A 58,824-nucleotide genomic window follows, 5' to 3' on the forward strand; every position below is an offset into this window, starting at 1 on the left:
CGTTGTTCCCCAAGGGATTGTCGGAAAAAGAGAGACGATGAGGCTCTCCGCCTCTGTCTCCCAGTAAACCCCCTCTCACGTCTCCATCGGCGCGATGAAGGGCTTTTCCTCCGGGTCCGCTGGTTAAAACGGCGAGACCTTCCGTTCCCCGGCCGGCCCCGCCACAGCCTCGATGAGGCCCGCCTACTTGGCCCGGTATCCCTGCAGCTCCGGTGGCTGCTGCTGCTCTAGCACAGCCTGCTCAGTGCACACTGACAAAGAGGAAGAAAAGGGCTGCATGATAGCTTTCTTCCCCTCTGATGATGAAACTGATGATCCCTCGTTTTCCAGCTTCGTCCCCTTTGCTTTCACCCGTACATTCTCGGGCTGTTCACGCCTCGTCATCCCCTCTGCCAAGGCTTGGCCCTCTGCTGTTCGGGAGAGACAGACTGGTTCCGCAGGACGCTCGGCTATTGCCCCCTCCTGCATGTCCACAAGCACACACTCGCACGCATGTTCAAAACAGAGTGATGAGTTCATTGCTCACACCCCTAAGCTAAAGGCCAGGGACTCTTTATGTGAAAGCAATGTCTGCCACTATAACCAGGGTGTAGAAGGATCCCGTTATTCCCAATTGCAGGGAGGCTCCGACCCCCTCCTGGTCAGTCATAGCGGTTAAAAAGTCGTCACCCTTTCCCCTGGAACGAGCAGTGTGTGCTCACTCTGGGGGGTATTACCCTGTTCCACCGGCAGGGGGCGCCTCCAGTGTGCAGGAGATTCCTATGTTGTTGGTCGGGCGGCCGCCGGCAGAGGGCTCCACCGCGCGTGGATGGGCCCTCTGGTGACGTACGGCCCGCTGCCGCCGCAAGGGGGCTCGATCGTTGTACTGTTAGGCCGCCTTGAACTGCACGAGCGGCCTTCGAGAGAGGGTGCAATCGTTCCGTGTATGGCTCCTCTCTCAGTGGGTGCACCAGAGCACTCAACATCTCTCTTCCTGTGGCTAGAGAGATAGAGAGCGCTCGCAGCTCCGGCTTGGGTGTTACTGACGATATCGAAGGGTTACAGGCTACAGTTTGCATCTGTCCCTCTCCGTTTCACCTGCGTAAATCACGTTCGGGCCCACAGAGAGTCAGCCTGTGTTACTGGAGGAGGTCACATCCCTGCTGCGCAGGGGAGCGGTTGCAGTAGTCTCTCCCAGGAGGGGTTCTACTCCAGATAGTTTCTGGTCTTCAAACGAGGGGGGTCCGGGATCCATCCCATCCTGGCCCTGAACAAGTGCCTCAGGAAATACACCTTCAGGATACTCACGCATTCTTCCCTACTGCGTCTGGTGCGACAAGGCAATTGGTTCTTGTCTGTCGACCTCAAAGACGTGTATTTCCACGTTCCAATATATCCCCCTCACAGAAAGTACCTATGGTTTGCTTTTTCCTGTTCGGCCTCTCTTTGAGCCCGAGGGTGCTTGTGTGTTGCGCGGATGCTGCGATCGCTTTGCTGAGGAGGCGAGGCATTCGCTTGGCTACGTATCTGGATGATTGGCTGCTTTTGGCACAATCAGAGGTGAAGGCAAGGGCGCACATGCGCATTCTGTTGGATCACCTGTCAAATCTGGGATTTGTGGTGAATGCGGAAAAGGGCGTGTCGTCCCCTGCACAGGAAATACATTTCCTAGGTTTGTCCCTACGCTCAGTGCTGTTCCCCGCGCGTCTGTCACCGGAGCGGGTGAAGACATTTGGCGCGTGTCTCAGATTGTTTCGGGCGGACAAATCTGTTCAGTTCAGATTGTGCCTTTGTTTACTCAGGTTGATGGTTTTGGCCATCCTTGTGATTCGCCTTGGTCGCCTTCACATGAGGAATTTTCAACTGTGGGTGGCCTCACATGGGCTCAATCCTGTGCGTCATGGCGCACGGAGGTTACGCCAGAGTGCGCCATGGCTCTGCGCCACTGGCATGTCCCGGGCTTCCTGACAAACCGGGTGCTTATGGGCATTGTTACGTCCAGAAAGGTGGTCCCCACGGAAGCCAGCCTGATGGGCTGGGGTGGGATCCACAAGGGCTTGGCTGTGAAGGGTCGCTGGGATGTGATCCTCCAGTGCGCTCGCATAAATTACTTGGAACTGGTAGCGGTGTTCCTCTCGTTGATCCATCTCTCAGGGGCCACTATGTCCTGGTGAGGACGGACAATACCACGGCGGTGGCATACATCAACCGTCAGGGCGGGTTACACTCGAGTCGGTTGCTGTCACTGGCACGCAAACTGATCCTGTGGAGTGCGACGCACTTCCCGGGGATCATGAACATGGGTGCCGTACTGTTATCCAGGGGGCGCCGCTTTACGGGGAATGGATGCTGCAGACACAGGTGTTCCGGCAGCTGTGGGCCCATTACGGGCGGGTCGTGGTGGGCCTGTTCACAGGGGAAGAAAACACGCAGTGTGCAATGTTCTTCTCCCTGCGCAGCACGGAGGCTCTCCTCGGCGTAGTTGCGCTAGCGCATGTTTGGCCGCGCATGTTTCTTTACGCATTTCCCCCGATGGCACTGATTTACCAGCTGTTGTGTGCACGTCCCTGGCAGCTCCCGCTGCACAAGGACCTGCTGTCACAGGGGAGGGGCACAGATTTCCACACATGTGCAGACCGTCTGGCGCTGTGGGCTTAGCCCCTGAGTGGCTCGGCCCCTGAGTGGCTCAATCTGTCAGCCGTGATGTTATCACAGAGTGTGATTTCAACCATACAGAGTGCTCGAGCACCCTCACTTTATGACTCTAGGTGGAGGCTATTTGAGGGGTGGTGCCTCCAGATGAACCACATCCCTTTTCAGTGCTCGTTGGGAGTGATTTTGTCATTTCTACAGGACCTGATTGACAAAAACAAAGCCTATTCCACTGTGAGAGTGTATTTGGCAGTGATCGCCACCTGTCATGTTGGCTTTGGGAATAAGTTGGCCAGTCAGCACCCGCTGATCTGCCGGTTTATGAAGGGAGCACATAGGCTCCTCCCCGTGTCCACACCATTGATACCACCGTGGGATCTGGCGGTAGTTTTGGAGGGACTTAAACCTCCTCCTTTCAAACCACTGGAGGAGGTGGGCCTGAAGTTTGCCTCTCTTAAGGCTGTCTTGTTACTGGCTCTGGCTTCAGCCAAGAGGGTCAGTGACATCAATGAGCTCTTGGTTCATCTGTCGTGCGCTCAGCTTTTCCCAGGTGAAGCGAGGATCATCCTGAGACCCAAGCAATGCCTGTCACACTGGGTGGTGGAGGCTATTGCATTGGCTTACTCATGTCAGGGTTTGCAGCCGCCTGTGGGTCTGCGTGCACACTCGACTCGGGGTCTTGCCACATCTTGGGCTTTGTTCAGGTGAGTGTCTGTTCAGGATATCTGTGCAGCGGCGAGTTGGACCTCGCCCCTCACATTTGTCTGCTTTTACAAGCTGGACGTTTCTGCCTGGAGGCTGGTACCGCTCGATAAGCATGTCTGCACTGTGGGAGTTTCCATATCCCATAGTAAGATATCTCTCAAAATTATGAAATAGAACTTTAGATTATGTATATATCTCCGGTTCTACAAGTATTATGAGTGGCATGTCTCACCAGACAACCCTTCTTGCTCGAACAAGGAGAAGATGTGCTTATTTTTAATAGCGCGCGTGTGTCTGTGTCCTCCTTTTATAGGAGGTGGATGACCCCCTAGCGGACGAACACGCTTCACCGGCCAATCAGGAGTGGCAGATTGAAATAAATGCTTCTGAGGAATGCAGACAGAGGTTGCATCCCATAGTGAGACATCTCACTCATATTACTCATAGAACCAGGGTTATATACATAACCTAAAGATTGATACGTGCATTCAGTGCATTCATGTACTTGTCTCTAAAACATGAGAAAACTCTCCAATAACACAAGATAAAGTACATTTGTCACTCATCTCTATTGAGAAAAATGTTGCTAAGAGCTCCACAGTTGTAGCGTTCACAAGGATGGCAGTGAATTGGAAACAGAGGAGGGTTGAGGGGGAGCTTCTCACGATTCTACATACTGCAGCTTTAAATAATAATTATTTCCATTTCCAATGAGTACAGGAGCACTGTGAATTATTACGATGATCCTTCAAAGAGAATTATCTTTTTGTAAATATATTCCAGATTCATTAAAATATTCCTGAGACACCAGTGTTCTCAATCACATATGTTTATCGCAGTTTGGATGCTTCATTCACTCAAGGCCAAGGAAATAGGACTAAGATAAGTCTTTGTGCTTATTTATGTCAACTTTTGGCCTCAAACGTGGGTCTGCCCGAGTATGTTTGAGCTTTTAATGTATCAGTAACTGGGACTATCCATCTTCTTTCTAGTCAAAAATATCTCTAAACACTTACATTCACCTGACAAATAAACATCTTATTAACAGATATTTGAGATAATTATTGACTTATCAGTGGCTTTTTAATACATACAAGAGTTTATTTTTTCCAAGAATTTTGTTAAACTAATTTGTTAAGAGTTGAAATGTTGTGTTTTGATAGCGTTGTAGACACCTTTTTGTGTGTCAAATGTATTGAAAAAATACTAAAACTAAAGCAATAATGTTCTTTAACATTAACACGTTTTTATCACAAGACCGCAGTGATTTTTTAAGTACAGATTTTGGAAAAAATCCTACATTTTTCTGAAATATGACAATTTCTCACAAACAAGCTGGAAAATTCCCCTAAAAATGTCCAAATATTGGTCACAAAATGCATACATTTTGAAGTGAAGCTCTTACAGGGACTGCTATCTTTCATTTATTATATGTGGAAATGCAAATAAGGGCACAATAATGTCACAAACCTCTGCTCTAAAACATCTCAACATCATTTTCAATTGGAAATGAACAAACCATCAAAAACAATAAGAGGTTGACATTCTGTGGTGTATTATAGGAAGAAACTACAGCTCAGGTCTTTCTTCTGTTTTCTACACAAGCAAAAATAAACACTGTTACAAACCTAAGTCAGCTTCAGTCCGTATATGTAAGCATGAGGAGAACATGCAACTTATAGCAGAAAAGAGTTGGTTCCAATAATGTCATCACAATCTATGAAATTAAAAAATCCCTTTCACAGTTTTTGTAGCATTAGAAAATGTTTCCTAATTTTCATTTGCCTGAAATTATGTGAATGACATAATATATGAAAGTGTTTACTGTAGTGTTTCTTTTAATTGAACAACTCTCACCTAAATACTACAAAATACACATTTTCAGAGCAATATTTCATGATTTCACCAAAAAATTCCCTTAAAAACTGCAGCCCACTCAAGTGGGAGGTTGACATTCTGTGGTGTATTATTGGAAGAAACTACAGCTTGGTAGCTTTCAGTCTATCAGCTCAGGTCTTTCTTCTGTCTTCTACACAAGCGAAAAACACTGTTACGAACCTGAGTCAGCTTCAGTCCGTATATGATTGGATTTAAAATGGGTGGCACCAACAGAAACTGAATGGCCATGAAGTTTTTCACACTCTGCAGCCCACTCGCTGAACCGTAGCGGGCGTACATGAGGTCAAACATCATAGCACATGTGACGTTGAGCAAACACAATAAATGAGGTACACACGTCTGCGTGAACTTCGTCCTGCCCTCTTTGGACTTTAAAGCCGATTTGATCACCTTCACATAGGAACACACAATGAAAAGATTGTGGCTCAGATAGAAAAATATCACAATAAAGCCAACGATGTTGTTGTTTGTGATGGAACTGCACGAAAGCTTGACGACTGACCAGTTTTCACAGTAAAGTTTTTGTATGTGGTTGTCACACAGCTCCAGCGTGGAGGTCATTATCAGTGGAACACTCAGGCAGAACAATGGCACCAATCTGGAGAGGAAAACCAACACAGCAATCCTTTTCTTGGTCATAACGGAGTGATAGTCTAGTGGTCGGCAGATGGCCAAGTATCGGTCGTACGCCATCAGTACCAGAACTGAAAAATCGGTTGCTACGTAAGAGTAAATGACAAAGGCCTGCAGCAGACAGCCGCTGTAGGATATCGTCGGAGATTTGGAGAAGAAGTCAAAAAGAAACTTGGGGTAGAAAGCTGCTGTGCCGTAGAGGCTGTTAGTGCATAGATTACAGAGGAAAATGTACATGGGTTGATGAAGCTTCTCCTCCACGACAATCGTAACAATGAGCGTGAGATTCACAAACAGGATTACAACATAACTCAGCAGAGTGAGAAAGAACAGAACGAACCTTTGTTCCTTCGTCACATCGTCCAGCCCTAACAACTGAAACTCAAACACACTTCCATTAATCATCATTCACAGATAAAGACTGATTAAGAACTGATCAACCCAATGGATAGTGCAGCACCTTCTTACCCAGCACCAACTCTCCTCCACTACAGGAGACGCCTCACCGTGGCGCTACTTTTATTTTTCTGTCACAAACTCTCTCTGTCCAATCACAGCTTTACTCTTCTCTAGGGTTTAATTAGCTGCTCCAAATGGTAAAAAAAATGCTCATTTTTTAATATTATTTCCCTTTTTATATTTTAACTTTTTTCATCCAGGTAAGATTGATTAATATAAATGCATTTTGAGGAAATATTAGGAAAAAAGAGGAGTTTAATCAAACAAATAACAAACGTTAAACGAGACATGGTTTAATATAGGAGCAGGTGACGTAAAAAAATGTCATTGATCATGACTTTAAAGACTAAATATGATAAGATGTTGATTTTAATGTTCGTTTTGTGGACTCTCAATAGAATCGGTTTGAAGTGCAAATGTTGTTTGTAGGGAGTAAAGTTGACACAAACCAGGAAAGCTTTTTTATACAAATATTTGTTCATTTAGGGATTCAAGAAATAAAGGATTCAACAATACTTTATTTGTCATTATGTACATAACGAAATAGCATCTTCAAGTTCCCCATTAAGCCCTTAAAGAACAAATAGAGTCAAAAAGAATATTATTAAAAAAATAGAAAAACAAATGAAAATAGAGAAAAATTATACACAAAAATAGTACAAATAAACAATAATATACAAAACAACAGAACTTCAGCAGCATTCACAGTTATATTTTCCTGTACCCGCTTATTTCTGTACCTCAAACCTCTTTTCAAATTACATTTATTTTTGTTATTATTGACATGTTTGCATGTCGGCAGGCTCCTCTGAAATCTCCTCTCTGATTTGCACAAATTCTTTCTACTCAAGGCAAACTCTAAGGTTTACCCAAGTTAAAGCTGCAGTATGTAGTTTTTTGGCATCATTTGGTCAAAAATCTATAATGACTTTTGACCAGCTGCTGCTTTGGACTACACTAACTAGAGATTGATATTTGCATTCATGTACTTGTCTCTAAAACATCAGAAAACTCTCCAATAACACAAGATAAAGTACATTTGTCACTAGTCTCTATTGAGAAAAAAGCAGCTAAGAGCTCCACAGTTGTACGTGTTCACAAAGATGGCATTGAATTGGAAACAGTTCATTAAAATATTCCTAAGAAACCAGCGTTCACAATCAGATATGTTTATAGCAGTTTGGATGCTTCATTTATTCAAGGCCAAGGAAATAGGACTAAGATAAGTCTTTGTTAGGGATGTAACGATTAATCGTAAGGCAGTTAAAAATCGATTCATGGGTATCACGATTCACATCGATACTGTGAAAATTGAATCGCAGTACTTTTTTTAAACCATCCAGAAGTTTTGACGGCGGGCGGAATCTGCTAATACTTTCTTTCTGGCCGCCTTCTACTTTTAAACATGTTCATAAATGATTCCTTACCCCTTTAGCACTGAAAAAATATCTGTAATATTACGTGAATATCTGTAAAAGTCACGTTTTTCTACTAGCTCTGTCTGCTAGCATCGCATCTCCTCTTCACTGCAAGATATCTGCGTGCCAACCGACCACTGAGTTACCAGCGCCCTCTGCTGGTCCAAACAAATATCGGACCTAAATACAGTGAAATGACTGTTTTTGTTTTTGTTTTTTTTAGTCCAATTGTTAAGGCACAAAATACATTTTCAGTTGCACTTTTAAAAAGAAAAAGAACTATTATGCAGTTTTGTATTGTTTACTATAGAACCAGAATTTAAATTATTAGGCTTCTTCATTTGTATTATTCCTTTATTTATTTCATTCAAGATTTATTTTTAGTTAAATTGCATTGTTTTGAATAGTTTAATGAGATTCTTTTGACAATGAAAAATAAAAGGAAAACAGTATAGTTTTTTTCCCCCCAAAAAATAAAGGAATATTTTTCAGTCATCATTTTTCTACAGTCCCGTTTTGTAAAATAAATCGTGAGAGAATCGTATCGTGAATCGAATTGTATCAGGAGTTGAGTGAATCCTTACATCCCTAGTCTTTGTAGTTATTTATGTCAACTTTTAGCCTCAAACGTGTCATATCTTTATATGTGGGCATCATCATTTTGGAGATTTCAGCCAATCAGTGTTCATATATGTTGTTGTCATAACATCAGGACTATTTTTCGTTTTTCTGCTTCCTAGTGTTGTAGTACTCGAGACCAGTCTTGGTTTCGAGACCAACTTTTATTGGTCTTGGTCTTGCCTCGGTCTCTGACTGCTCAGATTCTGATTTTCCATCAAGACCAGTTCTGATTTTTGCTCTTCTTCAACTTTATTGTGATAATAAGGAGAACTTAATTTAAAAAAAAGATAAATATGTTTGATACATGTGTTACTCCACCCAGTGATGATTGCAACCTTCCCGATGTTGTGACTGAGTGATACACACCACTACACACAAGTGGGAGGTGTGGTGGCGAGAGGTGGCGAGCTTGAATTTGTAGTTGTTTTTGTATTTTGTTGCTGAACTTGTTCAGGTTGGGAATTTGATGGTATTTGCAGTTGATCCTTTTCTGACTAATTCATGTTGACATTTCTATTAATATATTGGCTCACTGATTATTGTTCTTTCTCCTTGGAAATATTTATATATTATATATTATATATTTTGTGTTGCCTTAAGGCTCAAACATACTTGGACAGACACCGGTAAAACAAAATCCGCTAGGCCAATTAAATGCAAAGCTCAGATTTTATGACTGCGAGGACTTCTCCGCGTCTTAGTGTCACACAAAACACTGCTCGGCATTGTATCGACCCGCATTGAATATAACAGCAACCTGCTTTTCACCGCCTGGTGAAACAGAGCAGGAGAGATGAACACGAGCTCAGAGGAGAAACTGGCAGATGAGCTACAACAGTAGCTACACCTTTAAAACACGTCCCAGGAGTACAAGGACTACAGAGAAGCGCTAAGAATCATGGGATATGTAGGATTTTAATGGAAACTACTACGCTGCAGTGCGCCCAAGTATGTAAGCTCTGAGGACAGCGGAATGTCCGCGCTGAGTTCGTTGTGCGCTGGGTCTGCCCGAGTATGTTTGAGCTTTTAATGTATCAGTAACTGGGACTATCCATCTTATTTCTAGTCAGAAATCTCTCTAAACGCTTACATTCACCTGACAAATAAACATCTTATTTTCAGATATTTAAAATAATTATGGACTTATCAGTGGCTTTTTAATACATACAAGAGTTTATTTTTTCCAAGAATTTTGTTAAACTAATTTAAGACTTGAAATGTTGTGCTTTGATGGCGTTGTAGACACATTTTTTTGTTTGTCAAATGTATTTAAAAGACACTAAAACTAAGGAGATAATGTTCTTTAACATTAACACGTTTTGATCACAAGACCGCAGTGATTTTTTAAGTGCAGATTTTGGAAAAAATCCTACATTTTTCACAAACAAGCCCACAAAATTCCCCTAAAAATGACCAAATATTGGTCACAAAATGAATACATTTAGAAGTGAAGATCTTAAAGGGACTGCTATCTTTCATTTATTGCTTGGATGTATAAATTATTTACATGTGGAAATGCAAATAAGGGCACAATAATGTCACAAACCTCTGCTCTAAAACATCTCCATTGAGTATGTTTCACTGTTGCTTTGATGAACATCAACATCATTTTCAATCAGAAATGAACAAACCATCAAAAACAATAAGAGGTTGACATTCTGTGGTGTATTATAGGAAGAAACTACAGCTCAGGTCTTTCTTCTGTTTTCTACACAAGCAAAAATAAACACTGTTACAAACCTAAGTCAGCTTCAGTCCGTATATGTGAGCATGAGGAGAACATGCAACTTATAGCAGAAAAGAGCTGGTTCCAATAATGTCATCACAATCTATGAAATTAAAAAATCCCTTTCACAGTTTTTGTAGCCTCTCACCTAAATACTACAAAATACACATTTTTAGAGCAATATTTCATGATTTCACCTAAAAATTCCCTTAAAAACTGCAGCCCACTTGATTTTAAACTGATCTATATTAGGCCCATGGTGGAAAAATGAGTTTGACACCTCTGCTCTAAATATATATATATAAAAAATCCTCTTTAAGTTTGTTTCACTGTTGCTTTAATGAGCAATTTATAGTATATCAATATCATTTTTAATCAGAAATGAAAAAACCAGCAAAAACAATAAGAGGTTGATATTCTGTGGTGTATTATTGGAAGAAACTACAGCTTGGTAGCTTTCAGTCTATCAGCTCAGGTCTTTCTTCTGTCTTCTACACAAGCGAAAAACACTGTTACGAACCTGAGTCAGCTTCAGTCCGTATATGATTGGATTTAAAATGGGTGGCACCAACAGAAACTGAATGGCCATGAAGTTTTTCACACTCTGCAGCCCACTCGCTGAACCGTAGCGGGCGTACATGACGTCAAACATCATAGCACATGTGACGTTGAGCAAACACAATAAATGAGGTACACACGTCTGCGTGAACTTCGTCCTGCCCTCTTTGGACTTTAAAGCCGATTTGATCACCTTCACATAGGAACACACAATGAAAAGATTGTGGCTCAGATAGAAAAATATCACAATAAAGCCAACGATGTTGTTGTTTGTGATGGAACTGCACGAAAGCTTGATGACTGACCAATTTTCACAGTAAAGTTTTTGTATGTGGTTGTCACACAGCTCCAGCGTGGAGGTCATTATCACTACAGCACTCTGGCAGAACAATGGCACCAATCTGGAGAGGAAAACCAACACAGCAATCCTTTTCTTGGTCATAACGGAGTGATAGTCTAGTGGTCGGCAGATGGCCAAGTATCGGTCGTACGCCATCAGTACCAGAACTGAAAAATCGGTTGTTGCATAAGAGTAAATGACAAAGACCTGCAGCAGACAGCCACTGTAGGATATCGTCGGAGATTTGGAGAAGAAGTCAAAAAGAAACTTGGGGTAGAAAGCAGCTGTGCCGTAGAGGCTGTTAGTGCATAGATTACAGAGGAAAATGTACATGGGTTGATGAAGCTTCTCCTCCACGACAATCGTAACAATGAGCGTGAGATTCACAAACAGGATTACAACATAACTCAGCAGAGTGAGAAAGAACAGAACGAACCTTTGTTCCTTCGTCACATCGTCCAGCCCTAACAACTGAAACTCAAACACACTTCCATTAATCATCATTCACAGATAAAGACTGATTAAGAACTGATCAACCCAATGGATAGTGCAGCACCTTCTTACCCAGCACCAACTCTCCTCCACTGCAGGAGACGCCTCAATGTGGCGCTACTTTTATTTTTCTGTCACAAACTCTCTCTGTCCAATCACAGCTTTACTCTTCTCTAGGGTTTAATTAGCTGCTCCAAATGGTAAAAAAAATGCTCATTTTTTAATATTATTTCCCTTTTTATATTTTTACTTTATTCATCCAGGTAAGATCGATTAATATAAATGCATTTTGAGGAAATATTAGGAAAAAAGAGGAGTTTAATCAAACAAATAACAAACGTTAAACGAGACATGGTTTAATATAGGAGCAGGTGACGTAAAAAAATGTCATTGATCATGACTTTAAAGACTAAATATGATAAGATGTTGATTTTAATGTTCGTTTTGTGGACTCTCAATAGAATCGGTTTGAAGTGCAAATGTTGTTTGTAGGGAGTAAAGTTGACACAAACCAGGAAAGCTTTTTTATACAAATATTTGTTCATTTAGGGATTCAAGAAATAAAGGATTCAACAATACTTTATTTGTCATTATGTACATAACGAAATAGCATCTTCAAGTTCCCCATTAAGCCCTTAAAGAACAAATAGAGTCAAAAAGAATATTATTAAAAAAATAGAAAAACAAATGAAAATAGAGAAAAAATATACACAAAAATAGTACAAATACACAATAATATACAAAACAACAGAACTTCAGCAGCATTCACAGTTATAATTTCCTGTACCCGCTTATTTCTGTACCTCGAACCTCTTTTCAAATTACATTTATTTTTGTTTTTTTTGACACGTTTGCATGTCGGCAGGCTCCTCTGAAATCTCCTCTCTGATATGCACAAATTCTTTCTACTCAAGGCAAACTCTAAGGTTTACCCAAGTTAAAGCTGCAGTATGTAGTTTTTTGGCATCATTTGGTCAAAAATCTATAATGACTTTTGACCAGCTGATGCTTTGGACTACACTAACGAGAGATTGATATTTGCATTCATGTACTTGTCTCTAAAACATCAGAAAACTCTCCAATAACACAAGATAAAGTACATTTGTCACTAGTCTCTATTGAGAAAAAAGCAGCTAAGAGCTCCACAGTTGTACGTGTTCACAAAGATGGCATTGAATTGGAAACAGTTCATTAAAATATTCCTAAGACACCAGCGTTCACAATCAGATATGTTTATAGCAGTTTGGATGCTTCATTTATTCAAGGCCAAGGAAATAGGACTAAGATAAGTCTTTGTTAGGGATGTAACGATTAATCGTAAGGCAGTTAAAAATCAATTCATGGGTATCACGATTCACATCGATACTGTGAAAATTGAATCGCAGTACTTTTTTTAAACCATACAGAAGTTTTGACGGCGGGCGGAATCTGCTAATACTTTCTTTCTGGCCGCCTTCTACTTTTAAACATGTTCATAAATGATTCCTTACCCCTTTAGCACCAAAGAAATATCTGTAATATTACGTGAATATCTGTAAAAGTCACGTTTTTCTATTAGCTGTCTGCTAGCATAGCATCTCCTCTTCACTGCAAGATATCTGCGTGCCAACCGACCACTGAGTTACCAGCGCCCTCTGCTGGTCCAAACAAATATCGGACCTAAATACAGTGAAATGACTGTTTTTTTTTTTGTTTTTGTTTTTTTTTAGTCCAATTGTTAAGGCACAAAATACATTTTCAGTTTCACTTTTAAAAAGAAAAAGAACTATTATGCAGTTTTGTATTGTTTACTATAGAACCAGAATTCAAATTATTAGGCTTCTTCATGTGTATTATTCCTTTATTTATTTCATTCAAGATTTATTTTTAGTTAAATTGCATTGTTTTGAATAGTTTAACAAGAGATTCTTTTGACAATGAAAAATAAAAGGAAAACAGTATAGTTTTTTTCCCCAAAAAAATAAAGGAATATTTTTCAGTCATCATTTTTCTACAGTCCCGTTTTGTAAAATAAATCGTGAGAGAATCGTATCGTGAATCGAATTGTATCGGGAGTTGAGTGAATCCTTACATCCCTAGTCTTTGTAGTTATTTATGTCAACTTTTAGCCTCAAACGTGTCATATCTTTATATGTGGGCATCATCATTTTGGAGATTTCAGCCAATCAGTGTTCATATATGTTGTTGTCATAACATCAGGACTATTTTTCGTTTTTCTGCTTCCTAGTGTTGTAGTACTCGAGACCAGTCTTGGTTTCGAGACCAACTTTTATTGGTCTTGGTCTTGCCTCGGTCTCTGACTGCTCAGATTCTGATTTTCCATCAAGACCAGTTCTGATTTTTGCTCTTCTTCAACTTTATTGTGATAATAAGGAGAACTTAATTTAAAAAAAAGATAAATATGTTTGATACATGTGTTACTCCACCCAGTGATGATTGCAACCTTCCCGATGTTGTGACTGAGTGATACACACCACTACACACAAGTGGGAGGTGTGGTGGCGAGAGGTGGCGAGCTTGAATTTGTAGTTGTTTTTGTATTTTGTTGCTGAACTTGTTCAGGTTGGGAATTTGATGGTATTTGCAGTTGATCCGTTTCTGACTAATTCATGTTGACATTTCTATTAATATATTGGCTCACTGATTATTGTTCTTTCTCCTTGGAAATATTTATATATTATATATTATATATTTTGTGTTGCCTTAAGGCTCAAACATACTTGGACAGACACCGGTAAAAACAAAGTCCGCTTGGCCAATTAAATGCAAAGCTCAGATTTTATGACTGCGAGGACTTCTCCGCGTCTTAGTGTCACACAAAACACTGCTCGGCATTGTATCGACCCGCATTGAATATAACAGCAACCTGCTTTTCACCGCCTGGTGAAACAGAGCAGGAGAGATGAACACGAGCTCAGAGGAGAAACTGGCAGATGAGCTACAACAGTAGCAACACCTTTAAAACACGTCCCAGGAGTACAAGGACTACAGAGAAGCGCTAAGAATCATGGGATATGTAGGATTTTAATGGAAACTACTACGCTGCAGTGCGCCCAAGTATGTAAGCTCTGAGGACAGCGGAATGTCCGCGCTGAGTTCGTTGTGCGCTGGGTCTGCCCGAGTATGTTTGAGCTTTTAATGTATCAGTAACTGGGACTTTCCATCTTATTTCTAGTCAGAAATCTCTCTAAACGCTTACATTCACCTGACAAATAAACATCTTATTTTCAGATATTTAAAATAATTATGGACTTATCAGTGGCTTTTTAATACATACAAGAGTTTATTTTTTCCAAGAATTTTGTTAAACTAATTTAAGACTTGAAATGTTGTGCTTTGATGGCGTTGTAGACACATTTTTTTGTTTGTCAAATGTATTTAAAAGACACTAAAACTAAGGAGATAATGTTCTTTAACATTAACACGTTTTTATCACAAGACCGCAGTGATTTTTTAAGTGCAGATTTTGGAAAAAATCCTACATTTTTCTGAAATGTGACAATTTCTCACAAACAAGCTGGAAAATTCCCCTAAAAATGACCAAATATTGGTCACAAAATGAATACATTTAGAAGTGAAGATCTTAAAGGGACTGCTATCTTTCATTTATTGCTTGGATGTATAAATTATTTACATGTGGAAATGCAAATAAGGGCACAATAATGTCACAAACCTCTGCTCTAAAACATCTCCATTGAGTATGTTTCACTGTTGCTTTGATGAACATCAACATCATTTTCAATCGGAAATGAACAAACCATCAAAAACAATAAGAGGTTGACATTCTGTGATGTATTATAGGAAGAAACTACAGCTCAGGTCTTTCTTCTGTTTTCTACACAAGCAAAAATAAACACTGTTACAAAACTAAGTCAGCTTCAGTCCGTATATGTGAGCATGAGGAGAACATGCAACTTATAGCAGAAAAGAGTTGGTTCCAATAATGTCATCACAATCTATGAAATTAAAAAATCCCTTTCACAGTTTTTGTAGACTCTCACCTAAATACTACAAAATACACATTTTTAGAGCAATATTTCATGATTTCACCTAAAAATTTCCTTAAAAACTGCAGCCCACTTGATTTTAAACTGATCTATATTAGGCCCATGGTGGAAAAATGAGTTTGACACCTCTGCTCTAAATATATATATAAAAAAATCCTCTTTAAGTTTGTTTCACTGTTGCTTTGATGAGCAATTTATAGTATATCAATATCATTTTTAATCAGAAATGAAAAAACCAGCAAAAACAATAAGAGGTTGACATTCTGTGGTGTATTATTGGAAGAAACTACAGCTTGGTAGCTTTCAGTCTATCAGCTCAGGTCTTTCTTCTGTCTTCTACACAAGCGAAAAACACTGTTACGAACCTGAGTCAGCTTCAGTCCGTATATGATTGGATTTAAAATGGGTGGCACCACCAGAAACTGAATGGCCATGAAGTTTTTCACACTCTGCAGCCCACTCGCTGAACCGTAGCGGGTGTACATGACGTCAAACATCAGAGCACATGTGACGTTGAGCAAACACAATAAATGAGGTACACACGTCTGCGTGAACTTCGTCCTGCCCTCTTTGGACTTTAAAGCCGATTTGATCACCTTCACATAGGAACACACAATGAATAGACTGTGGCTCAGATAGAAAAATATCAAAATAAAGCCAACGATGTTGTTGTTTGTGATGGAACTGCACGAAAGCTTGACGACTGACCAGTTTTCACAGTAAAGTTTTTGTATGTGGTTGTCACACAGCTCCAGCATGGAGGTCATTATCAGTAGAATACTCTGGCAGAACAATGGCACCAATCTGGAGAGGAAAACCAACACAGCAATCCTTTTCTTGGTCATAACGGAGTGATAGTCTAGTGGTCGGCAGATGGCCAAGTATCGGTCGTACGCCATCAGTACCAGAACTGAAAAATCGGTTGTTGCGTAAGAGTAAATGACAAAGGCCTGCAGCAGACAGCCGCTGTAGGATATCGTCGGAGATTTGGAGAAGAAGTCAAAAAGAAACTTGGGGTAGAAAGCTGCTGTGCCGTAGAGGCTGTTAGTGCATAGATTACAGAGGAAAATGTACATGGGTTGATGAAGCTTCTCCTCCACGACAATCGTTACAATGAGCGTGAGATTCACAAACAGGATTACAACATAACTCAGCAGAGTGAGAAAGAACAGAACGAACCTTTGTTCCTTCGTCACATCGTCCAGCCCTAACAACTGAAACTCAAACACACTTCTATTGATCATCATTCACACATAAAGACTGATTAAGAACTGATCAACCCAATGGATAGTGCAGCACCATCTTACCCAGCACCAACTCTCCTCCACTGCAGGAGACGCCTCACCGTGGCACTACTTTTATTTTTCTGTCACAAACTCTCTCTGTCCAATCACAGCTTTACTCTTCTCTAGGGTTTAATTAGCTGCTCCAAATGGTAAAAAAAATGCTCATTTTTTAATATTATTTCCCTTTTTATAGTTTAACTTTTTTCATCCAGGTAAGATTGATTAATATAAATGCATTTTGAGGAAATATTAGGAAAAAAGAGGAGTTTATTCAAACAAATAACAAACATATGTATGTTTGAGCTTTTAATGTATCAGTAACTGGGACTCTCCATCTTATTTTTATTCAGAAATATCTTTAAACACTTACATTCACCTGACAAATAAACATCTTATTTTCAGATATTTAAAATAATTATGGACTTATCAGTGGTTTTTTATTACATACAAGAGTTTATTTTGTTAAACTAATTTGTTAAGAGTTGAAATGTTGTGCTTTGATAGCGTTGTATACACCTTTTTTGTGTGTCAAATGTATTTAAGGATACTAAAACTAAGGAGATAATGTTCTTTAACATTAAAACTGATTTCTTTTGGTCTCGGTCTTGACTTGGTCTTGACTCCCAAAAGTCTTGGTGTTGTCTTGGTCTTGGTGCGTTCTGGTCTCGGGCAAGTCTTGGTCTCGGACACTGTGGCCTTGAGCTCGTCACTGAGAGTTAATGGTGAAAGAGCATTTTAATGTAACATTTTAGTGCTTATCAGTAGCTACTTGGACGTAATGTCAATATTTTTAATGGTGGACAGATTTTGATGTTACATGTACCAGTAAAGGAGAAATGGGAAGTGAGAAATGTCAGTAGGGGCAGTATTTTGATTCCACTATCATCCATTTTAAACTACAGACCTACACATGTCTTCAGCTGAACAAGGAAGACACCTTAAAACAGGAAAGTCTACGTTGCCACGGGAACCATCGGATTCCTTTAATCTCATTAAACCAGTTTGAGTTACGTGAATGGAGAACTTCCTTGAGTAATCACTAGTTTGTCAAACATGTTGACCTTTAGTTGCAACCTCTCATTCCTCCTGAGAAAACTTTCTGTCTTTCAGTTGAGCTGTCTTTAACATTTGGGTTGAGGATCCCGTTAAGTTTCCAAAATGTGTAGAAATAAAGTTGTTAAGCTGATTTTCCACCAATCAGACAATGAAAAGTAAGATTTTTCCATATTTTTGTCACTCAGCTTCTATCATCAGTGTCCATCTCCCAGAGCTGTGAACGTTTACACAGGTACATCCCACTACGGAACATCCACCATAAATTAATGTCCTGGGGATTAAACAGTGGGAATGGACTGATGACCCTGAGGCCCAATCATTGTGTTTACTCGTGTTTAATTTGGACCGAGGGGATTTGCATCAGGTAGTGTTTGTCTCTGGATTTCAACTGGACATTATGTTATTAATCACTGGTGCGTAAACAGGACGGTCCCTTTGGAAATGACTTCAACAGGTCGTTTAACTTTGATCAAACTAATGATTGGCATTACATTGTATAGCCAGGAGATTGTTGGGTGAATTTAGTCATACATATACATGCAGAAAATAAAAAAATAGAGTTTTTATTTTTGGAAGAACATGAGGTGAGCCTTCACTCTTCATCACCTCTTCTTTAATATCTGCAGTTTGTGAGCAAGAAAATCTGAGTTTCTAGCATTAAAAATCATCCCGTCTTTGCTAATCTTTGCCATTTAGCACACGGCATTTTAACATTTTCTCTTGCCCAACATGTTTAATTAAAGGTCTTGAAGGTCTTGTACACAGTCTGAACTGTAAAAATGTGCTGGCCTTGCAAACAATTAACATTTCTTCTTGAACATCTTCTGGCCTCAATCCGGTAGCAGTGTCAGGCTTTGGTAGATAAAGTCTCAGCTCCTGCTGCTCTCGTCCCTCTTTTGGCTATAAGCTAAGCTAAGTATCGTTTGAACATCTTCAGTCATTGTCTGTAGGCCTAGACCTTCCACTTTTCCTTCAGCGAAGAGCTGCTGCTGATATTATCTCACTGTGTATCTGGTGATGAAACTCTGTGGCTGTTCTAGGCCGTAGGACAGCCACTACATGCTGAAATTAGCATGTAGTGCATTTACATTAGACAGCATGGAAAGATTAAGTACTCAAGAAATACCCAGATGTATACTACATGGGGACATTTTTGCAGTATGCACAGTGGGCACACTATGCACAGTGGGCACACTCTGCACAGTGGGCACTATGGTCATAGTCAACCGCCCCATGATGCATTGTGAGCGGAATGTAAAATCATCTTGGGACCGGCTTCAAACTAAAAAACAAACATCCCCTTTTCAAAACAAAAGCATCTCTTCTTGTCTTCCATTTTGTTTTGTTTTTTTTTTTAGCACTTTTACTCTTGTTCTGAAGGTAACCAGAAGTTTTGTCAGTAGTGCAATTGCGGGTCTCCGAAAATCTCAGAAATGTCGGCATGAAATGTGTTTCCGCGAGTTTTTTGGATCTAATGAGCACATGTTTATATTCTACTTGGTCACTTTCTCACTTAAAATACTTTCAGAACAGAGATATTTAGTCTCAGTGTGATTCAGGTTTTTGTCGTTGTAGGTTCCAAATGCATCTTGGGAAAGTTGGAAGTATACTGTACTTCAGTGGGAACAGTCATCATCCTAATCATACTCATTGTATATAGTAGACAGTATATACTCATTGAATTTGTAATGTATAGCACGGATTGTGTCATTTCAAACAGTTTTAGTTTTCAGGCCTTTATCATCCAAAATCAGGTCTTCAGTTATTAGGAGTTTTGCTAAAGTTGTTCTGTCAAATGACCACAGACTTAAAGAGGCATGCTCTAGCACTGCACTTGGAGAACCGTGCTGAATTTTGCATTCCTAAGAGAGCAACCAAACCAAATTTCTGCTGGCAATACAGTGGAATGTCCTGCATTAGCTGAGAGTCACCTTAAAAATATTAATTAATTAATTTATCTGTTTGTTTGTTTACTTTAAACTCCATCAGCATCATAGGTGTGTTACTTTTGACAGCAGATTTTGATTAGTTTTAGTCATAGTCTTTTGACTAAAATGCAACTTAGTTTTAATCAAAATCTAGTCATCAGGACTATTTCAGTTATAGTCTAGTTTTAGTCAACAAAATGAATATTTGAGTTTGTTACAGATATAGTCGATTATAAGAGTTTATGCTTGTTTTTTTTTTCTTCTTCTTCTTCTTTTTTTTAAAGATTCAATTACCATTTATTAACTTGATGTGGGCACGGGCGGTTCCAGGCAAGGGCTAGGTGGCGCTGAAGTTACCCCTAGGATACCCATAGAAACCCCCAAAAAATGTTGTGATTTATTTAGATTTTTTTATGTTATATAATTTACCTATCATTTTAAAATGAATAAATATTAGAGTAAAAACATAAATCCAACACAAGTTGATTCGGCCAATGAGCAGAACATCAAAAGTGCCTCAAAATGTTGATATTATGCTGCTAGTGATTAATAAAAGGGTCTTTGTAGCATTTTTATCCACTGGACTTTGACCCATTTTTGTAATAAAAATATAGAGTTATGACTATTGGTCCATATCAACCAGGCCTAATGTAACCAAAGCAGTAATGTTTTATCTTGTAAAGGATATGATTGTTAAAACTGTGTGAAATGAGGCATTCAAAAGACTGTTTAAAGTAGGATTTTATCAACATGAGTGTGTTACCTCAATAACAAATGGAAAATATAGCCACAAGCGGCGATAAACGGCCCTCGCCTTCGCCGCGGCGCCTTCATCGCGTCGCCCTCACCGTGCCACCTTCACCACCACTACGAAATGACAAGGGTCCCTGGTCACTGACGGGCACGTGGCGTTCGCCCCTTCCCTTGTATTGTGGCCACTCTGAGAGCAAGAGGCCCTTCGCCAGCTCGTGAGGCTTGGGCCTAATCACTAGACTAATCTGCTGCCTTGTTATGTAGCAAGTGTTGCTAATGCTACACCACTTTAGTTAAACAAAGTAAAAAAGACTGTGTGTGAATGAATGAACATGTCAGCCTTTTTGTTTGATGTTAATTGTACTTGGAACCAGTTTGATAAATTATTTCCATTTTTTTTTTTAAATGTGAAAATTACCCTGACTTAAATGATCTTTTATCCCTTTTTTCCATTGAGGGTGATGGTTTTATGGCGTTGAATTGGTTTGTTTTAATGGCAAATAACTTAAAAATAGTCTAAATGATCTGAATGAAAAAAAATTGTGATAAAATTGTGATTTCATAAAGAAAAAAATTTGATATGATATGTATATAGCCTATTGTGAGATCAATGGTGATTTAGTTGCAAATTCTGACTCCTTGTGGTTATATCTCCATGCCATGTTCGTTCATATTAGGGCTGTGTTGTTGCGATGTGCTGTTAACTGGCAGCAAATGTGCACATTTCCTTCATGTGTAATTTTTTTATTATTCTTTATTAATCATAGTCTAGATATTGTCACTTTAAAAAATGTAGATGATGAAAACTATGACTAAAATCTTTAATCAACAAAACTAACACTAATTTGCTCATTGTTAACATGTCTATAGGCTTTAATTCCAAAACTAAGTGCTCTGCCAACTGGCCATCTGTTTAAATTCTAAAGATAGTCAAGGTTCAAACTCAGCAGTCAAAGCAAAACAGGAATTCCAAGACCCTCAAGGTTAACTTTATTATTCCCTATGGAATGTCCTTCAGCCAGAGCTGCAAACTGAACCTACACAAAACAATGTGTGCCACACTTTATTTAACAAAGGCCCTTTTTGTTCTACACTTTCATGTATTAGTATGCAAAGACTGCTGTAATGAAAGACTAAAAATACAGTTTTTTTGAGCAATAACTTATCCTATTCTCAAATGTTATGCTCTATTTATAAGACATCAAAAGGAACTAATTACCATTTTGATTAAAAGCTGATTTTTATTTTTATTTTTTACGGTATAAAACACTTTCATGAAGGTTTGGTCAATAGTGACTTTAAGAAAACCGTCGCTTATGAGCGTTCCTGAAAACAGCCCCAGCATAAAAACAATAATTGTATTTTTTTTTTTTTTATTTGTCTGCACATGCTGTCAAAGGTCAACACTACAAGAAGTGCAATCATTATGAGACAGCAATGCATGTTTTGTTATTGCAATAAAATACATTGATTTATTTTATTGCTTAATTGTGACCATCACCAGCCCTCCCTAAGGGAGGGTAAGAAATCTTTTATTATAGGGAGGATATAAAAAGGGAGAGCAGTGTTACGCCTAAGTGGAGGGGGAGGGGAAAGGGAGCAGGGAGGAGAGACTCAAGGTAGGAAATAGAAAGGGTGGGGAAGAATAGATTGTTTTACAGTGAGGGTGAGATGTGAAGTTGTGAACATATTGTGCTTATTATGTTGTGTAATCAAGCCATTATAGTGACAAGTGTGAAGCTTAGCTATAATGGTGGTGGCTGTGGACAGGGGGAATGAGTGAGTGTTAGTACCTAAAGCAGGTATTTGGGATTAACGTGTCTAAAGTTAAGCCCAGTATGAGTTTTATCCCACATCCCAAGGCGTGCCAGTGCATCGTATACCAGTATATGTGCAAAAACTGTTACCACAAACCCAGGAAGATGCAACCAGGCCAGCAGAAAGAGTGGGGGCCAGGGGGCCCCAGGCCACCCCCCCACGGCCGAGCAAACCCCCCAGACGCCCCCAAGATCCCAGGCCAAGAGGCAGCCACCGCCCCCCACACACACATCTGAAGAAACCCCAAGCAGCCGAGCACCCAGCGCATCCCGTCACCGACCCAAACCCCCAACCCCAAGGCCCCCCGCCAGCAACCCGCCCCCCCCCACCCACCCACATCCAAGCACCCAACCCCCGAGGGGAGGGCCCAGAGAGCCCCCCGCCCGAGACCCCAGCAGAGGAGCCAAGGCCCACGCCCAGCAGACGGACAGAGCCGCGTCGAACGGGCAGCCAGCGGGCGCCCGCCGGTGGGCCCAGAGCCAGCAGGGACCGGACCCCAGGCCTGAAAGACCCGGAACGGAAGCAGCACCGAGAGCAGCGCCACCAGGGACGGCGACCACACTCGTAGTCACCGAGGGCACCAAGGAGATGCTGCAAGTTGCCCTGCCGGCCCCCAGGCGCACCGACCAAGCACTCCAAAGCGTGCCAGATCGCCTTTCCTTGATACCGCCCGTGTGATGAGCCCAAGACAGCTCCCCCACCCCCCCCACCAAAGGGCCCAGCCACACCGCAGAGCCCGGCTCACAGGGTGCCGCCCAAGCCGGGGCCACCCGCAGGCATGGTAGGGCGCGGCCCGCACCACCCGCACCGGAAGACCCCCGCCAGGATCGGCCAGGCACCATTGCAGGACAGGGAACCCCCAAGGGCGAGCCCCCGGGCCAAACCCCCGTGGGGGGCACCACCCCAGCCCACAAACAGGCCACAACCCAGCAAGACCGCACAGCCCCAGACGGTGCAAGAACAGCAGCCCAGGCCCCGCCCCCCACCGGAAAGCGCAAGCCACGGGGCAATGCCCTCCCCCCGGCGCAAGAGCAGCCGCCACCGCGGGAGAGAGGCACCCCAACGGCACACAACCGATGCGGAGAAGCAGCCCCCAGCCAAAGGCGCAGAACCTACCCACCCGCCAGCCCGCAGATAGCATTACAGACCTACCAAGCGGCCGATACCGACCTCAACCACCGGAACAGCTAGAGCCACCCCCGAGCAAAGACATCATCCCGGAGTGCCAAGCAACCCCGACGCAGACGCCAGCACCCCCACACGCCGCGGCAGGCCGCCCCGAACCCACACGCCGCGAGGCGCACCCCCAAGGCAACCAGGAGACAAGACAAGCACCAAGCCCCACCCGTAGAGAAGGGGTACCCCCACGCCCCACCAGGCCGGCACCGCCCGGAGAGACCCCGCAAAGAGATCCCCCAGCAACACCCCTCCACGCCCCCCAGAGACCCACCGCCCCGACTGCACCCTCCCGATCCCCACACGGCGGCCCAGCCATCAACAGAGGGGCCGGACCCCCACCCGACAGGCCCAAGTGTGTGACATTACCCACCACCCTGTTATGGTGCCTCTCCATTCCCCAATGGAGAGGCACTTCCCTATCCCCTGAGTGAATGTATGTGTTTAGTGAATGTATGAAGTGCTATTAAAAAAGGGTGGCTGGAGGGGCTCCCCATCCAGCCTATGTGTATATATGTGTATGTGGTGCAATAGCTCCGGCGGGTGGTGTGTTGAGGTGTAATTAAAATTGGAGGGATTAGTAGGGCAGCCAGAGGTGGGAGTGCCGCCCCCGTGCCACTACTTAGTAGCACAGGCGGCGGCCCCCTCCACCCCCAGCCCCACCATCCAGCCCCCCAAGGGTTGGGTATGTGAGTGTGGTGTAACAAGTGGGTGAGCCAGACCAGAAGGGAGTGTGTGATGTGAAGTGTCCATGTAGGAGGCCTGTCTGGTAGGAGCCCAGCCCGTCCGCATGGCGGGCCACCGGAGAGGGTAGATGGCGCAGACGGGCACGCGGCACCCCCCGAACCATGCCGGCCATACGAAGCACGGCGGCACAGCCCGGAGGACAGCGGACCCCAGCCACCAGCCCCACCCCGCCCAAGGCGGCGCGGTACCTCGCTGAACAATAATTGTATTAATGTTCAATTAGAAACAGCCAATGATAATCCAATCATTTGCAAACATCCTTAATAAGACTTTACTTTGTCAATGTGGGTTAAAATATAACATATTAAAGTGTAAAGTGCATTCCTATAATATTTTAGATAAATTACTGAAACACCAATGAATCCTAAATGGAGGTTCCGAACATGTTTGTTTATTTTTTACATTGTCCTCATATTATATTATATTCTTCTCATCACACTGTCACAGTGCACATACTGCTCAAATCACAAATGTGTGTTGTTGTTGTTCTTTTTCTTAAAAAAAAAAAAAAAAAATCTCTTCAGTAATCAATTGGTTTTGCTGTTTTTAATTTATTTAAAAGGTAAAACGTTAGTGTTTGATTATGGAGGTGAAATTATGCGGCCCTCTGTCAAAGAAAATCACAAAATGTTTCCAGCATTTAAAAAAAAAATGACAGAAAGATACAGAAATGGAGAACAATAATACACAAAATTACTCCAAAAACACAAAATGAGAAAAGTATATACTGAATGACAACAAAGACTCACAAAAATATGACTCCAGAAACACGTAACATGAAAGAAAAATACACAAAATGACAACAAAAATGCACAAAATGAATTAAAAAAAAAAAGCAAATAACGAGGGAAGATTATACAAATGATAACATTATACATAAAATGAGAGGAAAATATTTAAAACGACTGCAAAAATAAAACACACAAAACAAAACAAAAATGTATTAATGTTCAAACAGGTAATTATTCTAAACAACGTGGCCCTCAGATCATCCCAATCGCGTTTTTGTGGCTCCTGCTGTGATAAATGTTGCCCAACTGTGACGTATGGAGTCCTGGAAAAAGCAGACACTGCAATTAGTCATTGTGGCCGCTAGAGGCCAGAATAACACCCGTATTTGTGAACACTAAAAAAAACAAACGCTTTACTGTGAAATACTGTTATATTTAATACTTTTTACTAATACAATGTTAGGATAAGAAAAATAACTGGATTTCACCATTTAGATTATTGTGATGATATTCTTACCACTGCTTGGTTTGATTAAAATAAACAAACAAAAACTTTTATGACTAAAAAAGTTAAAAGTGTGAGTAATTTATAGTACAATAAATCAATTTTGTGCTTAGGTAATTCGTCTAAATTGTTACGTACTTTTTACTGTTTTGAAAATCTCTGTTTATAAAAATGTTCTTTTAATTTTTTTTTATAATTTTGTGTTGTCATTGATTATGTTCATGTGAATTTGTTGTTGTTTTTTCCTCTTTTTTTCTTAAGAATTTTATATTTTGTGTTAAATAAATAAAGTGGAATTGAATTAATTTGGGGTTAGGTTTCCAAAAAAAAGGCCTACGGCTTTTATGATTTTAGTGCAACATCTGTATCAGAATGACAATGAACGCTTATGTTCTCCATCGTTTACACTGTAAAGATCACATGTCAAACTCAAGGCCCGGGGGCCAAATTCGGCCCTTTAATACATCTGCAGAAAAAAGTCAAAATGACATAGAAAAACACGAGTTACTGTATAAACTACCAAATAACCCAGTTGTCGTCATCTCAAATTCACCAATTTAATGATTGTATTTTTCCTTTGTTTACCTTATATCATTTTTCTAATTTCTAATTACAAATTGTGGAAAGAACTCTCACTTGAGGTCAAACTGGTCCGTATTTGGCCCCTGAACTAAAAGGAGAGTGACACCACTGATATAGATGGAGCTCATGCAGCTGGTAAATCTCTCCACCAGTGAGTCCCACCGCCTGTGGTGATGTGACATTTAGATTAAACCACTCCTGCATCATCAAAGGAATATCAAAGGAATGTCAATATATCCACATTGATTTGCAACATGTGGTAGCTACAGGAAAGGTACAGTTTGACTAAACTGAGTGTTGCAACTGCTGCTTTAGTAAAAAAAAAAAAAAAAAAAAACACATTTGTATTTTTTTTTATTTTCTATAAAGAGGTTAACGAGGGACTCAGGTTCGTAATTTTATTCTGAATATGTTCAGGATTGAAAATCCTTGAAATTTGTTTTTAGTCTCATAGAGGCCAGGTTTCATTCTGTCTGTAGATGGTGCTGCTGAATCATTCATTAATAATGTGGATTAAAACATTTTTAAGTTATGCCAATTTAAAATGCTACTTTTTGGTCTTTACGTTGTAATGGCATTTAGTTTCTTTGCAGTTTTGGGAGTCATTGATGTGTACTTAAAGTGTTGCTTTGACTATTTGTTGTTGTTTTGTGTGTTTTTGTGCATGTTTGTATTTGTTTGGCGTGTTTTTAGACTAAATCTGTGTATTTCTGTTGTCATTTAGTGCTTTTGGAGTCATTTATGTATAATTTTGGAGTCGCTTTGACTATTTTCTGTTGTTTTGTATAGTTTTTTGTTATTTTTGTGTAAATTTGTATTTGTCCTGTGTGTTCTTAGAATACATTTGTGTATTTTTGTTGCTTTTTATTGTGATTTTCAATATTTTTAGGAGTTTTGGGGCCATCAGTTGGCATGTCTGACCTGAGCTTTGTGTGTGCTGCACTTAATACACACACACACATCACCTAAACAAGAGATAGGCAACTTTTAAGACAGTGGGGGCCACAAAAATGTGATTATCTCATCCGAGGGCCACATTATGAAGATTTAGAATGACCAATCTGTGTATCAATACTGGAAAAAACAAAAACATTTGTCTGTTTTTGTTGCAGGTTTGCTTTTATGCAGTCATTTTGGGTCATTTATGTGTAATTTTTGAGTCACTTTGACTACTTTCTGTTGTTTTGTATATATATATTTTTTGTTGTGTATGTTTATATTCGTCCTCTGTTATTTTTGAGTAAATCTGTTTATTTTGTTGTCATTTATAATTTTGAAGTCGCTTTGACAATTTTGTTGTTTTGTAGTTTTTTTTTTAGTAAATTTGTGTTCGTGTGTGTTTTTAGAGTAAATCTGTGTATTTTTCTCAATTTGGAGTCATTTATGTAAAATTTTCAGCCGCTTTGACTACTTTCTGTTGTTTTGCATATTTTATTGTATAATTGTATTTATCCCGTGTGTTTTTAGAGTGAATCTGTGTATTTTTCTTGCCCTTTTGCACATTTTATTGTGATTTTCTATGTTTTTAGGAGTTTTTTCAGCCACCAGTTGACATGTCTGACCACCTCAGCGTTCTTAATTAGTGAAACTCTGATTGTTCAGTCATCGATTATAAAACTGTGTGCGAGTACAAACCACAGGGCTCGAAACGTTACAAACTTTATCGCTTTTATTCAAACTGTACACATGTAACAGGTTTGTCTCATTTAAAAAAGTAAAAAGACACCAATGAGTACCCTCCATAAATACAATATGCTTTTTAAAAATCAGGGTCTGTGTTTAACCTGCTAAGCTTTGCATATGATCAGATCTTTTTTTCTCCTTTCTTTTTTCTTAAAAGTACACGAACACTCGTAATCCTTCTGAAAAAACGATACAACACAAACAAGTCAGTCTGGTTTCATTTGACACGGGCAGATCTCTGAACAGTAACAGAATTGTTGTGGGTGATGAGTGCAGCGATTGAAGCGTTGGTCTGGTTCCTAACTCAATCCTACCAACAAATTGTAACCCGAGTTTGAGGTATGTAGTACATTCACATCGGAAAACAAAAATAGCAATCGGTATATACAAGCTGGTTTAGAGTATACTAAATGAGTTGGTACAAAATATGCATTTATTTTAGTGTTAACATACATGAATTAGAGACGCAGCTTCGAGGATTAAAATAACAAGAATGCCAAGTCTATAAAGTTGTCTCGTTGCTGCTGTTGCTGTGCTCCCCATTCAGTATTCATGTGTGATGTATGCAGAGAAAATGTGCTACATGGCAAGAAACAGGCGTCTCCCGATCATATGCTGCCTAGCAGCTGACTGAGTCAGGATGAAAACATGTTTTTCTGCTTTCCCACAACGTCTCCCGCTGATCTCAGTATCTACTCTAGCGGTGTCAAACTCATCTTTAGTTCAGGGGCCAAATATGGAGAAGTTGGAACTCAAGTATGCAAGAAAACGAGTAAATTAAACATTAGTGGGCCATAGTTTGCACTTCTGCGTACACGTAAAATACTAAATATGTAAGAAAATGACCATATCCAAGCAATAAGTAATCTTTACCCAACATTTCCTAGAATTTTTGACCAATTTCTACTTATTAAGGGAAACATTATGTAATCATTTGAGGAAAATTGAATTATTTTAGTAATACTTCAAGTTTTTTCAACAGTTTAACATTTAAAAAATGACTGCAATCATGCAATATAAGCACTGGGAATATTGTTGTTTCAATTATACAATGATTGATGTTTTCTCTGTCGTTCTTAAGTTCTCCTGCGGGCCGAATTGGATGCTCCAAAATGGCCGGATTTGGCCCCCGGGCCATGAGTTTGACACGTGATCTACTTAATCTGAGGTGAACTGGGATGTTCTTCTTCTTCAGCTCAAATGGCCACAGTACTGAAGGCATCAGTGGCTTTATCGAAACATCGCTCCAATATATACCCTGTCGCTCACTGCTTTTTCGAATAATTGGCACATCACCATTAGTGTTTTTTTTTCTCGCTTTTAAAAAAGTAAAACTTTTCTCGCAAATTTGAAAAGAACATTCCAAAAACTAGATTATTTCTGTGCTATTTAAAATGTATATAGATCTACAAAAAAATTGTCGTGGTATGCACTAGATTAACTTGGCCGTCGATAAAAACAACATTCCCACATGGTGGTGGTGAACTTTGACCCTCATCCTGTTGCTGCTGCTTTCCCAACCAACAAAAGTCCAGTTTCCACACGCAGAGTTAATCGCGTTTTTTAAGATCTGTCTCAGACTGAAATCACAACGCGATAATAACCCTTCAAAAAACCACATCGGAAGTTGGGCAAAGCAAACACCTTAATTAAACATTGTGCCATTGCCTTTAATCGAGGATAAAAATCCAATGCGTATTAAACTGAGGTTGTTTGAAACTGTGCTTTGGGTGTGTGTTAAAATCTTTAAAAAATCTTTTTGATTTGGGGGGGGGAATCCGACAGTGGAGGAGAGACCACACACGGAGACAAACAAAGAGCTGCTGTCTCCCATTACAGACTGGAGGTTTTATAGTGTGTGTGGTCCCTGTGAAAAAAAAAAAAGTTTGGATCCAGGTTCGAATCCCAAACCCAACGCATATGTATCTCAGTCATTTCTAACACTTAAAGGACAGCTGTGCAAACCAATACATAACTTCATTCCCCTTCGGAGTGAACATTCAATACTGGAGCCGATCATCAAGAGTCTTGAAGTATCAAACATAGTAAAAAAGGATAGAAAAAAATGTCATTTGTGGGGCAAATACTGGTGGACCTGAATGGGTTATTTATTCTTATTGAAGAGATTGTACTCTGCAAAAGTGTGTGGATTAAAGCTAATCAAGTCTGTAGCTAGCTAGCTATAAGTATCAGAGTACCTCAGGAAGTCCTTGTTTGATCTTCACAGTCAGGGGGGTGGGGATGGAGGGGTGAGGGGGGAAAGGTGTGGCTGGTTGACCTTTGGCTGCAGAGTGGACATGTGTCCAACAATGCTGCTGCTTGGCACATCATCAGTCTTTTTTTTCTGACACTTCAGTCTTTTTTCTGTTTGCAGCGTTCTGACTCTCCACTGATGAAAAAGCATGGAGAGCTCGGACAGAATGTACATTCAAACTGTAATACAAAGATATAGTAACGGCTAATATGAAGAAAAGTAACTTCATCATCATCAAAAGGTGGAAAAATCCAGAAATTCAAAGGGATTGTAGGCAGTCTGATGATGGCAATAAAAATAGATATAAACAAATAAAAATGTATCCAACTTCAATGGAATATTGATATGAGTAGTTCAGGTGTGTCCAAAAACCTCAACATAAAAATCCAATCCAACGTAAATCCAAACGTATTCATATGAAAAGCTCTTAGACCTATTTTATTCAAAAACTTCACCACGTGTTGTTTACACCGTGGTTTCTCCATGGTTACCGTTGCTAAGGCGCTTGTAGAACCTCCTCCACGACTGGAGGGTCTTCCCGGACCAGACCCAGAACCCAGAGGTGATCCCAACGATCATGGTCATCAGGTATTTGATCATGAAGACGGTGAAGTCGGGGGTCATGGGGGCGAAGTTGTGGGCCGGGCAGGGTACAGCGAACCGCTTGCAGGTCTGCATGTGCCAGGTTCTCTCCCAGTGCTCCCTGAAGGCCTGCTCGTAGAAGTAGCACGCGATCACGATGGTGGCCGGAACCGTGTACAGGACGCTGAACACGCCGATCCGAACCATCAGCTTCTCCAGCTTCTCTGTCTTGGTGCCGTCGTGCTTCATGATGGTGCGGATCCGGAACAGGGACACGAACCCGGCCAGGAGGAAGGAGGTCCCAATGAAAAGGTAAACAAACAGCGGTGCCAGGACGAAACCGCGAAGGGCGTCCACGTTGAAGATCCCCACGAAGCACACGCCAGTCAGGACGTCTCCGTCCACCTGGCCCATGGCCAGGATGGTGATGGTTTTAATGGCCGGGACCGCCCAGGCAGCCAAATGGAAATACTGGGAATTGGCTTCGATGGCTTCGTGACCCCATTTCATACCAGCAGAGAGGAACCACGTCAGGGACAGAATCACCCACCAGATGGAGCTGGCCATTCCAAAAAAGTACAGCACCATGAAGAGAATGGTGCAGCCCTCCTTCTTGGTCCCCTGAGCCACAGTCCTGTAGCCGTCAGGCGTGAACCGGTCCACGCACACGACCCGGTCCTCCAGGAAAAAACCCGCAGCGTAGGCCACCGCGACCATGAAGTAACACCCGGAGAGGAAGATGATGGGTCGCTCTGGGTACCTGAACCGCCTCATGTCCACCAAGTATGTGAGCACGGTGAACAGGGTGCTCACACAGCACAGGATGGACCAGATACCAACCCACAGGCGGCCGAATTTCACCTCGTCCTCCCGAAAATACATGATCCCCGTGGGTCTGGTGGGCTCACACGGAGCACCGCAGTCCTTGACGCCCATGAATTTGTAGCCCAGATAGGAGGGCACCTCCAGCTGCAGCGGACAGGAGAACTGGTGGTAGCCGCCGTGCTGGGGCGGCCGTTGGTTCGGTCGGCCTATGTTGGGGGGGAGGGTCACTGGTTCGGGAGCGTAAGGGGAGGACGACGATGCAGGGCTGCTGGGTTCCGATGTGTTCTGACCCACACAGATCTCCCCAGCACCGTGCACCGGGAAGGCCTCGCAGCGGAGCCGCTCCGGCCACTGGAACCCGAATTTATTCATCAGGGCTTCGCAGCCCTGCCGTGCCCGCTCGCACAGGGACCTGCACGGGGGGATGGCCTGCTCCAGCACCGTGCACACGGGCGCGTACATGGAGCACAGGAAGAACTTCAGATCGGCCGAGCACTGGACCTTGACCAGCGGGTAGAACTGGTGCACCTCCAGCCCCGCGTCCTCTTGGTTCGTGTGGCCCAGCAGGTTCGGCATGATGGTCTGGTTGTAGGCGATGTCGGTGCACAGCGGGATGGAGATGGGCTGGCAGAAGCCGTGTTCCGGGACCGAGATCCCGCTCTCGCTGTTGTAGTGCTGAGCAGAAACGGGTGAACAGAGAAACAGCAGTAGCCACATGATCCGCAGCAACACGGAGTCAGTGGTAAACCTGGCCGCCGCCATAGTTGAGAAGGTGGGGGTGGGTGGGGGGGGGAGGAAAAACTTTGATCCAAGTAGGACGACTTGAAAACGGGAAAAAACCGAATAAAGCGTCCAATACAGATCCAGATACAATCCTTGTGTGTAAACACTTGAAGTAAGACGAGTAGATGTCGACTTTACGTTCGTATTTATGACGAGAAATCCCAGAAAAACGTCCGTCGTGTCATGACTTCTTAATAGTCTTTGTAAGTGACTCCAAACAGTCCATTCTTGCCTCCCAGCCTGCTGGAGGAAGAAAAAAAAAATCACACAAAAGTCCAGTTTTCTACAAGGAACGTCCACCCATCTCGTCGATTACACTCCGTTTCTGGTTATTTTGGCATTTAAAAAAATGTGAGCAGTTAAAACAAAAGGAGGTTCAAATTTCCATAGCTTTCCCAGCTCCGCATCGCTCAGAGCGCAGTTCTTCACATGCTGGGCGGGTTGGATCCAGAGCTGCTCTCACTCTGCGTGGAGAGAGGGAGGGAGACGGTTTCCAGGCACCCCGCTCCATTCACAGACCCCCTCCGGCACGGAGAGGGCACCTGGAAACCGACCGCAGAGTCTCAGCCAATCACGGCCTTTGTTTTCCTACAGGACTCCTTCTTGATTGGCTTCCATTCCCCCATCGTCGCCAAATATGTTACAGTAATTACATTACACCGGAGATTCTACGGAAATAATCAAAGTCCCTGGTTAGAATTCATAAACATGCAAATAAGGCAAAGTTTAAAACAAGAACTTAAACTTGGTAAATTAACTTGTCTGATTTTATGAAGTCTTTCATTGATTGCAGAGTTGGGCAACTTTTCCTTTTTTTTGTGTTCTTTTTTGTCATATTGTCTAATTTACTGCCATTTGGTATGTTTATTTTGTTTATTTAATTTTGTATATATTAAACCTTTTGTGTGTTTTTGTTGTCGTTTTGTAAGTCAAACAGTAATTTTCTGTGTTTTAGGTTATTTTTGGAGTCATTTGGATTTTTTGTCATCATTTTGTGTATTGTCCTTGTTATCTAAAAGGTCTTACGTCATGTTAGTTTATTGCTATTTGGTTTGTTTTTAAGTAATTTTGTATAGTTTTTGGCCTCACAGCATGTTTTTCATTTGGTCATTTTTCTTGTCATTTGTATATTGTTCTGTCATTTGTGTGTTTTTTGTTGCCGTTTTGTAATTTTTTGATATTTTTTTTTTTGTTTTTGGAGTGGTTTTATATATTTTTTGGAGTGTTTGGGTTGTTTTTCAGTCAGATTCTGTGTTTTAATTACCGCTTTGTGTGGTTTTTGAGTAGTTTTGTACTTTTTTTTGCACTCACTATGTTTTTTCTGGTGTTATTTGGGTATTTTTTTTTCGTTTTGTTTGTGTATCTTTCTGTTGTGTGGTTTTGTTGCTATTTTGTATGTTTTGAGTCATTGTTGTGTATTGTATGTACAATTCCTACTGGATTCCATCTTGATTGGCCTCCATTCCCCCACCGTCGCCAAATATGTTACAGTAATTACACTACACAGGAGATTCTACTGAAATAATCAATGTTCCAGGTTCGAATTTGTAATGTGCAAAGTTTTTTATCAACAGCTTAAACTTGGTAAATGAACTAGTGTCACATGTTTTGAAGTCTTTCATTGACTGCAGAGTTGGGCAACTTTTCCTTTTGTTTTGTGTGTTTTTGGAGTTGATTTATTTATATGTTTATTTTGTTCTTTTTGTTTATTTTTGTGTATTTATTAGTTCTTTTGTCTGTTTTTTTACCATTTTGTAGGTCATGGAGTAATTTTCTATGTTTTAGGTTATTTTTGCAGTCATTTTGTGTATAGTCCTTGTCGTTTAATAGGTCTTGGGTCATGTTTGTATACTTTTCTGTCGTGTGTGTGTTTTTATTGCCGTTTTGTTTGTTTTGAGTACATTTGTATTGTTTATGGCCTCACATTATGTTGTCCTAGTGTCATTTGTGTATTTTTGTATGTTTTGAGTCATTATAGTGTATTTTTCAGTCTTTTTGTTGGTTTTTGTTGCCATTTAGTTTGTGTAAGAATCATTTTTGAATGTTTTTGGAGTTTTATGCATTTTTAAACTCATCTCAGTATTTTTTTTTGTCATTTGTTTATGTTTGCAGTCCTTTTGTGTATCTTACTTGTTGTTTTGTATTATATTTGTGTGTTTGATTTCATGCAGTTTTGTATTGTTTTTGGACCCACTATATATTTTTCTTGTCATTTGTGTATTTTTCTGTCATTTGCGTGTTTTTGTTGCCATTTACATGTTCTGAGTCATTTCCGTGTGTTTTTCTGTCATTTTGTTCATAGTCATTCATTTGTTTTGGAATCATTTTGAATATTTTTGGTTTACATTCTTACTTGTCATTTTCTGTGTAGTAATTTTTGCACATTTTCCTGTCATCCTGTTGTGGGTTTTTCTTGTCATTTTGAGAGTTTTTGACCTAGTTTTTGGTTAGCCAGAGTCTGAATTGAAAATAACTTACATATTACATCCAAAAAATGGTTCCCTTTTTTATTACTTTAGTCTAGTTTAAAAGAATTGTAATCAACATGTTTTATAAAATATCAAAAATAAACGTATAACTTAATGATAAGCCTTCTGTAAACTCAGTTGTTAAAATCCTCAGATTAACAGTCCATGGTTTACTACTTTTTGTTCTTGGCATTCAACACCCCCAGCACTCATAATTGTAGCTTCTTCCATAGCTATAACTTGTCCTGAAATGCTGTTTTAAAACTAAATTCTCCCCAAGCATGACTACACACAACCACTGAGTGTGTGTAGGACATGTAAACACTGAACCACTTTAAGTAAACCATAAAAAAAACACTTTCCACTGTCTACCGTTATAACCAAACCATTCAACCATAGCTTGTACCTTTCGCTGGCGAAGAGTTTCTTTGCAAAAGCCTTTAAACTGAACTGATTGCGGGAAGAATGAACCACAGCATGAAAAGCAGCAGTAATTTGGATTGGCAGCATGATCGATTTGCTCAATAGCAAAAGAGTGGGAGTGTGGGAGGTGTAGGCGGATCCCAGTGGCCGCTGCTGCTTTTGGTGTGTTTCCACCATGAGTATAGGATAAAAGAGGGGTGGGGGTAGGCTGCAGTGGGGGAAGGGACAGGAAGAAGAGAGAAGGTCGAAGAGGGCAGGGGGAGAAGGAAGGGGAGACAGAACAGAAAGAGAAGTTGAACCAAAAAGAGGGGTGGAGGGGGGGACTGAGGTTTAGTTTTCAGCTAAACACAACCAAGCTGAGTGTGGTCACATTTCAGAGTGACCGCACAAAGCTGTGCATTCACAAAGTAGTAGTGATAAAACACTCTTCTTTTTCTGTGTCCGCATCGTACGAAAAAGTTGTGCATTTTATTGAGGGAAGAAAAATCCTCCACTTTGGGCTTATTCAGAGTTTGCTTTATTCAAAACAAAGAAAAAATCCTAGCAACCACCACAGTCTGGGCTTTGCACGTGGTTTCAAATCCATGCTTTTTGCTACATGCACTTAAAAAACATTTGGAATGGAAGTCCATCTATGGAAATTGTAACAGCATGGCTAGTTATTTGAGCAGCATCCACTTTCTAAACATAAAAAATCATGGAAATGTGCTCCAACTTTAAAACCAAGTTTTTTTAGGCTAATTTTGAAAGAAAAATTGGATTTCCAGTGTTGACAGTGCACCGTTAATGGTTTTCTGCTTGAACAAAAGCCCAGAGAGCCTTACACAGTTGTATGATAATAATAATTAAAGACTTGAGCCATTCAAAATATTGATCTTGGATGTTGGGAGTAGAGTCGAGATTTCTCGTGGGAGCTTTTGTCCATTTCCTTCTTGAGCTGAAGGTTTAAGCTGTCAGACTGGGGTCTTGTTCTTTTGTCTGAATGAATGACTAAAGGCACGCTGTTTAAAAGCTGTGACACGATTGAACAAATAACTTATAATGAGAGTAATATTTAATGAAGTGTAAGCTCGCTGAGATTAATTAAACCCATTTTAAAGTTGAACGTAAAGTTGAAGGCTGTAGGATTTCTACGGAAGAGGATTAGGGCTACTGGAAACTAAAAATCACAATTGTAGAACACTTTTTTACACAGCCCGGTGTCACAGTCTGAGTTTACCTCCGTACTGAGATTATTTTACAATCTCAGTACGTGACTGCTACATACTGAGATCCGTGTATCCGTGCTGGATTAGCCATGCACAGATTGCTCTACTGATTTTAAAAAATGCTTAAAACATCACATCAGTCGACCATCGATAAAAAAAATCAACCAATGATAAAAAAAATATGATTGTCATGATCAGATTTATATGAATACAACAGCTTATTATTAGGTTAACTGTTATGTATTGCAATGTATATTATAATCATGTTTTTTTTAGAATAAACTATTCCTATTTGTATAGAGATTGCTGCATGAGACACTATTACTTACTCAAGTTGTTGACTGAGATTGTCACTCAGATTGCCATACTGAGCTCGCCATGGGAAATTAGTGAAAGGTAGAATACATTCTTAAAAAGTATATTCCCCCAAAAAAGGAGCATTCCACAATTGCTTTGAACATTAGCTTTGAAGATGAATTTTCAATTTCAGCACAGCGGAAGTAGCAAAACTCACAGCGGAACTAGCAAAAATTAATTTTACGGTAGTGGGCATGCTCATAATCGATCTCAGTATGAGGTAAACTCAGACCGTAACACCGGTAAGGGACATGGATGAGATTAATATTAACTTGGGGCCCGAGTTAATAAGTCGGGGCTCGAGGTAGTTAAGTCAGTGGGGGGCACGAGATAGTAACTCAGGGCACAAGATAATCAGTGGTTTAAAGTAGAACGCCTGTATTACGGCTAAGCTGTCAGAAGCCGACGGGAGCTTCATGGTGCGTTCAAGTACACCTCAAATCACACCAACAGTATTGTACAGGCGTACTGTACCAAAAATGCTTCATGGTGCTTTCAAGTACACCTCAGTTGCAAGCATAAATCACATCAACAGTACTGTAGAGACGTATTGTACCAAAAATTAATCGAAAATTAAATTGTTTTCAGAAAACTCCACCACATTCTTGTTCTACAGCCTCCAATGTACCTCTGTGTGCTACAGAGAACGTAGTTGAGGGCCTGTGTGTTTTGTGTAATGACTGTATGAGAAAATGTTAGAGAATCCAGTTGGAAATTGACACATCTATTTTAAGAACAAGAGATTTAAATATGGTGGATTATAACAAAAAAATGCTAAAATAGTTTGCATCCGCAATCCCAAAATCTTAACAATATAGGTAAAAAAACACAAGACAATAAATCACAATGAAAACACATTACAGATCAGTACACCATATACTGTATATACCCATTATATTATCATTACTCATTGATAAACCCCACTTACCGCTTATTTATATATTTTCTGTACTGTTATCTTGGCCAATATCTACTATTTTTTATATTTACTTAAAAATAGGTTGTAGTGAACGTTAATGCTAAAGGAAAAGAATAATGACATAAGGATGTTGCTGTGGGGAAAAAAGGATGAAAATATGAGTTTAATTACGTATTTTGTGTATTTTAATGAGCAAATGTTTTCAACATTTACTTAATCTTTAGTTTCCAAAAATAAATCCTTTGCATAACAAGAAAAAAAACATCTTAGGAATTTTGAAGGAAACTATTTTCCAGTGATGAGGAAAATTCTTTAGGCTTATCTGAGGCTTTTGAGAAGGAAAAAAAAAAAAAAAAAAAAGCCAAAGAGCAGCTGTGGAAATCCTTGATTTCATGCCACATGCCACTAATCAGACCACTGACCTAGAGGATAAGTGATGATTCGATTTAGTCAGGCAGACATCTGAGGGGCTGAGATGGTGAAGACTTTTAAAGCTCGACTATGCTTAGAAAAAAAACCCAAAAAAGGTCTGCTGTTGAACATAATGTTTGTGTCTGAGGGCCTGTTGCTGCGTCTTGCTGCGTGTGGTGTAAAACACAGCGGTTTGTGGCTTCAGCAGGTCAGCGTGGACACACTCCATCATGTTTAACTGTAGCTTGTTTGTTTGTGTGTGTATGTTTGTGGACGGAGCTCGCAGTGGTCAAGCAGATGTAGGGATCCCATCCCAGCAGGTTTCCAGACAGCCACTCACTGTTTGGACTTTCCTCGGCTGCAGCTGGACATTTGCGCAGGGGGAAAAAAACTTTCTTTGGCCAAAAAAAACGTACATTTCCAGTAGAGTTGTGCGACATACTCACAATTTAATGATTTTGGACGACGCTCGCTTTCGTTGTGACCACCGTGCAAAGTATTGCTACCATGTGAAAACCAATACTGAGCAACTATTTAGACGTTGAGCCGGGGTGGAAAAACACTGCTTAGCTGTGTGTGTTTGTAGAGGGTTTTTCAGGTTTGATGAGAGCTTACAGGACATGTTGGTTTACCAAAGACGGTCTTGCCAGCCAACATGGCAAGTGTTTCTGTGGGGTCTACGTGTCACGTCCCGTATTAAATCAATTATTGCGTCTGGTACAGGAAAAGTCAGAGACAAATGTTGATTTACATAGATTAGATATTAGCATTAGATAACAGGAATTAAAGCGTGGGTGTTGTGTAGTTTGGGGTTTTGGTTGCCAGTTTGTAAGAATTTGAGTAGTTTTCTATGTTTTAGGAGTCGTTTTCTAGATTTTCGACTCATTTGGGTATTTTGCAGTCATTTTGTGTGTATTCCTTGTCATTTAATAGGTCTTGAGTCATGTTTGAGTATTTTTCCAGTCATTTTGTCTGGTTTTTAATACCGTTCTGTTTGTTTTTGAGTAATTTTGTATTGTTTTTGGACCCCTTTATGTTTTTCTGCTGTCATTTTGATATCTTTCTTGTCATTTGTGTATTTTTCTGTCATTTGCTTGTTTTTGCAGTTATTTTGTGTTTATTACCTGTCGTTTTGTGTGTGGTCACTTTCTGTCATTCTCTTGTGGGTTTTTGAATTCCTTTTGAGAGTTTCTGGGCTAATTTTGTGAATTATTTCAGTGATTTTTCACTGATCTATCTGTATTTTAGAATGACTGCATAGTCACTTTAAAAAGCATTAACAGATTATTTGACAACTAAAAACACATTTATAGTCAATATAGATTATACGTCAAATATTGTAACAACAAGCTCCAAAAAGGCAAGGCTGACTGCAAGGTTGATTTATAAAGATTATCATTAGATAGCAGGATTTAAAGCATGGGTGTTATGTAGTTTGAGGTTAATTCCGGAAAAACAGCATTTGTTATCTCTATTCAAATAATAGCTGTGCTTCTTTTATGCTAACATGGCTTTATTTGAATAGTCAAAGTGTGTGGTGCTCATGCATTTCTCTGTAATATTAAATTCTGGACAAGAAATGTTGCAGTTAATGCATGTTTTTTTCAACCTTGGGGTTTGCCTGAAATGTCTAGTAATTTATTTAAAAAAAAATATTACAGACTAAATCTTTTTTATTATTAAATTCCTATTATTGTTCATTTATTTAAAAAAAAAAAACACACACACACAACACACAATCTTAAACAACTTTATTATATACAGTACTTTAACTTTCTCAAATAATAATCATTTCAAATGAAAATGTACTATAAAAATATCGAAGATGGTACAATTCGTCCCTAATTCTGTATTTGTAACACTGTAACAAACGTGATCAAAAACTAATTTTACTAAAAAAAGTCTTTGGTGTCCTGACGATTATATTATAGTGACAAACTCGAAAGAATAGTGTTTTTCGAACAACACAGAAAAGCCTGAGGATCTTAATCTATAATCTTACATTTAAAAATTGGTAAACTTTGGCATTTTTAGTTCAGTGACACATACATTGTAGCTTCAGGTTTCAGCAAACAGCTGTTGTGGGTGAAAAAGTTGAGAGGAAAACACACAGAGAGGGTCCTGTTAGCACATAGCTGTTAAAACAGGTGAGCATTTAGCGGTTAAACAACCAAATATTTCCCCAGGGAACTGATAGAGACTAAATTAGAGCTAAAATGAGAGTGGAAATTAGATTTACAGCAATCCAATGAGTAGAAAAGCCAATTTCAGATGATTGAAAACAATGATGTAAATCAGCCCCATATCTCTCATCAATCCACATGTTCTTTTTTTTTGCTTTTTCACTGACTGAGTAGAAAACACAAATAAAGAGCAGTTATAACCTCGAGATCAGTGTAAGCATGAATCATGTAAGACTCTAGGGATGAAGAGGTGACTGTATTTATCAACATGTGTAAACAGATGTTAGAGTGGAATCTATTGCAAAATCCCAACAGACAAATTCCAACCCATTAGAAAAGTGGACGAAATCCAAGTTTTTTGTTTTTTTGTTTCTTTTTTTTTTTACAGCTGCCTTATTTGTTTGTTTGTCTGTCTGTTAGCAAGATTACGTTAAAAGTACAAACTTGATTTTAACCAAATTTTAACCCAGGATAGACCTTACACCAGTGGTTCCCAACCTTTTTTGGGTGGTCACCCCATTTTGATATCACAAATTTCTGGTGATGTCAGGGACTTTTTTTTCTTTTCTAGAGTTAGTTTTTGATTTTGTTTATTAAAGTGTGTTACAAATAGAGAGTAGCCAGGATTAGTGCACAAAGTGACAAGATATTTTATACTGTATTTTATTTAAGCTAGATTTATGTTAAAATTATTTTAAGTATGTAGTACAGTTATTTGATATGTATTGTGTTAATTTAAAAAAGAATATATAATATAATATTTATAATTCTAATCAGTAATTGTTTTTTTGTTTTTACCAATTCCTAGACATTTCAGGTGACCCCACATGACCCTAAGGTTGAAAAACACTGCCTTCCACCATGGGGGATTTTATTAAATTCTTTTGAGGGTCTGGATTAATTTACTGATTCTGGATCAGTTTCAAAATTTTATAAGTCTGCAGCTATCATCATTGATGATAATTCACAACTTTTTTTGTAATTGACTGATTTTTAAGAAATTTGCTCTATTACCCGACTGAGTTAAATACAGATCGGATTCATATTGCTCATTTCATCGCAATTTTTTGAAGCATAAGGGGTGCCCATTCATTTGGACCTAGTGTATTTTTATTCATGTGGATATACAGTAAATGTCTTCCAAGCCTTTAAAGGGGACGTATTATGCTGTTTTTCCACCCATCTCCATTTGTTCTAAGAACCCCAAAAACATAGAATTTGAGGTTTATTTTCCCAAATCCGCATTTTATCTGGAGTTTTAGCCTCTGAAAAGTCACATTTTTGACCAATTCTGAAACCGGGCTGTTTCCACACAACAGTTGATCACTAGCGACTTTCTTTTGCTATCTACACACTCTTGTTATTGTTTTCACACAAAAAACTGCACATTACAGTAAAACATGTGGCTATTTAAGCGGCTATTGTGATTGTGAGTCAGAATAACACTGTTTTGTGAAGTGTTTGTGCAGTGCAGCAAAAGCAGCTGTTTCAGTTGCTTCAAATACTTTACCGAAGCTGCTACTTTGCTTTATTATCATCATTTCATGTAGAGTTTACAGGAATAGTTCATTCATGGTAATAGTTCACTCTTTTGTGCAGGCGCAGCGGTCGCATTGTGTCACAAACACAGGGTTGCCAGATTTGTGGTTCGTGTTTGGGCTGTTTTTATTGGAACGGGCGGGTTCTATGATGATCTGATCTGGCAACACTTTACTTGTGATGTCATAAATGTAGAACATTTGAAACGGAGCAATTTTCTCTGTATTATAAGACTTGCACAGACCACAAACAACTGGATGGGTTTATATTTCATATTTTGTGTGCTGGTGGATACTCAAGTTACCTCATATGTGATCAATTTTTCATAATATGTCCCCTTTAAAGTGTGAATGATCATGGTTCCATAGTCAGGATCACTGATCTGGATAACTGTCAATAGCTGTGTTTCCATTACAGTTTTTTTCAAATGAAGAGCGATATTTCTTTGATAAAGTATCATTGCGCTTTGAACGAGTTTCCATTGAAGGTTGTTTTGGAGCCTAGTAACTCCCATAAAATCTCATCCCGCGAGACTTCGCTGCACATTCCATTGATGTTTGATGTCTAATATGGCAGTAATAATTTTGAAATATAATGATAAGAAATGTCTCGGCCTTCTTCTGTCCACATGTACCAAGCCATGTTTTCTCGGAGAGTAGTGGTCATGTGACCAGGTACGTCACGTCGTGTGATGTATAAATGTAGAAAAAGTGTTTCCATTGAAATGTCTGAAAAGCGTAAAATCTTTTTAGCGATATTTGAGAGTTTTGTTTGAAATTCACGTGTTTTCATTAACAGTGTTACCAGATTTTGCCCATTTTCAAGTGTTATGGTAAGCTAGCTCATATCTGGCAAAGAGGAGAATTTTGTGCTTGGCAGTGGTTTGCCCTCTCTGAGTGCTTTTGTTTTTTTTCTATTTATCAATTTCCTAACTGGAACTGGAACTTAACTGTACAAAATGTTAATTATTCAAAACCTAAATCTATTTCTCTACATTTATACATATATTTTTTACCTAAAGATTGAGATTTTCTCTTGCCGTCGTTGTTGGAGTGACACTCTAAGAAAGTGTGGTAAATGGGACACGAATGGTTAATTATGAAATCTTACTTAACATTTTAGACAGGCAACAACAAACTGGTGGAAACACATCTTTAAAGCAAAAAAACAATAAAACAAATTGCGGTCTGACCTTTTTAATTGCATTTGTGTTGCATTTCTTCTTCTGCATTTTTTTCTTTATGTGTTCTAGGCCAGCATACACACACACACATACATACATAAATATATATAGCATGACAGAGGTATGTATGGGACACTGGAGCGAGTCAGGGGAGGGGTAGGTCAGGGGAGAGAGAGAGGGAGGAATGTGGGCAGCTGGTTTGTGTCCGTCACTGCAACACAGAGAGCCTACAGTACTGCACTGACTGCACACACACACACACGTACATATACACACACACACTGGGTTGAAAGAATGACTTCTTTTGGACCAAAAGCATGTGTTTAGTCCAGGACGTAGAGCCCTTAAAAACCACTGACAACAAAAGCCGCCAGAGAACGTAGGTAAAGTCACACATACATATGCTAATTAATTATTCTTTTGAGTTCAAAGCCTTGTGAACGCAAACTCTCATTTTTAATTAAGCCAACAATAATGAGCTGCTATTCAATTGTGGATATGTTGGAATTCAAAGCATTTCAATGGAATCAGCATTTTTTTTTATCTCCTTTCGTTTCTATTACAATGTGTAGCATATTTAATATTCATGCCATGTGTGCACCTAAGCAGGCATGCTAATTACTAGCTAACATTTGCTAATCATCATAATAAGGCCCATGGTGGTGTAAGATAAGCCATAGTTGGTAATTATTTAACCTGAGAGGGATTTATTATATGCTGGCAATCTTTAGGCAGTAATTGGTAAATTATTGCACTGAAAACAATAAATCATAAATCATAAAATAGACAATGACGGCTAAAAATTGTTGCAGGAATTAACAGCTGAAAAGGTATGAAGATGTTGGTAAATCAAATAACAGGTGTAAAGAGTACTGATATACACTACTGCAGTAGAAGTGCTGTTACTTGATTGAAGTTGTCGTGTACAAGTACAAGTGTAAAAATAGCTCAAACTCAAAGTAAAAGTTATTACTTTCACCCCCCCCCCAATGTATATTGTTGGTAATAAACCTTGCCATGGTTCCCTTACATATAGTGAACATCTCATGTAAAAACTTAAAAAGGAAAAGACACAATCTTTCAAAATTGGAACTTAATTTATTGCATCTGTATTAAATTAAAGGTTTGTCAAAATATATATATAACACCAATACATTCAAAATGAAAAAAAATTCTCAGGCTCTATGTATAGCTGGGGGATATATCGAGATTAAAGATATATTGAGTTTTCTATTTTTGGGATATAAAGAAATTGCATTATTGCCTATATCAATATAGCGATATATACATTTTTTAGCTTATTTTGTTTTAAAATACTTGTTTTAGGAGTTGCTGCTTTTGCTACTTCTCATAACAGCATAAAAAGCACAGTTAGATGGATTGCTGAGTGCATCCTAACCCAGATCTTCCCCTAAACAAGCCACACTACAGAACTCACTCACACGTGCTGTCCCTTATAGGAGAAAAAGCCAAAAGTGGCGTATATCGTGCAACTGTTTATTAGTAAATGTGTTTATGTAGCATTTGGATCATCAAATTTAACCCAGAATTGTCTTTCTGGTCATACTTAAATTTTATAAAATAATCCAGATTGATATTGTATATCGCTATTATTGAAAAAAAATATTGAGATATGACTTTTTGTTCCCTAATGGTAGAAACACCAACCTGAATTGAAGGAAGTGGCTGGGCTTTGATCAGAAATGGCACAACTAAGAACATAATGTTTAATGTCCAAATTTATTTGTTCAAGCTTTTAACCTGCTATTTTTGGGCTGCAATGCTTTTACGTTGTCCTGGCCCTTTTTTACAATGTGTGTACTGTTTTTGATTCTAAACTGTGTATTTTAGTGTATTCTTATTTTAAACTGTGTTGTGAAGCACTATGTGGCTTTTTTGTCCACGAAAGGTACTATACAAATAAATATTACTTACTTACTTACTTACTTCAAAGAGACCAAGAAATGGAAATTAAAAAAAAAATCACAAAAAAGAATATATTACTCAATAATGGTTGGGTGGAGAAATGTAACAAATCACTTTACTTCTTTTAAAACTTACTTAAGTACAAGTTAAATAACTGATTTAAAAATAAACTCGAAAGAGTACAAGTACTCATTACAGCAACTCAATTACAGTAACGTGAGTGCCTCACTTTCACCTCTGCCAAATAAAGTATGAATGAGTGTGAGTGAGGACGACCAAGGAGCCGAGGCCCTGAGTTAGCACGACATGGGTTCAACATGATCTGTTTGCGTTATGTGACATGATTTGTTGACACGCAGTGAACAAGTAGCAGCAGATGAGTGTCGAGTTAGCAAACGTCTTAAATGATTAGGAGTCATTATATATTAGGTTGAAGGGTGGAAAAGTGTCCGTCTCTGCTCAGAGCGCTGATACTGATACTGATATCATGACATGCCAGACGACAGCGGGGTAAACAGTTTGTGTGACGAGCGCATAGATCATCTTATTGACCCACAACACTTACAACATGTAATGATTGGTGTGTTACTGTGTCCAATGACAGGAGGATATGGTACTCTCTGCCAATGTTTCATGCTGATGTCTGAGAAGACCAAAGACTCACGAGCAAATTTTCACCAGTGTTTATTATTCTTAAACAAAAATTGTTTTCGGAAGTATGTTGGTCAGTTTGTTTGTGTGTTTGTGTGTTTGTGTGTTTGTGTACACAATAACTTGATAAGTTATGAACGGATTTTGATGAAATTTTCAGGAAATGTTGATAATGGGTCAAGGAACAGCTGATTAAATAAATTTTGGTGATGTTCTGGCTACCAAAAGAAAATATACAGATACTGTATGTATATATAGCATTCATTTTCCCATCCACACTGTGGAACTCTTGTTAAACATTTTTTTAGAACACTGATGATGTCATCAACAGTGATGTCATCAGTGTATGTTCGTGTACACAAACAGACACACACACACACAACATACTTCCGAAAACCATTTTCGTTTTGGAACAGTGTCTCCGTGGAGACGTACGGCTCCCGATTGGCCGTTTTCGAAAGTCTGCACTAAAAAAACGCAGGTTCATTTGTTTGTTGGTCTGTTAGTAGGAATACGTCAAAAGTACTTAATTGATTTTGGGATTTTTTTTTAAATTTATTTTATCAAAGATGGACTTTATGCAATGGAAGATTCCATTGAATTTTGGAGTGGATCCGGATCAATATACTACTTCTGGATCAGTTTCAAAAATCGAAAACTCACTATCTCTCATTGGTGGTGGAATTTCAAGAATTCATATCTCGGTTCATAATTCCCCCAATCTTTATGAAATTTGACTCAGGCTGAGTTTGTTCTTTATTCACCTCACCAAATTTAATTTGGATCGGATTTAGATTGCAAATTTAATTGCGATTTTTCCCCAAAAAAATGAATGTGACCATACATTTGGACCTATTGTATCGTTATTAATGGGGATAGAAATTTCTTACAAAATAAATAAATAAACAAATCCCATTTTAGAAAGGCAATTTAATGAATATGGTAAATAATACTGGGGTTTGTTAAGCATATATCTTCTAAGTACATTTCAAAGATTTTAGGTCAAATTTGCAAAAACAGTAGAGGATCCCTTTAAAGAATGAATGATCATTGTATCACGATCAGGATCAATAATCCAGTTTGCACTCTCTGACCAGCAATGTTTATTTTAACAAAACATTTTCACATAGTTTCCTTAGGTTATACATTTTTTAAGTGCTGATAACAAGACAAGACTATGACTAAAAAATAACATGTGATATTAGTGATATTCCATTGACTAATAAAAACTAAACTTTAATTTTGTCACATGTGACAAAATCTAATCAGAACTCATGTAATCTTACACATTGATCACGTCAAATATGTGTTTGTATATACAAACATTGATACCATTCAGTATCAGGAAGATAAATAGTAATCGAATGTTTAAAAAATGCACAAACTCTTATGCTTCATATTTTAGTCGTAACAGATTTAGTCAACTAGAATCCTAATGTCCTTTAGTTGACTAAAACTAGCATACATACTGTATAACTGAAAGTGTCCTGATGACTAAATTTGGATTAAAAATAAGTTGCGTTTTAGTCAAAATGACAGAAACAGAATTAAAACTTGCTTTCAAAATGAACACTGCCGACCAGTTTGATCACCCGTGACTCAACATTCCAACAGAGAACATCAGAAACGTGCACACAAAAAGCTTTTAAAAGTGCTCATCGTCACAGCAACATTTAGGCGCCTCCTACAGCTTCCCATTGTCCACCATTGTCTCTTTGGTCTTGTTGATGTTGAGGAGGGGGTTTGTTTGTCATCACACCCACTTACTAAATCAGTCTTTGACAACTGGGCCAGTTTAAGTCACTCATCAGCAATGTAGAGGTGAGGTTGCCATTGTCACCATTTGTGGGTTGTTGTTTTTTTGAGTCAGGAAGTTGACAATCAGAAAGAATTTCAGTGGCTGTGTTCACTGAAGTATACTTCTAAGTTTCCCAAGATGCATTTTGAACCTACGACTAAAACCTGAAACACACTGAGGCTAAATATACCTGTTAATTCTCCACCTTTGGAAGTTCTGAAAACATCTTAAGTGAGAAAGTGACCAAGTAGAATATCAGCATGTGCTCATTTGATCCATAAAACTTGCAGAAACACATTTCATGCCAACATTTCAGAGATTTGTGGTGACCCGGCCATTGTGCTTCTGACAAAACTTCCAGTTAACTTCAAAACAAGAGCCCTATTTACAAAAGCGTTAAAAACTAATGGAAGACAAGAAGAGATGCTTTTGTTTTGAAAAGCTGATGTTTGACTTTTAGCTCGAAACTGGTCCCAGTAGGATTTTACATTCGGCTCACAATGCATCATGGGGCACTTGAGTGTGCCCACTGTACATACTTCAAAAATGTCCCGATATGGCATACATCCAGGTATTTCTCGCGTACTCAATATTTTGCTTATTGCATGTATGCAGAGAGGGTTTTTTATTACTAGTTTTATACTTTACTCTCAAATAGGGAACTCAGTTCAAAACCTGCCTTTTCCCCTCACCTCTCCTTATGTTGTTATCCCATTTCTCATCTAAACAAGGGGCGCTGCCCTTGTGGCGAACCGCAGTTCTCCTGCTCCTGTGCTCCCATGTGTTATGTGTGATTGTCTTTTCATGTTTTCTTGGACGGGAAGAAACTGAAATGAAATTTTGTTGCTCTGTTGCTCTGTAACATGTGCAATGACAAATTGATTCCGATTCTGATTATTTTCTGTTTAAAAATTGAGTTATTATCAGACTAAGCCATTTATTCAGGTTCCATGAAGCTGCATTTAAACGCATTAATTGATTTTATCATTTCATACACATTGTTCACGTCATCTAGAATAGTTTAATCCCAAAAAGAAGAAAAGAAAAGTGTACAATAACAAATTTTTAAGCCTAATTTTTATCATCATGTGGTCAGTATCATCTGGTGCATTACTACTTGTGCATGTGGACTTTATCCTTAAGCCCTTCAGGTTATTTTGCAGGGGAGTGAACATACTGTATCCCATGATTGATCTTTATAACCGATGATTATCATCATCATTGTGCAGACAGTCTGGGAGAAGCCACAGTACGGCCAGTCTCCACCTCTGGCCAGCTATGTTTGACTGGTTTATCTAGTTTGCATAGCACAGAAGAGATATGATCTGCATTCCCAGAAGCAAGAGGAGGGGAATTTACATAGCAGTGGTCTGCGGAGTGTCCAACAGCAGTAAAACTTCTCAAAAGCAAAAGGTTCCTCACAGGTTTTTATTAACAAATGAAACGTTGACCATTTGCAGAGTTGCTCCATAGTTTTATCTTGATCGAGTTGTGAATGATAAATAAAAGGAATGAAAATGTTGAAATCTGTGTGAGAGGATTAAAACGACAACAGGGGAAACACACAGGTCCACGCTAGATGGCGTGTGACGGCCTCACAGCAGCTCGACATACTTTACTGACAGCTGTAGTCAAAATGGCTTTGGATTGAGTTAAACAGCATCTCACAGTCTTTGACTTACCCTCCCCCACAGAACACACACACGGGGCTTGGAGGTGACGTGCTAATTGATGCAAAGTAATGGAGGAGTTGGGTTCACAATGGTGGCCCTCCCGCTTCACACAAGGGCTTTTTTTAAACTTTCATCACATTCTCCATCTTTGAAATGGTTCACATTTGGTTTTGGAATGATTTCTTTGAAAGGTAACTACCAAAAAAAAGAAGGGAGGATAGTAAGAGAAAGGAGGTGGGGGTTGGTATAGAGGAAGGAGGAGGAAGGGAATTTGGAGAGGGAATGGGATTAGGAATGGTGGGGGGTGGGGGGGGACCTCCTGTGGGTTTGGGGCCCCCAACACCCAGCTGTGTTCATCACCTTGCACTGCAGGACTCACACACACATGCACTACTGTGATCATCACTCTGTGGGAGTTTGACCCGAGCCAGATGGTCAACGCTCTCTCTTTTTATGACTCTCTTTTGCTGTCATGTCCACACTGAGCTCGCATTTTTCACACCGCTTTAAAAAACGGACGCCAACACGAGCTGCTCAAACACTCTCTCCTGAGAGGTTACTTTTCCAAACACTGGCCTTGCGTTGTATTGTGAACAAGACAAACAAAGCCAAGTCGTTGGTCTATCCATAACACGCTTTTTCTGACAACTACAATGTTTAGATTTCTTTGTGTGGTTCCGTTTTTGCTTTTGCAACAGACTCAAGCATCCTCCCAGATCTGGGAGGCCTTAAGTGTGGTATGTGTGTGTATTCAGGGTTTGCATTTAAACTATCACAGATCATTATATAGATTGCATCAAACGTGAGGCCCAGGGGCTAAATACGGCCCTTTAAAGCATTCAATTTGGCCCGCAGGAAAAGTAACAGTAGTTGGGTTGTCATTACCTTTGGAAATGCGCGCAATTTAAATAGTGCAATAAAAACTGGTAATGGAAACACCTGAATTTTTAAAAAACACTGAAATATTGCTAAAAAGTTTTTACACTTTCATGAGGAGGAATTTCAGATGTTTTGATATTGAAATGTATTGCAAAAGTGCAATGGAAACACTTTTTCTGCAAGAGCAGAGCGTGACATACCTGGTCACATGACCACTTCTCTCCGAGAAAACATGGCGCAGAAGAAGAGACCGAGACATTTTATAGCATTAAGACAGCAAACTAAATAAAGGAATGCTGAGTGTTATAAGGAGGTTTGGAGCATCTGTCTTTCTGCAGTAAAGTCTTGCGGGATGAGAATTCATGGGAGTAACGAGTCTCCAAAACAACGTTCAATGAAAGACGTTCAAAGCGCAATTATACTTTGTCAACATTTAGAAACATCGCTTTTCATTTTGTGCATTTTCATGAATCTGACGATACGATACAATTTATCCTGATTCTAAACAATATGATATACATTGTGATATATCGAAATATCAATAATTACAAATTTCACCTTACAAGTACAAAATGACATGAAATACAAAACTTGTGAAAACAAGTAAATGGTAACTAACTGTAATTCAAGTACCAATATTAAAAACAAGTTTATTTATCAAACTGTCAAATGACATTTTTCAAAAAAGTTTAACTTTTGTTTCTACAACAGATTCTGATTCTGTTAAGTTCTTAAATTCTTTAAAACAAAGTAACCACATATATCTATAGAAGTACCCAGTATGTTCAATAAAAACAAAGTGCAATTAACTTCCAAGCTAGAATCCATTGAGGAGTGAGGAAGTTTAACAAGGTCTGATGTGGTTCAATGACACCATAGTGACCCGACGTTTACGTGCTATGCAATTAAATAGTTTTTTTCCTGTTAAAAACATGTTAAAAAAATAGATTTAAATCAATATGACAGTCGCACGGTGAAATATTGCGATATATCAATTTTTTCTTACACCTCTAATTGAAATGTAAAGGAACAGTAAAAAACGGTAACAGTAAAAAAGTGCCGGTAAAAAAATTGATGGAGATACTGTATATGGACACTTGCCAACACAGATTGATTCAATTTAGTCAACATCTTCCCCCCCAAGTGAAAGAATCTGAGGCCAGCACTCACTCACCTTGGATTTCCAGACTAAGCCTGGTTTTCAGTCTCTTCTCTCTGAGCTCCAGGGTCAGTTCCCTCTGCGTTGTCCTGCACCACATGTTCACTAAACCCACTGCAGGTGGCATGACCCTGAGTCATTTTTAAATGTCTGAGCTGAGGTGTGTAAAGGGAAGAAAAGAAGGAAGGAAGACAACACAGGGTCCAGAAGGGACAAGTGAGAGGTTAAAAACTGTGAGATGAGGAACCAGTAATCCAGAGTGAGTGGAAGGAACTGTTTCTTTTCAATCAATAAATAATTTAATAAGAAGAAATTAAATCAACCCCCTGAACTATCCTTACACTCAAAGATCAACAGGGTCCAGCCTCCATTTTAGTTCTCCTCAGCATTATATCCACCTTCTTTCTTCATCCAGTTCCTGTTTATATACGTGTCTGTACAATTTACCTGACCCACAGTGTTAAAATAACAAATCACGTATCACATTATAAATGAACAGGTAAAATGTACTTTAATAATTGATTAAAAATTATCTTCAAACACTATAGACGGTTTTCTGTGGTTTATCCATCACAGTGTTTACCTCCGAGTGCCGCCAACATGTAGTGTTTACCTCCGAGTGCCTCCAAAATGGCCATGCTTCCAGGTTACTGCCACGAACGTGACGTTGGTGAAAACCCTCGATCTCAACTTGTACTGTCGACCTTGAAGTTCCTCGTGCTTGAAACATTGAGATTAATTCTTAAGAACATGTATTAGTTATTTAATACCTAAAATTGTGCAATATAAGTGTCAATCTAGGATTCTTTTTTTTTTTTTTTTTTGTGGTTTTAAATTATTATGTAATAGTGTGGTTCCTCTAAGGCAGGGGACACCAACACAGTGCCTGCGGGCACCAGGGAGCCCATGTGAACCATGTGAGGGGTCCTCAGGATCTTTAGTCACCGTTGAGCTCCATCTAAAATCTGATTTACTTTCCATGATTCAAACTCATATTGATAAATACATATGAGATGTGGTTAGCACTTAGTAAAGTTAAATACTGCTGATAAAGTTTTACAATTAAATTAACCATCTTCACAGTTTTATATTCAGTAAAACAATGTGACAAATTAGTGTTGTGGTGGTCAAGACCGGTCTTGGTCTCGAGACCAAATTTTAAAGGTCTTGGTCTTGTCTCGGACTCTGAAGCATTTTGTCTCGGTCTTGTCCCGGACTCGGGATTTTCCGTCAAGACCGTTCGAGACCAGCACTAATTCCTGCTATTTTTAAACTTTTTTATAATGTGATAATAACACGGAGAAGAACGGGATAAAACAATCCTTTATTCATTATTTAATCCACCCCGTATAATGACCACAACCTTCCTTAATGTGACTGAGTGACGTGTGTGACACTCATACGTGTGTGGCTACGGTGTCAGTTTGGACCGCGGAGCGCAAGGGAGAAATGAACTAATCACCGGTAAAAATCCCAGTAAAACTCCAGAAAACAATCACCAGTAATAAATATTATCTCCCTGGTAAAGACAGTAGCTCTAATAACTGGTAAAATGATAAACTGATGATATTACAGCCTGTGAAGGCTGGATAGGGGACGCACTTACTCTGCTTCTGGGTCCTAGTGCCAGCCGAGCGGAAAAGCCTGTTCCGTTTACCGTGTTTACTGAGGTCTGTGTGTGTTAAATAAGTCTGTGTGTGTTTAATAAGTCTGTGTGTGTTTAATAAGTCTGTGTGTGTTTAATAAGTCTGTGTGTGTTTAGTAAGTCTGTGTGTGTTTAGTAAGTCTGTGTGTGTTTAATAAGTCTGTGTGTGTTTAATAAGTCTGTGTGTGTTTAGTAAGTCTGTGTGTGTTTAATAAGTCTGTGTGTGTTTAATAAGTCTGTGTGTGTTTAATAAGTCTGTGTGTGTTTAATAAGTCTGTGTGTGTTTAATAAGTCTGTGTGTGTTTATTAAGTCTGTGTGTGTTTAATAAGTCCGTGTGTGTCCGTGTGAAAGTCTGCATGTTTATGCCTCTGTCCATCCACTCTTTTCATTATATCCATGTCTTTTAAGGCTTTTATTACATAGTGTCAGCTGTAGTCCGGGCCGCCGCCATCTTGGTTTATGTCGTCACCAGCGCGTCATCGCCGCAGAGTTGCACGAGCATAGAGTGAGTCAAATAACTGTAAAGAGGTCTTATATTAGTCTAGTCTAAGTGGTGTTTTTTGTGTCTTTAGACTCCAATTACATTTATGTATATAATATGTTCCCCACAATATAAACAGGTTCACAATATAATTATTTTTTATAGTCTCTGTTTCCACTGTATCCAGAATAATAATAATAATTCTCAACAAGAACTATTGATTGATTTGTCACATGACTTTTCCAGTGTTTGTTTTATTTAGTTTCACATCTACCTGTAGCTCTTTGTTTTTTACACTGATGACAACTTGTTTGTAGTTTTATTTCAGAAAGTTTCACTTTTACAGTTACAGTTGGAAACCTTTGTTAATTGAATATCCTAGTTACATTACAGCAACCAAATTAAACTATATCAACTAAGTGAATTAATAAAAATAACCTGTGTAAAGGCTTTTTCAAACTAAAAAAATATCTTGTGAACTCTGTGACCTGTTGACCTGCACAACTCAAAGAATCAGAATCGAGAATCATTATTTCTTGGCAGAAATGCTTTTAAACACTTGCTGTACATTCAGCTGACATAAAAATCTTGTTTTCAAATATGTAGAATAATTGTGAATTTATCAGTAGCAGTAGTAGTTTTAATATTTTAGTTAATTTTTTGCAGGCACCTTTTTTGTCTGTCAAATGTATTTATAATAAACTAAAATTAAAGAGAGAATGTTATTTAACTGTTGAACCTTGCCATAATTTTATTTATTTATATATTTTTTTAAATTGAAAAAAAATGTTTATGGTCTTGGTCTTGGTCTTGGTCTCGGCTTGTCTCGGTCTTGGTCTTGACTCGGTCTCGGCTCCCAAAAGTCTTGGTCTTGTCTTGGTCTCGGTGCATTCTGGTCTCGGGTAAGTCTTGGTCTCGGATAGTGTGGTCTTGAACACAACACTATGACAAATACAAATACATATAAATCATTGATCAATGTGTGTCAATAATAGTTTGTATTTCCCCCATGCTGATAGTTAGAGTTTCTCTTCATTAGATTAGTACCGTGCTTGACACTGTCTCCCTCTACTGTCACACTTGTGCTCCTCTCAGTTTACTCACTCAGAAAAGTAATTTATTACATCATAGTTCATAGTATATCACTCATTTCCTTATGTTTATTGTAAAAAATATATATATATAATAATAATAATACAAATCCAAAATCTAAGCTGACACATCATACAAATATATCAGGACATTTTAAAAATCATTGGTAGATTTTTTAAACCTGTAAAACCTATTAATACTGAATTTGCTACTTTTTTGTTTTATTTGGAAGCATTTAATGTTATTCTACATTTATTTCCAATAAGTTTTTGGTATTAGGTGACAAGTGAACTACTGCTTTATATTTATAACAGTTTACTTTAGACTGGGTTGTTTACAGTTTACAGTTAATACTGAGGCCTTCTATAATTAGAATATCATTGTCTTTCTCTTTTCTGTAAACAAATAACAGGATTTGTCTCTCACTTATAAAACTTAGAGGTATGCAGGTCATGAACTAAAAACCAGAACAGAAGTGACATAACGTGTTTAAAAAAAAAAAAACAAAAAAAAAAAAAGGATTGTAGATTGGGAGGCGCATTACACAAATACATGAAAAAATGAAAAAAATGACACAAAAATGAATTGCATTTGAAACATGTTTTTTATTTGTCGTTAAGAAGGAGGATAAAGAACTGAAATAACTCCTCAAAAATATGCAGATGCTGTGTAAATGCATTGTTATTCCTGTAATGGCTCAATAAGTTCTCCATTTATTTCAGGAAAGATTTAATCAGCCCGTTTTCCACAAACTTCTTCCATCCATGTCTCATGTGCAGCTGTTGAATATAAATCCATGTAGTTTTTAACAGGGTCAAGTATTCTCCATTCAAGGCTGCAATGGTGTGTGTGTGTGTGTGTGTGTGTGTGTGTGTGTGTGTGTGTGTGTGTGTGTGTGTGTGTGTGTGTGTGTGTGTGTGTGTGTGTGTGTGTGTGTGTGTGTGTGTGTGTGTGTGTGTGTGTGTGTGTGTGCGGATCAAATCAAATTGCCTTGTGCCAAAAATATTCTCTATCAAGTTCCAGACATGTGTTTTCAATGTTCTTTAAATATACTGCACACAAGCACACACTTACAACCCCCCAGCCTCCCACCACACACACACACACACACACACACACACACACGCAGCATACTTATAATGTCATCCAGTTAAATAAAAAGAAAAATTTCCTGCACAAAGTTAAGTCTACGACTCTACCCACATGCATTTTAAATCCTTTTGAACCAGTTTTTTTTCTTTTGCTTTAGTACACTGCAGGAATTTTTTTTTAGTTTGCACTGGCCTAACAATGCATTGATTGGATATTCAAAACACACACCAATGTAGCCTCCTTTGGATATTTTGATGCACGGTTCACAAAAACGTAAGTTAGGCCAACTGTAATCTATAAATCTGTGCATACTATGTACATACTGTAGTATTGTGCACTGCTCACCAACAGTAACCAAGGCCAGAATGCACCAAGACTAAGACAAGACCAAAACCTTTGGGATTCAAGACCAAAACACGACCAGGACAAGACGAGACCAAGACATGACGAAGACAAGATGAGACCAGGACAAAACTAGACCAAGACAAGATAAGACAAGACGAGACCAAGACATGACGAAGACAAGATGAGACCAGGACAAAACTAGACCAAGACAAGATAAGACAAGACCAAGACAAGACCAAGACAAGACCAAGACAAGACCAAGACAAGACCAAGACAAGACAAGATGAGACCATGACCTAGACCAGGACAAAACTAGACCAAGACAAGATAAGACAAGACCAAGACAAGACCAAGACAAGACCAAGACAAGACAAGATGAGACCATGACCTAGACCAGGACAGAACTACACCAAGACAAGATAAGACAAGACTAAGACCAAGACAAGACCAATACAGGATAAGGGCAGTGGTGGCCTAATGGTTAAGGAAGCTTGTACTTGTACTTGGAGGGTCACCGGTTCGACTCTTGGCATGAGTTGAATCCATAAAAATAATTTAATGTATGTAGCTTTACATATGTGACAACAATAAATATGAACTATCACCCCTATGATTAAGATAAGACGAGACCACGGCCATAAAATAAATTATTTTTAAAAATGATGACAAGGTTGAACAGTTTTAAAAGGATTTTAAATACATTTAAAAGACAAAAAGGTGTCTCTATTAAAGCAGAACATGTATAAGCAGAACATAACTGAACAAACTGGTTAAATGGTCAGCTTCCGTAGATTGTACTTTTTTAGCAAATCTTTGATTTTTATCACAATATTGTATTTTAACTTTATTCTCGAAATTTCCACTTTAATCTCGACATTTTGACTTTAGTCTTGATTTGCCTAAAATTTTCCATCAAAATTTACCATAATCCGCTTCTGTACGAGACCTGGGTGAAGACCAAGACCTTTAAAATGTGGTCTTGAGACCAATAACAGTCTTGAGTACTTCGACACTAGTAAATACATTTATGTTGAGTTGTTATGAGCATTTATCAATCCAAGTTAAAGGTTATCTTTTTCTCTATACTGTGTATGAGAGGGAGATTTTTTTATCATGTTATTGTTTATTTAATGTTTTTACTGCTGATTTTAAAGTTCTTATTGATTTTAAGTTGTTGAATGTTTTCTGTTGCACTTTTTGATCATGAAAAGCAAATTGACTTGCCTTGTGTATGAAATGCAGTATACAAATAAATTAGCCCTTGCCTTGCCTTGTTCAGCTCGCAGACAAGAATTAAAAAGATTTAATATTGTAATAGTAAGTATTTCAAAACTGAAAAATTTCATATAATGTATTTTCCTCAAGAGATTCCCTAGGTCACGCATGCACTTACTCAGACATGTGTGTGTGGGTTGGTTAAAGCCTCTGAGGCGCAGCCAGGCCAAAACACACCCGTTTGGGTGTTTTGATTGACCACAAGGATGTGAGTTGGCAGCCTGTAGTATGCTACACACACACACACACACAGACACAAACACACGCTTGGACACACACATAGTGTTGTAAACTTAGGGTTGTGTTTGTTTTCAGCAACAGCAGTGTTTTATTGGGTTGAATGAGGGGGAAAACTCAGTGAGCAGGTCACGGTACAGGCTTTGCAGAGTAACAACTGCTCAGAAATAGACACTCTTGCAAATGTTTATATGAGATCCATCCGACTCATGTTCAACCATATCGTTCAAGTGTTTGATGGAAGTTTCACCTGCCAGAGTCCATGTTTTCTGCCTGGTACGATCATTATTGAGTGCTGGTTTTATAGTTTACAGCATGTATAGATCAAGCATCTCATATGCGAGTCATGGTGCTCTTCTCAAACATATAAATCACGAAGCATTCACTGCTCAGAGCTTGTGTGTGTCTCAGAAAGTGACAAAAACCAAAACAGAAACTAGAAATTAAATGTTTAGGGATGGAAAATAAATAAGGAATCACTAACAAATAGAGCACTGAGGAAAAATGTCTACAGCTGCAGTCGGCAAATGTCTTAAGTTCAGCTCCAAGAAGGAATAATATTAGATTCTCTCTCTCACTCTCTGAATTCCCCTCCCTTGTTCTGTCTTTTTTCCTGTTTTATGGTGGGCAATAAAAGTCAGAGCCAAGACCTGCTGGATGCTTTTATATAGAAACACTAAAATGGTAAAGTAGAGCTGATCACGAACAGGGGCTGAAGAGAGAAGGAAAGGAAAGGGAAAGCAGCAACGTCCATTTTAGAGATGATTGTGAAAACAGGCCTCTACTTCTCTTTCTTTTTTTTTTTTTTTTTTAAAAATGGCAAATCATGGCGCTTATCTTATTTTCTTTAATTTAGAGGTGGTGTCAAACTCATTTTAGTTCAAGGGCCAAACACAGAGCAGTTTGATATCATAGGCTGCAGAATTTAGGCTGGAAAATGAACAATAGTTTGCACATCTATATAAATTATATATAAATATTGACAATATCCAAGCAATAACAACATATATCAGTCCCTGTAGGATATTCCCTTCAATTTTGTTGATTTTCTGACCAATTTATTGTTATTTGGGGTAGACTGTGTGTAATAATTTGAGGGAATTGCAGGATTTTGTAAAATTTGAGAATTATTTCAATTATTTGTGATTAAAAATGACTCTGCCATATAAGGATGAGGAAACTCTGATCCCTGTAAATATCAGAAATGTGCATTTGAAAGGCTATGATAAATACAATTGAGTTAGTTGATAATTCACACAATGATTCATGTATTCTTTGTCATTTTCAATTTCTCCTGCAGCTCAAATTGGATGTTCCAAATGGCCAGATTTGGCCCCCGGGTCATAGGTTTGATACAGGTGTTCTATTTTTTTTATTTTTTTCACATGTTCTAAATTGTCCTAAATTATATTGTCAGTCATGATCCTTACTTGAAAATGATCAGTTAGTTATGTAGTTATTGTCATTTTTCTTTGCAGAGAGACATTCTCCCAGAACAAAAGGTTAGATAATGGTTAAATGCATTACATTTTCTACACATTGCAGCTATAATACATTTCTTTTTTTTTAAATGTATGGATAGATGAAAATTCAAAATATAATTCCCTCTAAGTTATGTGTAGCTGTAAACAAAAAACAATCTTTCTGTGCAATTAATGAGGAATTATTAATAATCATTAAT

The 58,824-nt window shown here is 39.1% G+C and overlaps 4 protein-coding genes across 4 annotated transcripts; all 4 read right to left on the minus strand.

Moving 5' to 3' along the window:
- Positions 1-5,340: 5,340 nt before the first annotated feature.
- LOC114455463 (olfactory receptor 1030-like) lies at positions 5,341-6,273 on the minus strand. Its single transcript, XM_028436720.1, has one exon. The coding sequence runs from the start codon at positions 6,271-6,273 to the stop codon at positions 5,341-5,343; it is 933 nt and encodes a 310-aa protein (XP_028292521.1).
- A 4,285-nt stretch (positions 6,274-10,558) lies between these two features.
- LOC114455467 (olfactory receptor 1-like) lies at positions 10,559-11,491 on the minus strand. Its single transcript, XM_028436725.1, has one exon. It carries the CDS (start codon positions 11,489-11,491, stop codon positions 10,559-10,561), a length of 933 nt encoding a protein of 310 aa, XP_028292526.1.
- A 4,309-nt stretch (positions 11,492-15,800) lies between these two features.
- On the minus strand, positions 15,801-16,736 carry LOC114455447 (olfactory receptor 11A1-like). Its single transcript, XM_028436691.1, has one exon. The coding sequence runs from the start codon at positions 16,734-16,736 to the stop codon at positions 15,801-15,803; it is 936 nt and encodes a 311-aa protein (XP_028292492.1).
- A 10,986-nt stretch (positions 16,737-27,722) lies between these two features.
- On the minus strand, positions 27,723-32,657 carry LOC114455734 (frizzled-7-A-like). The gene has a single exon (XM_028437124.1). The coding sequence runs from the start codon at positions 32,175-32,177 to the stop codon at positions 30,474-30,476; it is 1,704 nt and encodes a 567-aa protein (XP_028292925.1). The 5' UTR covers positions 32,178-32,657; the 3' UTR covers positions 27,723-30,473.
- Positions 32,658-58,824: the final 26,167 nt, after the last annotated feature.

Source organism: Gouania willdenowi, chromosome 21 (assembly GCF_900634775.1).
Source record: "Gouania willdenowi chromosome 21, fGouWil2.1, whole genome shotgun sequence".
NCBI lineage: Eukaryota > Metazoa > Chordata > Actinopteri > Blenniiformes > Gobiesocidae > Gouania > Gouania willdenowi.

Coding starts and splice junctions, on each gene's coding strand:
- LOC114455447 (XM_028436691.1), bottom strand. CDS start 16,736: ATGATGATCAATAGAAGTGTGTTTGAGTTTCAGTTGTTAGGGCTGGAC.
- LOC114455463 (XM_028436720.1), bottom strand. CDS start 6,273: ATGATTAATGGAAGTGTGTTTGAGTTTCAGTTGTTAGGGCTGGACGAT.
- LOC114455467 (XM_028436725.1), bottom strand. CDS start 11,491: ATGATTAATGGAAGTGTGTTTGAGTTTCAGTTGTTAGGGCTGGACGAT.
- LOC114455734 (XM_028437124.1), bottom strand. CDS start 32,177: ATGGCGGCGGCCAGGTTTACCACTGACTCCGTGTTGCTGCGGATCATG.